Raw genomic sequence first — 65666 nt, 5'->3', positions numbered from 1 at the left:
AATTCTGAACATTTATTAAGAAGCTGTTTCAACAATACAGAGAACTGGAGTGAGTTCAATTTAAATACAATTACCTCAAAGCTAGCTAAATTTTTAACAAAAATATGGCAACACTTATTTTCTGAAAATTATTGCAAGGCCTACTTCTAGACCAATTGCCCTAGGTGAGCTTTGTGAGATCACGTAGCTTCTCTGAACCATGTTACGGTTAAATATAATAATTCAAGGTCCGCAGTGGTAACAAAATTGTTCAAAATAAAAGTTTTGTTCTCTACTCCTAGTATATCATAGGTTCTAATGGTTAGACCTGTATGGACGTAATGTAACATGGATGTGAGGATGCAGATTTATGCTAACTACTTTTCTCTTTAGCTTACTGTAGGCTGCACATTGGAGTTGCAGCCATTTTGCATTTTTCTCCCAAGTGTGAGTGTTTTTGTTTCCTCCACATGATTCCCGTCCTGTCGGCCATATGACCTACAGAGCACAAGCAGTGCCTGTCAGTCACCTCTGGTCCTCAATAGTTTTCGCGGTGCTCATCGGAAAGATATGGAAGCCGATTTCCACCACTGTGATGGAAAAATTTAAAATCCTGTAAGTCATTATAATGAGGAACTATCTTAAAATTATGACTTACTATCTCATAATTATGACTTAGTATCTCATAATTATGACTTACTATCTAATAATTATGAGTTAGCATCTCATAATTATGACTTAGCATTTCATAATGAACTATCTCCGTTATTATGACTTAGCATCTCATAATTATGAGATGCTAAGTCGTAATTATGAAATAGTAAGTCATACCTATGAGATGCAAAGTTATAATGATGAGATAGTTTCTCATTCAAATTTTTTTTTTCCATCATAGTGGCGGAAATGGGCTTCCATAGCAAGACGATGGAAATAATCAAAAAGCGGCATCTTACTTATTCATGCCAAGTGGCCCCTACAGATAGTAGTAAATATTAGACCTGTAGATGCTCAGTGGCATTGTTCAATATTTATTCCTTTGTTTTTACATTGCTGTAATGAGATGGCTCCATAATAGTTTGAGAAAAGGCTGTGTCATTATGAACAACAAACTGAACAGACTGAAACACCATGTTTGAATATGCAATTCATGCATTAGGCCTGTTAAGGATCATTATTATTTGCAAATTAATATTAATTTTATTATGATAGCACATGCTGGCCCACACTATCAACTGTTCAAAGTGACAGTTTACAAAAGTAACAACTGGCCCACAAACTACTTGTCAGATGAGAGTGGATGAACTGAGGAATAGTTGACTTAAAATGCACAATTATGTAGTTGTCTCACCTTAAAGTATGTGGGCCAGTATTGATACAAAATCTCCATCTGCATCACTAATTAAATGAAAATGTGTTAATAATATTGGCCCAGTGTTGGGTGAACTAAACATGAAAGAGTAGACTTAGATGTCACTGTTCATAACACACGTTTATCCTTTTTTATCCTAAGTTGTGGCATACATTAAGAATACACCTACCTCTCCAGGCACAACTCCACCACTGGTAACTGCTGATGCTGTAACATTGTTGATGTTATCCTGTTCACCCAGTTGCCTATCAACACATTCAGCAGACAGAACAACATAACAACATAGTGATCATATTGACAGCTCTGGGCTCTACAGGAGACAAGTTCCTATCTCTTCAAGATCTTCAGTGGTGTCAAATAAGCAACAAAAGTCTTCTCTAATCACTTGTTTCTTTTCTAGCAAAACATTACTGCTCCTCATTTGCAACCTCACACACGGATCCAACAGAAGCTGAAGCTGCTCAGTACCACCACTTTACCACTGCTGCTCATCCACCTCATCCACTCCAATAAAATCCCAAATTCACCAAAAATAGTTGTTTACAATTTTGTCATTCAGGCTCCTTGAGCACAAGCTGTTCTCAGCCCCTGTGTCTGCGCCATTATGATGAGGAACAGAGCAATGAGGAAATGTTAAAGAAACCAGCAGAACTGTCAGCGTGACCTCAGCAACATCTGTTTGTATTTTATCTGATCTTTTCTCAGGCTCAGTTAAAGGATTTGGTGAGAACAAGACCTTAAATGACCTAATGCTATTCCCACACCACTGTTTACATGTCAGGAATGTAAACTTACTTCAGTTTCACACTACTGTAAGTAAAAGGATCAGAGGAGTCATCCAAGCTGTGGTTGTATACAGACATTACGATTTACATTACGCATTCTGAGAGGAGTGGAAATATAAACTCTGGCAGACACTAAGTTTACTTTTCGGCCTGAGGTTTCTACTGGGAAACAGGATTATAAAATACCCAACCAGATTCACAATGATTCCGGAAACACTTTTTAGTTGTTAGAATATAATGCTACTATTGTGTACTTTGTATGTGAGATACGAGACGTGCAGTCTGACTTGTGGCGGCTCCTGTATCGTGTTGGCATCCGATCAGGATGGTGGATCATGATCGTGCTGGCTGCTGACCATGGGCTATGATTACAACAAGACTGCTTGATATACAATACGTCTACTCAGATACTCGACCATTACTGACAATAATCCATCAATTCATTGACCTTCCATTATGCTCCAAAGTGTTTACTCTAATCAATGCTACAAATACCCTTATCTTTCTGATGTTCTCCATTACACGGGGCATCTATTGCACTTCTGTCCGTCCTGGGAGAGGGATCCCTCACATGTGTCTCTCTCTGAGGTTTCTACCTTCTTTTTACCCTGATAACCCTTGTGTTGTCCCTGCTCTTCCTCTTACTCCCGAGCGGGCCAAGGCGGCTTTTCTTTAGGATGTAGGACACCAGAGTGGCAGTGGGCGTGAATGCGAACTTGGATGAGAACACCTCTCTTCCTTGACCGCGAGCAGCCCGGTCGGGAGCTCGGGCTTGTTCTTCCGAACCGTGCCGACCACGGTGAGCTTCCTCTCCAGGAGCTGCCGCGCGAGTTCGTAGGAGGTGAAGTAATTGTCGCACGTGACGTTACGACCGTGCAGTCCCTCCGTTACATCGAGCACTACCCGCAACCCCTGGTTCCGTTCTGGGCGTCCGCCGCTCGGCTTTCCGGTGTACACTTGCATCTTCCAAGCGTAGCTGGATTTCGCATCGCAGGCCACCCACGACTTGATCCCGTATTTCGCCGGCTTGCTGGGCATGTACTGTCGGAAAGGACACCGGCCTAGGGAGAAAAACAGGAGGAGAAGAGATGAGAGGAGATGAGATGAGGACGAGGACTAGCAGCCGCTATCTACATAACATAACATAACATAACATAACATAACATAACATAACATAACATAATAATATAAAAAAAGACTAACCTCTGAACGGAACCAGTTGCTCGTCCACGGCCACTTGGGGCCCCGGGTTGTAGAGGTGCGGTAGCCGCGACACCCACGCGTCCCAGACCTCCCGCCAATTTGTCCGTGGCTCGTCTCGTGCGTCTCGTCTCGCGGTCGTCGTAGCGCAGCAGTCTGGAGTACATGTGGAAGAGTTTTAGGGGCATCGTGGCACGATCTTCGTAGTCACCGTCGTCGTCTTCGTCTTCGTCGTCGTCGCTGTCGTCTCCGTCCTCTCTGTCTGCTTCTCGGTCTGCTTTTCTGTCTGCTTCTCGGTCTGCTTCTCCATCTCCTTGTCCGTCCGCTTCTCGGTCTTGCTCTTTCGCGTCCTCTTCGGGTTCAGAGGATGGTTGCTGGGAGAATAGCTGTTGGAGAACCTGTTCTCTGGTGAAACACTCCTGGGACGACATCATGACATGGTCCGTGAGAGAGTGACACACTGAGACTTATATGTGGGTCTAATGTACCCCCTTGATTTCAATTGGAATCAGGTGTGGGTCTAAATGACCCCACAGAGCACCACAGCGCCCTCTCTGGGGTCTAAATGACCCTCCCATGACAATCGAGAATGACAATCCATTGGTCTCAATTACCCCAGGAGAATTGGATAATGACAATCCTTGGGTCACCCTAACCCTAACCCTGACTGGCCAGGCTTGTGTATGATCACACGCACTCACGCACACACACACACACACACACACACACAGACACACACACACACTCTGGGTCAATCCGACCCAGGAACAACACGAGGGATAAAAGTTTTTTTTTCTTCTTACACTTGTTGAGGGTTAAGGGCAGAGGATGTCACACCTTGTTAAAGCCCTATGAGACAAATTGTGATTTGTGAATATGGGCTATACAAATAAAATTTAATTAAAATTTGATTGATAGATGCTCCACATCAATATTCCCCAAATGTATTATTATGGTGCATGTCGAAGAACTACAGTAGCATAAACCTCATAGAAATAAGTTTGTGTTTTCCCCATGGAACACAATGCTCAGCTTATGTTGTGTTGACTCTCTTCAGCCGATGGGGAATTTGAATACAACACATAGTCAAATAGTGTGTCTGCAGGCAAGGTTGTACACATCTTCCCATAAGTATTTAGAGGCAATCATAGAAAATAATAGCAAGAAACCCAGGGATAATGTCAGTGACCAGAGGTCACAGTTTGTGAGTGTGAAAGTGATCTATCCTCCTCTTAGTGCCCTGATGAAAGCCACTGATAGTTGCTGTGAAAGAGGCACATGAGACTCAGAACCACCTTTGGGACCTGGAAATGTACTTCTCCACACTCACAAATAGCACTTTATTCAGTGATCTTTATTTCCAAAAGGCAATCAGTACATTTAATGTAATGGTTGCAGGAGAAATACTGTGAGCAACGTCCAAGTACAGAGCACTAGCAGCTTGTGTGTCTTAACACAGGCAGTTACATAAAAAAACTAAATGTGTCAGTAAGCATCATCCTGTGAAGCAAATAGTGGTATACAATCAACACCATATACATTGTTATACATTTTTGCAACATAGCATGCCTTTTTTGTTCCATGTCTTGGTTTTCTTTTTAAACTTAGACAGTTTTGTAGCTCTTAGAAGCGTTTTAAAACACATGTTAGTGATGATAGTCCTTGCTTTTGCGGCATTCAAACTAGCCTAGAGCTTCACTTAGTAATGTGACCAGTAGGATCAGACAGATATGTGCATACACAGATAGTGAGTACATTAACATGAATTTAAGGGAGTAGAGGTTAAAAAGTGAATGTGATTTTATCACAGTCAGTGACATATTTTTATGCATTTGGTGTCATTTCCCTCAATGGTACATTGTGTGTATGAAAAGAACATAGTTTGCTTATACAGCCACCACCATGGCTGCAGACGAAGCAGCAGTACCATTAATGGCCCCTTGATGCTGGCTGTGAAAATTTCCGACTGCATAGAATTCCATCCAAAATGTCCCAAATGTAATGAAACTGTTTTCTGCAGAATACGTTGTTATCACATGAAATTTGGGTCTACAGAGCTACTCTTCCTTCCTCTGTGACATCATGGTGAGTATGAAAATTTACCAAAGCGGTATTAAGGCTCTTACAGGAGTATATAATGTGGTATGTTTGCTTGATTGACAGCCTGTCAAGTGTGTTAGCGATGGTGGTTTCTACTTGCTTGTCCCAGCTTAGCTCCATCAATGCTCCTTATACTTTGTTCATATTCAAATTTTCAATTAAGATTCCATTGAGGGGTAAACCCAAATCCATGCTCCAGAAAGTCCCTTCAGGCACTTTCCGACTGACTCTTACTTATCTGTTGATATGTTTGACTCAAGTTCAATGAAAAGTACACAGTGCATGCTCACAGTGCACTTTATAATCTCAAACCATTGCTTAACTGGTATTCCATGTATAGTATGGACCAGTCCCTCCTCTTGCATTATGGCTTATCTTCCATTCTGTTGTCACTCATTTTCATGGAGCATCGGTGCTCCGTCAGCCTCTCAAAGTGTGAATGCAGCACTTTTCAAACAGTGTCATCAACAGACATTGGGACAACAAGCCCTGAGATAGTGTTCTAAGAGGTCATCATCCAATGGACAAGGTACTGAGAAAACAGCTTAGCTTAGGGACCATGCACAGACAACGTGTGGCGTTTTCTCAGTTGACATTTAAATCCAAACTCTATCAACTCAGTAGGCAACATGAAAAACAGCATGACAATAAACACATAGTGGAATTGTTACATTTAGATCAAGCCTCTCTTGTGTTACTATTTTACTCCTTGACCAGAGCTTTTTTGGGTCATGATCGTTTTTGTCTTTTACTTGTGTTCTGACTTGAGCCACATATGGAGTCACAGCACCGAGTTGGGGGTCCATACTGTGTCAGACCTTACTTAAAATATTTACAATCATCTCATTGGCATCCATTCAATTTAACATTTAATTTCAGTATGCTAACACTTTGAGAACAGATCCTATTTCTGTCCAGCCTTGTCTGATTTTATTTGAGTCTAACACCAGGCTGACAGCTTGTGGAGCTTCATCATCTTGGATGTGACTAACATCCTCTACTTCTATGTTAAAGGATATTCCAGATTTATTGCAACAGGATACAAGCTTTTAAGAATCTGGACATTACAGTTTTGGCCATCATTTCTATCAGTGATGATAACAATGCACTCACCAAGTGAAATGTTCAAATCTGGGACCATGTCAACAAGTCTGATAACGAGAGAAGAAGTCTGTCAGACATTAGAGAGGAGGTATACTATTCAGCTTTGCTACTTAAATGAACAGCCTGACACCATCTAGGAGGGACCAGTAACCCAATGTCTAAGTAAGGTTCTTATTTTCTCCTGAAAGTTAAATATAGTACTGGCCAAAGTTTTGGAAAAACAACCCAATATTTCTGTCAAAGGTCCAGAGAGGATAACCAGTAGCTACATGTTGGATTTAAAGTAAAACACAAAATACACTGAACACAAAACATTGAGGTATGTATACCAAATGAATGGGTCAGTGCACACACACATCTTTCAAAAGTGCAAGAAGGTCTGCATTTCCAGCAACAACACAAAGATAACCTGGTTAATTAAAACTTAGACATCTTTGTGAAATATTCACCCATTGTTGAACCCCTAAGATCATTCTCCAGATATTAAAAGAACAACACCTGTCAAGATGTTTCAACATGGACAGCAGACAAGCACACATTTGAATACCACTGCATGTATACAGTCCAGACTCTTGAGGCTACACAGATGGACAAGGTATATTGTATGCTTGAATTAACAACAGCTGTCATAAAGGTAGGTTTATCATTTATTATACACGTGAATCAACAATGGTGTGAACAAACAGCAAGTGTCACCTTCGTTTACTCGCTATTTGTGCATGATACAGAGAATTCAGAACTGACCTTAAACTTTGGCAAGGGCTCATAAGACAGGCGCAGTTGTGTTCATCGTTGCTGGTTGACGTACACATGTGAGTGCGTCATACTGAGATTACATTAGCTCAGTACAGTGTTATCCTGACTGAGAGACATGATGGCCACAGTTGCAAGGCTCAGACTTAAGTTATTATCATTTAAACACCTATTAGCTGATGACTTTTTAAATATGACCACCATTTGGCATAGCACGATTGCAGAGACCCCACCACGTCTTACATTTATAAAACACAATATGTGTCCATCAGATCCATAGGGCACAGTGAATTCTGTGAACATTACAATATGTAACACAATGGGACAAGTATAGTCCCTACTTAAGAACACACAGGAATAAGGGAGACCCAAGGCACTACCGGCGGTTTTTAAAATCTCCTCTTGTAGGAGTACATTCTGTTTATGGGACCATCTCACTACGCAGCTCTTTTGCTTCAAGTGTTTCATTCTCTTTGGTCGGCTCTGATATAAACCCATTCTGTGGCTTACAAACTTCCACAAACAGTGGGAAATCTGACAAGCTAGTATTGCACTCCTTGTCTTCATTTTCATCCTCTCCTTCGTCCTTACTTTTCCCTTCATCTGCAAAGGGTATGCTGCAGTCAAAGGTGGGTGTGCTGCAGCCATAGGCCTCACTGTGAGGCCGGCGAGCCTCGTCTGGGATGTTCTTCTTCAGGTCACGATTCCTGTTGCGCTTGGCCAGCTTTGTGACAGAGCCCAGGCGGTTGAAAATGTTGTCCTCGGATGTGGTTTGGTGGTTGGTGTGCCGGTCGCACTGCTCGGCTCCCCGTAACCGGAGGTTGTTCAGCTTGGTGTCAATGCTCTCCTGCGAAGAAGTTTTATAGTTGTTGGTGTCCAGACTGTTAAACATTGCACGGCGCTCTGGGGAAAGCATGTCCAGAGACACCGCACGCTGGTCTAGGCCCAACTGACGTCTCTCCATGCTTCGGATGGTGGCGGCCCGCTGCAGCTTGTCATGGACCTCCACACTCATACGTCGACGCGTCTCCCGGAACTCTGCTCGCACATTTGCTTTCCACTCTGCTGCGTGAGCCTTGATCTCTCCAACCTTAGCCAAACAAGGGGAGAAAAAAGGTATTATAACTCAAAAATAATGCTGCAGTCCAATTAGGTCACTTTCGAAAAATGAATAATTACACATTTTTAATCGATGACATTTCATTAACCTTTACACTCAATAAAAGTTTCTGCAACAATAACAAATAATCTCATTCCAATATACTGGGTATACAGTATTCACAAAATTATGTAGTTTAATTATTTACTTTGCTAACTATTTACAGCTCATAATCATACAGTTTTCAGTAATGGGTCATTGAGAAATGTCTTTGTTTTAGATGGTATAATGGAAAAAACAATAAATTCCCCAGTAAAAATACAAAGCATTTACAACTAATAAGCTCAAATCCCTTTTTGATTGTGCCTCATTCAAAAGAATGAGTGCATACTGTAGTTAGGTCTGTTTATACAGACACTATAGTAACTGACAAGATTGACGGAACATTTATTATTTCAAATATTTAAATTTATAGATAATTTTTTTTAATAATTCATTATCATAATGTATATCAATAATCTATGGCCCTGTTCAGACCTGGTATTAACATCCGTCCTGACAGATCAGATCACATGTGGACCTAAGTAAGTCAGTTCACACCTGGCATCAGAATGTGTCTCCACATGGGTCTCCAACTGTGACCAGATCTCACTTCAGTTGTGTGTGTGAGTGAGGAAGAGAGAGTGAGTAAAAAAAAAAGATAATCATTATGTGGTGGTCAATGTATATATTAATCCACGAAATAAATCCATGGAAATGATATGAAGTAGTGTAAAACTATTTCTGATTCATTATGAAACTATAGTGGGTCAGAGGACATCAGTTGAGGAGGAAGTTGTGTTTACACAGAACAAAAGAAAGTGGCGACATGTGGTCTGGGTGATTGGATATATAATGCCTCCTCAATGGGTGAGTTCACAGCTGTACTTAGAGCTGTCCACTTGTGACCAGATCACTAGAGATGGATGTGAATACCAGGTCTGAACAGGGTAGGCCAGGCTGGCATACTCTTCGACAAACAGGGTGTGTCTCAGTGGGATAATCTCAAGAATCCCACTGCAAGGTGGAGGTCATGTGACAGTCAGAGTCATCTAGAGGCAGCTTTGCTAATGCGAAAAAGGCCCACATTAGTAAAACAGTTTGTGGATAAGTGCTACTCTTCTTCCATTGAGAACTTTGGTGGTGAAAACTTCCAATAGAATATGATTAGGATAAAATCACAGGATCAATTATTCATCATTGAATTAACATAATAATATATAAATCATGAATTATGCAGTCACAATATCGCCAGTTTAATAAATCAGAAGATGTCAAAGCTTGTGCTGCCCTGGTCAGAAACGCAGCATGGTGTCGGTATTAATCATTTCTTATGTGAGCATACCTCTTCTTTTGTCTTTTTGGACAGCACCCTCAGCCAGTCACCAATCATGTTCAGCACTGCAGCAAAGTAAGCTAAACCACCCAGGATCCAGAACCACACCAGTGGTCTGTACCACTTCCGGTATTCAATCTTCCGGTCTCCCCCTGATAAGAAAACAAGGTATGAATACATAAAGAAGAAGATATCACTTCACAGGTGAATCTCAAAGAAACTTAAACAGTCACAAAATCACACAAAGGTTCATTGTGGTTGGTAGTGTTGTCCTATTTGTGACAATCCTCACACATTGCATCTCCATTGAGAGAGTGGAGCCTGTCTCATTCCACTTATTCTCCTTTCTCTCCAAGTCATACCCATGTCAGGCTGTAGATAAAGGGCCAACCAGCAGTACATTTATAGATAAAGGTTCAACCAGCAGTACATTTATAGATAAAGGTTCAACCAGCAGTACATTTATAGATAAAGGTTCAACCAGCAGTACATTTATAGATAAAGGTTCAACCAGCAGTACATTTATAGATAAAGGTTCAACCAGCAGTACATTTATAGATAAAGGGCCAACCAGCAGTACATTGTAGCGCTTATGCTCAGGGACTTTCATATTTAATCCAGATGCCCCAGACAGACGCGAGGTGAGGGAGATATATGGGGATGCTGTGGAAGACATCTTCAGACCTGGGGGTGACAGGTTTGTATATTGTTGCACCTTCTGGTTTCCTTGATGCATACAGTCTACATTAAACTCTTCTGATTAAGACATCAGCTGCTGCCTGAGTTTTCCTTTCACCAGCTTCCAGACAACTTCCATCACACTATTCAATGATCATCTTTACAGGTTAGAGATACTGATAATGGAGTCTACTTTAATAAAGCAATAATCAACTGAATGTCACACCATTGCTGTGAAGCTTTCATCCATCACACACAAACTTCTTCTGATGGACACATCATCAGTGAGACTGAAGCAAAGCCTGAGCTGAGCTGCTGTTTAAAAATAAATGCATTGCCAAATAAACTGATACTAACACAAAGGGTGTATAGATGATTTACCAAATCTTACAAAAAAACCCTGAGGGTTTAGAACTAAGCAATCCACACATGTTTGTGAGGTTTCATCCTTGTCATAGTATTTGAAAGCAGGGACGTTGCCTGGATTACAATTCATAGTGCACAAAACAACCTTCCACGTCTTTCTCAACCTGCTCACACGACTACTCATCGAGCCAGCGAACAAGCAAGACAGATTGATTCCATTCATGAACTTTTTTTTCCATCTTTTTTACTGTGACTTAACTCAGGCGTGGGTGCCTGAAGAACTCTGACTTACAATAACGTGCAATCAGCACAGTCACGTTAATGGACTGTAAATAATTTCATTGTTTACCACAAAACTCGTAATTGCATCTTTATCATTCTAAACTATATCAAATATTTTCTTAATTCGATCTCTTAGTTTTTTCTTCCGTTTTAGTCAAATAAAACATTTTTGAAATAAAAATATAATCATAAATCAAAGTTAAAATCTGTAATCAGGAACTTCGAGGTCAGACATGTCAATTCAAGAATACACCGACAATGACAGACCAGTCCTTACCTGCCACATAGTCTCCTATTCCAACTGTTGTCAGAGTAATGACCACGAAGTATGTGGACTCCAATGCCGTCCAGCCCTCGATGTGTTTGAAGATCACTGCAGGGATGGTGACGAAAAGGATGCAACCAGCCAGGATGAAGAGGAGGGTGGAGGTCACACGGATTTTAGTCTGACTGATCTGGTTGTGTTTGTTCTATCGGAGAGAGTCAGATACACATACAAAGCAGTGTAAGCCATGACATCAGTCTCGTTTTCAGCAGCTCTCGGATTGTACTCCTTTGTGAATGTCCCAGAGCCTGAGAGAGGACAGTGATGCATCAGTCCCAGCAGCTTTATTATCCCATCAGCATGAGCACTGAATATGATGAGAGGAGGATACTGTGTTAACTGTAAATGTCTCTGAGCAGGATGAGCGTCATTAGTTTAACAGGAGACATTTTATTTATGTTTAGCTGTCCTGTGGTGGAAATGTATTCATTTGTGTGTCTTCTGTTTGTGCTGGAAGTAAAATGAGATTCTGAAACTAAAGACACAGATCATACACTTTTGTTTTTGTGTACTTGTCATCATTGTAGCTGTCTGTGTGGCAGAAGAGATTTGGTTTGAATCAACACAGCTGGCTGCATACTCCATTTGTTGCTTCAGCTTCACATCAATCTTTTTCTGATGCGAACTCTTTGCCCATGACTTCGAACAGCTGTGAACTGTTTCACTGTGCAGAGTGCAAATGGAACAGTATCTGCCACCTTATGAGCTCAATTTATTTCACATCTTTGCCAGGTTCATTATTTTGTCTTTCATATGTCCCCTTTGCAGCTGTCAGTTCAAACTCAAATAATATGCACAGTGTGAGTAGCCTGCAGAGACATCTGAGCAAATTGTGCTGTGTGTGTCTCACAAGTTAAATATTACTGGATGTGTTGTCCTCTTGTGTGTTACTGCCCCCCAACGGATGGACCATATTCAAAATGTCCATATACTTTCAACAAAGCTGAGTCATAGATCATAGGACATTTACAGTGGGACTCACCCGGAACATCTTCTCCACCTTGGCAATGCTTTTGACAAATATGGTACCGAGCTGGTCCCCAACCCCGGCCAGCAGGAATCCAAACAGTGGGATGCCAAATATTGCATACAGAATGCAGAAGATCTTCCCTCCCTCAGTGCTTGGGGCAATGTTACCATAACCTGGATGAGCAGCAGGAGGCAAAAAGTAGTTTTATAACATTTACTTTTTATAATGGATGTTCTGTACAAGATGCATGTCCGTTTTTAATTCTAGTAACATTTCACAGACTATTCTGTTCATCTATTATCCTGAATGACACAGGGTGTAGATCACATCTGCAAAAAACAAAGAAAGTCTGTTGTCAAATTAAAAACCTCATCAGCTGCTCTGCTGTGAGTCCTCTAGAGGTGCAAACCACTGGCTCTGATTTTCAAGCTTTCTTTAGCTCCAAAAACACGACTGGGAAACAATGCTAAAAAGTGAACTGACATCCTCCTGACATGTTCACCTCAATTGGTTTTATCTCTCACCTGGCTGCAGTGAATAGAAAAGAATGGAGTAGAATATAAAGCTTTATTGTCATTCTACAGGATACAATGAGGTTAACAGTGCTCCTCAAGTTTAGTGGAAACAACATCTACCACCATAAACATTATTCATCAGCAGACACAATATGCAAAATAAATACATTTCTGGTAAAAAAAATGTATACGTGCTTATTGCATTTGAATAAATAATCAAATAAATGTGATGATATTGCACTGGTTTAATGAAGAGCATCATATGAAGTAGATAGCAGGGTTAAGGCACAATTAATATTATTTTTTGTTAAGTGTTCTTATGGCCCAGGTAATGTATGTTCTGAGTTCTATGAATGCAGCGGGAGCTGGAGATGTCTTCCAGGGAAGGCAGGGGGCAGTACTCCAGTATCCCTCATATCACTATTGGGTGTGGTTACAAGTTATCAAAGCAACCACAGATGCTGGCTGTTTTCGAAGGTGAAACAAACCAGAGAGGGCAGTAAAGCACTGTTTCAGCCTGCTGTTAGTTAGTTGTGAGGACACCACAGCCTGGTTTTTGAGTAGACTGAGGTTTACACACAGGACTGAAGAATAATAATTGGCAATTGTTGTAAAGCAGGGAGATATTTTGTCTCTTGTTCCTTTTATATTCATGATGTAGCGCTGAATTAATATAGCACTTTTCTTTTACAGGTTACAGTACAGTTTTACATTCACCTACTCACATTCATACACTGCATCTAATTGCAGATTGAGTTCAGTATTTTGCCCAAGAACACTTTGGCATGAGGAATGGGGAAGACTGGGACTGAACCATCGACCTTCTGGTTACCGCTCTAACCCCTGAGCCATAGCTGCCCCCTAAATAATGATTCTAGGTAGGGAGTTAATGTTGATGATAAGACTGTGAACATATTATATACAGATGATGTTGTTTGACTTGGTGAACATGAAAAAGATCTGCAGATTCAGCTGAATATTGCTGCAGAATTGTGCTGGAAATAAAGACAAAACACAAATAGTCGACTTCAGGAAAAAGACTTTGGAGGGAAGTTCAGTTGTTTTTAATTTTGGTTCACTAGTGTTATTATATACTGTTCAGTGCAAATATTTAGTATTAACACTGAGCATATGAAAGAGGCCGTAGATACATTCACCTTTTCTGTTGTGTCCCACATATAGAAGATTGGTTTGTTAATATATGGTTTAATCAACAACAACAACAAAAAAAAATATATATATATATATAATAAATATATAATATGATTACAGTACCGATGGTTGTGATGACAGTTCCAGCGAAGAAGAAGGCACTACCCAGATCCCAGTGACTGGAGTTGTAGGACGTGTCACCAATGGGACTCACTCCGGCATTCACAGCCTCCACAGAGTGCTGGGAGGAAAATCAGAGACAGAGCAACATAAGAAAATCTTGGTCCCACTCAGGTGTCTTTGGATGATGTAGATTCCTGGTAGATTGACCATGTCTCCACTCCTTAGTGTCTTTTGGGCTCTCTTTGCTGCTGTGATTGTTGCTATTCTGTTTTGTATATGTGCATAGTGTTAACTAATACGGACATATCTTCAATCACACTATCAAATCAATCAATCAATCAAATTATATTTATATAGCCCATATTCAAAAATGCCTAATAGGGCTTAACAATGTGCGCCTCTGCCTTTAAAACTCAAACTGCAATAGAAACACATCATTCTCAGCTGTGTGACTCCTAACATTCAGTCATAACTGATCACACTCAATGTTGTTGCTTCTGACACACTCCATGCTTCCTGTTCAGGATGACTTTATTAAGGAGTAAATAATATCAGGGAGCGGCTACCGTCACCACTGCCTGTGGTGATAAAAACAGCTGGCCGCTCAGATGCTGTAGGACAGAAGCCAAAGAAGATTACTAACTGAATTTCAACTCCCCATCTCCCCATAAGTATCTGCCACTGTGCTGCTCCTACTCTCATTCATTGATGGTGACATGGCATTTTCTTTCTCAGTCATTTTAGTGTTCCCATGGCAATGCAAAGGAGCTAGAGACGACTACAATCTCAGGGCGGCTTTACTGCTGTGCTGTCGCTGGTCAACAATCAGGATGTGTTGAATATGAATTATGGGCATTGATTTTTTTCTGCCTGCTTACAGGTAATGCTGTGCTGCTGGCCAATTAGTTTGCTGTGCTGCTAAATCTCTAACCAACAGGAAATAAATTTGTATGGGCTTTATTGATTTGACCTTTTCCTCCCGTGGTGGTTGTTTTGAGTGTTTTCTTACAGCTCATGCAGCCTCAAACTGATCATTACAGAATACTTTCGACACACTTTGATAACAGCTGCTGTTTGTATTGAAATGCTTATTGCATGTGGTTAGCTAGAGAGGAGGTCCGGCTTGTAAGAGTTTCTCTGCATAACCTAGGTGCATTTATACTCACCTTGCTGCATTTTCACATGAGATTAACCTACGGAGATGAATCTAAGCTGAGTAGGATTTTGACAGCATTCAAAGGCAATCGGAAGATTGTTGTGAACCAGATTCCAGATTTTTCGTTTGGGAGTTTTTGGTGAGCTCATTCAACAGAAGTCTTATCACAGTTCAGATTCATTAAGGCTTTGCTCCTACTAATAAGTGAATACTATCTCTGACCAGTCGAGCATTTTAACTCTGAATGAGACGTAATCTCCTTCCATAATGGCATAGCTGAAAACACATATCACATAATCATTCACCTACATGGCCATGTGTGTGTCGGTGTCAACAGGAAGAAGATTTAGTACTCTGCAGTTTGTTGCTTGACAACGAAACATAATATGAATCAGGATGAGCAATGGTGAAAAAGTAAGAGCAGGGATATCTTCAACCAACTGTTACAGACAGTAAGTGTTAGCATTCACCTCTGGTAGTCGAGTCATGAGATAAGAACAATCTACAATGCAACCCTAGAGTTTCTAACTAAAATGAGGCCAGCAACACTTCCTAAAGTCAGTGTGCATGTAGCCTGAGAACTTCTCAAACACAAGGGGCCTACTCTAACTGCACAACCACTTGTTATAAATGGTTGATTCCTTCACTGAATTGTCTCTGGCTGAAATAATACTCTCTTTCCAACGTACAGCCCAATGTCAGAAATTACTAAACTAAACAGATTTGAAGAGGAAAGCATTTTTTTTTCATTTAGTTCATTTTATTTGATCTCATTGATGACATCATAATTCATAAACTGTTATGTTCTCTACTGATTCCAACTGTCCATCTGCTTTGGTGTGTTGTGATCATTTTTCGTCCACCTTTGCTTCTCTTTGTAGACTTTTGTTTCCTCCAACACAAGGTTCAGCTACATTCCACTAAATCAGCTCATTCCTCACTCCTCACTCAGCTCAACGTACAATCACTGTAAACTGATGACCATCCAAACCTAAATTTTGTTTATTTATTACAACACTGTTAACTCGCAAAATATGTGTACAAGATATATTTAACATATGACGACTTTGATAACAATTGGGCAGGTTCTAGGCTCTGATTGGGCCACTCTGTCTTTGTCCAATCCTGTCTGTAATTGTTTGAGATGTAAAAGCTACTTAATGCCAGCTCTATTTATATGGCCAACAGACTTGCAGCTATCTGTAACAGTTGTCACACCATGATTGTTTCTCTGGCTGTGGCAATAAGCTTTTCACCAAATAAGTTGCATACTGTGTATCACAGCTGAAAAAAGTTTTAGATGAGCTGAATGACCATCATTGTCATTCCACTTGTACTTAAGTCACACCTTTCAAGGGCCTGTAAAGGGAAATTCCTCATATTTCTCTGCCCCCTTATTCCTCCTGTTAAATAACATTGGCTGCCTCTCTGTGTGTGTGGCCCTGCACAGCGGATGGGTTTAATTGAGGTGTGGTGAGGAGGTGCAGAGTCGAAAACATCAGTGATATCACACCCAGTGCCATTCTGCTCTGCAAGTGTCCATCCGAGCAGATGGAGACCCAGCGTGATGAGTCCCACTCAGCGTGTGGCAGATAGCTGTGTGGCTGGCTGAAGGGCAAAGACACAAGGACAACTGAGTTGCTTCATTCACTGAAAGTCAGCCTCTGATCAAAAGTTCTACTTTGTTAGGTGTGTAGATCAGGCACCCTGATAAAGTAAAGGCTATTATCAGAGTTTTTATGTCTTAGCTGCAACACACAAGCCTCAGTGCATCAGTTTGGAGATCATCAAAATAATCGCAATAAGAGTATCACTGCTCTGACAAACGGGGATATGTAAAGCCCCAGATAGTGGTGCATGGGTTGCTTCACGCTTGCTGATGGAGGGAGGATAGTGCTTTGGTCCAGTATTCAAGCTTAGTCCCTCTGTGCAATGTACAATTTTGTGATGTTTGCCAATTATTGATGACATTGGAAAAGAGATTCAAAGTCTTTTCTCCATCAAGGAAAATAAAATGGTTTCTGTTTGCTAAAGAAATGAATAATTGAATAATGTAAAATTGAACTGTCTGACTTTTCTGTTTGTATAACTTAATGAGTATTTACTTTAATAAATCGGGTTGGATCTGATGGATTATAGAAGATATGACATTTTATTATATTATAAGAATCTATTCTATGTTATTGTCTCACCTTGAGAGTGCATGTGTGTGTGTGTGTGTGTGTGTGTGTGTGTGTGTGTGTGTGTGTGTGTGTGTGTGTGTGTGTGTGTGTGTGTGTTTACAAGATACAGTCAAAACTTGACAGGTTAACAGGTGTGTAAGTGAGATGACTACTAAGTGCTAATGTAGTACAGTAACTGAGTGTATTGATATATGACGGGTCACTGGCTTGTTTGTGAAAAAGTGAAAAAAAAGGAAAAAAAAGTGTGAAATTCAACAGGGAGGCCATCTGGTTCCAGTGCTTTGTTGTCATGTTGTACATTACACTGCAATTCTCTGCTAATGAAAAAGCATAATAACCCAGTTTATGAGTAGGCTACCAGTAATTTAAGTGTTTGAAGAAGAAATGTATTGGCTGTAAGTTGTTTCTTTTTTATCATGACTACCATTGTCCCAGTGCTCTCAATCAGAGTATATTTAGGATTTTATTTAGGATTTTTTTTACAGCCCTTACAAATCTCACATGCTATGCATGACAGGAGTATACAGTACACTTGTCTATATGTGCACACTGCACCCTGGTTACCCTAGCTGCTTGCACACAGCATGCAAGCAGCTAGTATTCAGTATTCAACAATACATCAGGAGGAGACAGCTGGATGTTGCTTCACATCAGCATCTAATGTAAACACAGACTAGCAGAAAAGGTATGGCTCTATTATGCAGGTCTCAGGAGAATATAAACTGAAATAATGAATCATCAACTTCATTGCATCGTCCCAAAGGAAACAGTGTGATGCAAAAATAACAGTAAATACAGGAGGAACTTGCAGAGGCCCGTGTCAAAATGCAGACAAGCTCCTTAGTTTGTGCTCTCGGTCAGTGATTCTCAACTGGTGGGTCGCGACCCAAAAGTGGGTCTCGGACCCGTTTTCAGTGGGCAAAAATAAATGTTAAGAAAAAAATCCTGTGCTTTTATTTTGAAGGAGATTTTTAATGCAGCGGAGTGGCTTTAATGCCTTGTAATGCTAATAGACAGTGTTGGTTGTCATAGATTCAGCGAGTGAGTATTCTCAGCTAAAGCTACATAATTTGAGTCTTTTTGAAACTACTTCTCAGTAGTTGGACTTTTTTATTTCATGTTTGTGCACGAAAGCACTGTTGAGTCTGTTTAAAAAGGCTGAAGTTACTGAATTGTTATGTATTTTGTATTACCTTGTGTCCTTAAGATGCACTTTTTGGTTTGTAATTCAAATGCGGCTAATTGAGTGTAAAGGGGAATATTTCCCTCTCTAGCATCGCCACCTGCTGGTCGTTTTGGTTTATCATTAAACTTGTTTTTTTGTGTTGGCATACTGATATTCTGTACTATCTCAGGTTCAAACTGCACCATCTTTTCATCAAATAAATTTGAGAAGTTGAAAATGTTCCTCGATTTTTGTCATTAAGGGGTGATGGTGGGTCCCGAAGCCAGACCAGTTGAGAACCACTGCTCTAGGTTGATTAACAGGAGTTCAGGTTTACATCAAAATAAACCTAATGTCTGTCATGTCAGGTCAACTAAGCTCTTTTGAGGCCGTATGAATTCTGCCAGGAAAACCCAACTTGTTTGAGTCAACCCAGACTGTCCCTTTTCTATAGTAATATATTTCTATAATGGAGCCAAAATACACAATCCCTAAAAGACAGCTACACTATTCGTACAAAAGATACAAAATAAACAAAAAATATTAAAATAAATGAAAATAATACAGTTCAATGCACTTTAAGCATGTTCATTTGACCTTTAACTAAATTCCTGAATATTGGTGCAGAATTTTTGATGAGGAAACTGTCACCAGGGTTTCATGTTCTTTAACATATTAGCAAATGCACAATGAAAATGGATTCTTAATTAAAACAGTAAAAACAACTTTATAATTGACAAAACTCTTCGAGGCTGTGGTCTTCTGCCCTCTTAGGGTTAGCCAGTGAGAGCTCTACCTGAGCATGACTGCCAGCCATTACCTGTTTCTGTTTAGCCATATAGAAAGGCAAGAAACAGATGGGAAATGGTTCAAATAAAAATGCATCTTATATAATGGTAAGAAAACAAAAGAAATTTTGATAGTTTTTATAAACATGCAAAATGTTTGTTTTAAGGCCTTTTGTTTAGTGTTTTGTGATATATTATGTATAAACCTTTATTAGCCATTATCACTAACAATAGGATTCATCATGTTGGGGGAGCAGTATGCTGCAGCCAGGAGGAGTTTGTGGCAGCAGCTTTGTAGCCCCCAATCTATCCAGAAAATAAAAAAACACTTCAGACGTATATTATCTAGTTGACTTCAAGCATAGTGAAAGCCTTATATTTCAAGTCAATCCTGCTTATTGGGTGCAAGCCCTCTTATTTTTTAGGGGAATTCTTCAGTTGTTGCTATTACCGCTGGACCACATAATAAATTATTAATAATGTGACAGAAGCTTCATAACCTGAAGGCTTGATTTTGCCTCTATGAGCTAAAAATGTAACAATTATCACTGCATATGTCACGTGTATTGTTAGCAGGCCTTAGGCACCACAGCAAACAGCGAGAGAGCTCTCTCTAAGATTAAGATAAGAGTTGTGTGTAAATCAGGTGGTGCACAGAGAATGTTGTTGCCCCAGAGATGCAGTATATGCAGCAAAAAACTAACTCTGTACTGCAGCACACACACGACACACGAGATATAGGCCCTTAAAACTGCAGCTTCTTGTTTTAACATTGTTTTACTGCAGGAGCATGCTTGTTATGTAGCAGCATCACACCTCCCAGCATGATGATCTGAAATCAGTGAGCCTTAGCAGCTGCACTCAGCCCGTTTCCCTGCAGGCTGCAGCCTTTAGCTCATTCCTCAACACACCTTCTCTCCAAAAGAAATTGATCTGATACCTGATAGCTCTCTGGTTTTAAGCCATTTCCTTACTTCGTCTAAGCAAGATTAATGACCACGTCAGTGTTTGCTTTTAGAACCAACACGCAATTGCGTAACTGACCCTAACTGCGGCATATGTGAGATAGTGATAGCTTTGTCAGCTATTTTGGGATTCAGGGGTATAGGAAAAAAGCCAAAGGAAAGGGACATGAAAATCTGATTGGTTTTGTAACTTAATTAACAGATGCAATCTAACTCATGCACTATGGCTAAATTGGACAGAGGGAAAAAGAAAAGCCTTAACAATCAAAAGTTGAGTGCTTAGCTAGGTCCTGTGAAGCACTGCTGTCAGTGCGCTCAACGTGGCACTGCTGGTGTGCAGTATCACCAGAAAGATAATTCAAGGGCACAGGAACAGAAATGTGCAGTGTAGCCATAGTTAGTGTTGTAAATGGGAATGTTTACAATGCAGTTCTCTGAGCCCCTGAACTGTAAGGCAGTTGAATAAAGCTGGCACTGATCCACAGCAGCTTTCTACTTTCAGCTGCAGTGGTTGTGCTCTGCATTATCCTGTCCATTATCATACAGGGTTTCACTACTGCTGAGGCCAATAACCACCCAGGACAAACAACTGGCTGTTACTATGCTGCTTTACAGGTGGCTGTGAGCATTTGGCCATGAAAAACCCTGGTGTTAGCAGAAGAGTGTTGTAGCAACAGGGGGAATACAATCAGCTTTTGATAGTTGTCTTTGAGATAAATTTACTTTTGCATTAAGCATCAAAACAAGTAGGGCTGGGATATACGAGGATTAGAAAGGAAGAAAAAAGCAGCTGTTAAAGCTCTTCAGTTGTAAAAATGTGTGAAATTGTTAGAAAATTGGTTCAAACTTAATTTACACTATTATTTGTATTTCTTTAATCAAGCATATTTAAAAAAAAAAAAAAAATTATTTTACTTTTATCTTGACATGAGCAAAGAGCTTTTATTTTCAGTAGGGTATTAATTTATAGTCCCTCCAGTTCAATCTGAAAAGTGAAGATAAATATTGTTAAAATATTATTGCATTGTGCTTTCTTTGTTTTGACAGTCAGTTGTTGACTACACACGGATGTAGAGACATCTAATATTTTAACATAATTGCACTGAATCATAACGCATGTTAGTTGTTATGATGTTCGACCCCTCTCTCTGGACTTTAATTGAATACCCCTGCCTTATAGCATCGTGGCTGCAAGGACACACGCACACTTTGTGCAGAGCCTCACATAGACCCGTTTTGTGCCAGGGGGACCCTTGTATATTTGGCAATCTGTACATGGTTCACCTGTCCTCCACTTGAAACAGAGGTTCTTACTTAGTTTGGATCACTGCAAAAGTAGGATTCCTCATTGTAGCATTTTGGAAAACTAGTTTTAAACGAGAGCTGCTCTTATCAATGTCCAGTTGTTGGTGAATGAAGGCGAGGACCAAAAAATTTGCTTTTTTAAATGAAAACAACCATCAGAAAACAATGCTACTGCGCTGTCAGACCCGTTTTCTCACTCTCTTAGAGCTGTGGAATGGGATGCCATGTTGGCAAGCTGATTTCCCCCGAGCAGAAATACAGTCATCTATCTTTACCACAGCTCTCTATTACTTTGTTTGAAACTCATGCAGTCAATATCACACACCCTGTGCAACTTAATTGTTATCTTTTATGTGCATCAAACTCCCTCCTTTGGTTTCCTGCAGAATGGCTCTTTACCTTTCCTTTTCGGTGAGATATGGTACATTCAGAATAAATTCCAAGGTCAAATCTCTGCAGTGTTCACGCAATTTGATCGGCTCTGGCTCCAGTGATCGTGATATAAGTATGACACTGTGTGTGTTTGAACTGTGTTTCACAGCATTAAACATCTATCCATCACACTGCTCATAAACTGAAAACACCACAATTACACCTTATTTTGATACAGTTTATAGACTACACACAGCATGGCATGGCAAAAAACACTTATGTTACACATGACCAGACACTGAGTGGATGAGGTGGCACTGATCCATTTTTCAAGCCTGCTTGTTAGCTAGCTGCTCATTGATGAACATATTGTTGATGATGTCAATAAAACAGAATTTAAAAACTATTGAAACCATTATGCTGGAATTCAGTGATCAATCTACTCCAGCAGTCACAAACGTCACAGGTAAGTGTTTTCAAATGTGACATGAAGAGTCTTCAATACAGCTGGAACTGTCCAACCAGAAGTTCACCCAGGAGCAGAATGTGACTTCCATAACAAATGTTTACTAATGTGCCACTATAAGTGTATGTATTAAACACTCAAACTCTTATGTGTTTCCTGAAGCCACAGTGTATGTAATTGAACAGTGTGTTTGACACATGAACCGAACATGATTGAACTGAGAACATTTTCCTAAGACTACAGAAAACTTGCCTGTTTTTTTGCACATCTACCTTTTGTCTTATAATAAATCAAACAGGTCACTTTGGTGAATTAATGTTTTCATTGTCATAAATGCCATAAGGTCACATAAGGAAAGTATTAACTAATATCTTTCTCAATTGCCAATGCTTAATTTGTTTAAAACTAAAATGTCTACTTAAAGGCTTGTGATTAATTCCAAACTCTGACAACACATCCATCAATGTGTTCTTCTATGATTACAATACTGTACATGTTGCTGCTGTTACTTTAGACCAGATGTGATCCCTAAAATTGTGACTTAAGCCAAGAGTTTCATAGATAACTTTATTGCAAATTGAACTACGTTATTTATTTACAATCAACCAACAAAAAACGAGGATCAAGGTAAACATTATCTTAATTATCACAAGAAGATTAATCTCTAGTGCTTAATATTTAGTGAGTATAAATTACAGTAGAAATGTTACAATTGAGAAAGAACAATAGTAAAGTTGTACTTCATGTAAACCTTACAGTACTTGGTGCAGTAGTCTCAGCACTGTAAGAGTAAGGTCCAATGCCTGGGTGGAGGAACAGAAGCTGCTTCATTTAAAATGAGCGACAGCGTGTCGTTAGACTGTAATGATGGTGATAGCTGCTCTGATGTCTGTTCATGTTCTGCTGATTAAAACATAGTTGGCAATATTTTACACACTAACACTAACACTTTTACCATTGATTTAAGCATTTACCATGCCTGTTTCCAAAGTGTAATGTTTAAATCCACCAAAACTGGCTGTTATATTGTACTATGTCAGTCAGCACATCACTGTGACCTTTGCCCAGGGGCAACAGAGGGAAGTTAGCTTCTATCTGTATCCTGTGCATTAAATGGATTGTGTTGAATAAACTATAAAAACAGGAAGGAAATAAAGCTTATTGGGACTGATTAGTGTAATAGGAAGGACAGTGGTTGGGGTGTTTTCAATGAAGACAGGAGGGAGGGAAGATGACTGAGAGTTTGCACAGACATTGGGCCTCATTCACCAATATCTTGTTAGGTTTAAAAAAAAAAATAGTTCTTAAGACAGTTTCTAAGAAAAATTTGTTAGATTCATAAAGTGTTCTTAAACTGCAGAATTGTTTGCACCTGCACTCGTAAACGGATAAGTGTCTAATTAGCAAGGGTTAACACCCACAAATGCCCATAAAAGGGCATGACATGAGAAGTGCATTTAAGAAGTCAAGAATGAATAAACAGAAATATAGAGACGGTGGCACACTGAACTCAACTATTTAAAGCTCTTATATTTTGTAGTCTCAGCTGTGGATACAAAATAACTTTTTTTTAAACCGCTACGTGGGATACAGTAACATGCTGACTGAAAGCTGTCGGGAGAAAGACAGCTGAAGTAAAAGAATACTTTGATCTCAAATCTGAAGTCAAAAGAAATATTGTCAAACACTGAAGAGAGGGGGGGGGAGACAGGCTGCAGTGGCAACCAAAATGGTGGACCTCCACATGCGCAGAAGCACCTCAGCAGGAACATGTGCAACAGAGACCTTCGCGCTTGACAGGAAATAATGCGATCGTAGCAAAAGAAGTTTGTCTTCTTCTGTGGTTTTCTCTCCCGCGAAGTGAGGGTTCAGCTGCAGCTATACTTCTGCTGACACCAGTCATTCAGTTTTCAGTGAGGACACCTTTCAAATTACAGAAAAACAATTCAGTCAAGACATGATGGATCACAATGAAGGAATCGTACATCTGAACTGAATGTAGTAAACTTAGTGTCTGATGTTATTCCTACACAGTCAGTGAAATCGGACGGCTACACTACATAACTAAATAGACTTACACACTCCCTTTGTTCACCTGCTGAACTTTAGACATACTGCAGGTAATTACAACAACCAGGACAAAACACAGACAGTTAACGCGAAAGTTTAACAACATGTAAAACGATACCTAAACATTATGTTAAACTGAACCATGGCGACGTCCTCATGGAGTTTTAATAACTCACATTAATGCAGCTCACATCATTTAAACGTGTGCCAGAAACAAAACAAGCATCGCAATCTTAACGTTGGTTAAATCGAGCTTAACTTTAACACCTGGTTAACGCAGGTTAGCAGCCCTGAGGGAACTGCTATAGCAACGCTATCGTCTTACTAGCTAGCTTGGTTAGCATCATAATTCACATTCATTGTGACAGTAATTAGCATGCTAACAGTTTCACCTTCTCCGGTCAGAACACATAGAAACACACAGCTTTTGTGAAGCACAGTGAAAACATGTGAAGATAACAAGAGTTTACCCACCGAACAAACTGGATTTCAGCTCCTCTGTAATTATCGGTCCCTCCCAATGCAAACGTGAAGGCACCTGTTGCCAATGCTCTTACGGAGGCGTCTATTGCACATGCTGATGCGGAGATCCGCCATTATGTCTGCATCCAGGTCCCTCTCTGCTGCTCAGCTATCTGAGCTGGAGCAGCACGCCATTGGTTACACAGCACTGCATCTGTGGATGCCCGAGCCTGACGGTACATGGACAGGGCTCGGATAAAATGCTTTAAATAATGGGAAAACAAGCAATAGCCTGTGTCAGGGACAGAGGGACACAAGGTCACTGCAGCTTACATGATCTGCATCAGGCTCGGGTCAGACACGGGTTCATTCCGGGCTCAGCGCACATTGAGCCCACTGCACCCAGCCTCTCCTGAGCATCTCCCATCTCAGAGACAGAAAGTCAGCTGGGTTTTTTAGAATCAACAGGCAAAAATTGGACGGAAACTTTTTAACTAAAAGCTGTAAAACCATGGAACATGTGACACAAAAGAACGTGTAAAACTTAATGTCCATGTGTCTAAAATCTCTGAGACACTTTGCAAGTGTAAAAATATGCACTGAAGCTTTTTTAGAGATAAAAATGATTAAATATTATGGTAATTTAAATCTTATCATACAACTGCAGAATAAAAACATGATTATTTTGCACAAGAATCTCAATAGTCTTTGATCTTGAGTATTGCATACATTCGGTTCTTACATAAGAACAAATCCCAGATAAGAAAACATTGATGAATGTCCGAATCTTCTTAAAAAAATGTTGGTTTTAAGATATTTCTTCTTCAGAACAGTTGGTGAATGAGGCCCGTTGTTCTCTTTGTACAGATTATTGTGACACTCAGAGAAAGCCAAAGTACATAGAAAGAATTGTTCCACTAGTTAGAGTTTAACGAAGATTATTTGTGGCCATCGCTGTGTGCAGCCCTTTGATTAGCTCATCACCTCCTGGCTCCACCCTATCACGGACTGAAAAACTAATAAATCAATCAATCAACAATACATATCAATTTATTTATTTATGTTTATATTTATTTATTTCTGTATTTATGTGGTGTGTGTTAAGGTCAGATAACAACCACATTATATATTACACATAACTATCTTCACACTAGAAGAGCTAGTTTGTGAGGTGCTATCTTTTTAATTTAGTGATGGGTAACCGGACAAGTTTGATCAATGAACAGGTGGTACATTTGGCCAATGACTAAGACGAGACAATGAAGAGGCAACAAAGAAAAAAAAACTACGACTGAAGTCCAGACTAGAATTTAGTTTACAAATAATTTTACCAAAATTGCTCTTAATTTTTGTTTGCAAGACAAAATATAAACTTTTCTTTTCAATGCAGCAGTTCCTTCTCCTGTGCTGCAGCCTGCAGCTATCTACGTGGCCGGTGTTATGTCACAGAGTTTCATTGTGATAGTATTTTGCTACAGTAGATTTATAAACCCCACAGTCCTGAGCATTGTAAAAGTAGAATTTATTGTAGGGTTATTGTACGGGGTTCTTTTGTTTCCTCTGGATTCTCAGGGTTTGTGTTATCTTACAAATATCAATGGTTGACTCATATTGCAAGAGTTTGATTGAATTTGATTTGCTATTGTCGTTGCATCTATCCCCGACTTCATTGTTTCATTCTCTTTCATGCAAAAAAGTGTGGTTGACTAAATGTTAATAAAACTAACATTGACTTGTTTTAAATCTCAGGACAATCTCTTTGTTCAACCAGCACACCAAAACCCACAGTTCATCAGTTGATCAACTTCTCATTATAAACTAAGTTTACATGGACACCAATATTTCGATATCAACCTGATCAAGATAATAGTCTGAATAATACACTGCCATGTAAACAGCCATTGTTGATGACCTTAAACCGAATAAGGTTATAGTAGGAATGAGAAATAATCAAATTTAGACATGTGGAGTATCCTGATCTAAGTCCCATTATGTATATGTCTTAATGACATTATAATGTCCTATTTAAGTTTTCGATGCATTTTGCAACATCGACATAACAACTGCTTGATGACTCATGCTCTGGTTAAAGTTAAAGTTTTTTTACCCACAAAAAAACATCTCAGGGAATATTACACCAAGGAGTTTCAAGGATGTATGGGAGCCATTAATACATTGAGACGTTTGTATGTACGAGACAGTTCAGTGTGGTTTGTATCCAGTTCCAGGGTGTCTGGCCGAGTGTGGAGTATGCGTGGAGCTTGAATGGCGTCTGATCAATATGAAGCTCAGGTTTCAGTTTACCTGAGTCCCCACTGGGGACCACATCCAGGCCTGAGGAAAGGCTGGGGTATCGACCGCCAGATGCTCTTACCTTGATGATAGCCTCCAGCTCATCTGGGGACACACATAAGTGTTTCTGCAGGAAGGCTGCTTTCTCTGCTGTGATGGTGATCTTCTGGTTGTTTTCAAAGGGCTGCTCCAGAGCTTGGAACACCAGGCCCCCTGCCACCAAGTAGGCCACCACCACCACAAACACAGCCAGCACCGTCTTCAGCTTCATCATGGTGAATGGGGCTGAGCCATCAGCCACTGCCTCCATGCTAACCACCATGCTGGCTGGGCGGGACGAAACAGAAAGCCTCGGCACTGCGCAGCCCATCGGGTTCTGCATGGTGGCCAGGCTGGCGTGCACCAGGCTGGACTGCAGCATGCCTGGCTGCACCTTCTTCGGGGGGACCAGGTTGGTCTGTACTTCCACTGAAACAAAGGACAGTAATATCTGTGTGACATAGTGATGTTACCTGCTGATGAACAGCATAAATGAAAGAATTGGTAATGACAAACTTATCTGCTTTCACCATCGGTTAAAAAGATCAGAGACGGACTGAATTCATCTTAACAGACTGTGAAAATTTAACAAGGCTTATCAATCTACTAACTCCAGACATTTCTGTCTTTCTGTCCGTCTCTCTATCTGTCTGTATGTGGAATGTATTTCTTGAGAACCATTAATCTTATCAGCTTCATACTTATCAAATGCTATCAAATTTGGTGCAATTTTGACATGACTGTTCAGTAATAATAAACTTTAAATAAACAGGTGACCGGCACTCCAGCAGAGGCAGCTTGGAGTCATCAGTGTAAGTGACATTGTCGATCATGACAACAGGCACGTTGCAGACAACAGCTGATTCTTCACATCTGGGTTTTTGCGTAGAGTCATATTTAATCAAACCTTGACAGCTCTTCCTGCAGCAGCAGTGGTGCAGCTTCTGGGTTTTGTGAACTGACTAATTGCTGCAACTCAATTACTGCAGGTCATTTCAAAAGTTTTAGAAAGAAGGCAGCAACCAGTATTCCTACAGGTATGTTTGAATTTGGCACTGCACTAACTACATGTAATCTCAAAAAGCCATTTCTCCCCAGGAATATCATTTGCCTGTTTGATGTCTGTCTCTTCCAAAACTGATGGAACTAAAGAGCAGACAGGCAGAAGATGGAAGACTCTAATGTGATTCAAATTTGATTTACCAACAGCTATTAAGCACAGCCTTATGGTGAAGGGTCAGACTCACATTAAACACATGCAGATGTTGCTCTCTATCTAAGCCTGTATCATGATGAACTGACAGAACTTTTGAATTTAATAAAAAAACACATTTATTTCCCAGATCACTTCATCCCAGATACCTTTGCCCTTTCCTCTGTCTGCATGACGCCTGCTCTGTATGCAACGGGTGCCAATTTGTTTTAAATCATGGGCGCAGCGTGATGAAGTTGATGTGTGTTGCACTCAAATGTCAGGATATCTTGCCCCTGCAGCATCGTTTTTGACCATTTTTTCTTTTTTAACATCTTTCTTGCAAGTGGCGAGGGATCCGTGGCTCAGGAGGCCCAGCAGGTCATCCACTAAACGGGAGACATGGAAACTCCAAACTGCCCCTGATGGCTGTCCCTTCAGTGTGAGTAGAATTTGTGAGTGAGACAGAAATGCTGTATATGGAAGTGGTGTGTGTCAATGCGACTTGCAGTGTAAAGTGCTTCGAGTGTTAGGAATAGAAGAGTGCTCTATAAATGCAGTCCATTTAACCCTGTAATCCACGGAATCACCATCACAACAAATCCGCACAGAACCTGGAATAACCAATCAACAATATTTATGTTTTTGACTGTTGATCAGACAAAATAAACATACTGAAGAAATCACCTTGGGCTTAAACTATTTTTTAAATTAAATGACTCATGGGTTGATCAAAGCAATAAGTGATGAAACAGTCAAAAATAAAACGATGATTAGCAGCGCAGGAAAGTACAATTATAGAAAAATTGAATATAGGTTTTCTAGGCAGACGATCTTACCTCAGTGACTACTAACTAGCTTTTATCTGAAATTTTACAGCATCTCTTAATCTTCACCAGCAGATGAAGACCAAACAGAAATTCCTTACAGGTGACATAACAGCTGGCTAGATTGTGAGACGCAGTTGAAAGCTCCAGAGGAAGCAACCTTGATTTTGATCATTACTATAATAGAAATGGCTATATCTCACCGGTGTACCTGAGTAAAAGTGTTCCATCTCCAAAACATATTGCTACATGTCACACCTTCTCCTGTGACGCTGCTAATGATCAACACATGTGCTAGACTCCAGTCCGTGTTGATTGGCTCCCAGAGGGACTGACGGCCCAAAACACTACTTTTTATCATCTGCTCACTAAACACTGTTATGCAACCGCAGGCTGGGGAATCGTGACTGTTGCGCCTCGTCTTGCTGACACCAGGGACACTTGTAAACCAGTGGAGCGCTTTGGATGTGTGTCTTTGCTCCCGTTGCAGGGGAGATGATGAACGGATGGGCTTCAGAGACTATACGATTAACGGTCTGAAGATCACACACGTCTCCAGAAGCCCATGTGCTGACCGTGTAAATCACCCACAGACTGTAACGCCCGGGCCAACGTGTGCTGATGCTGCCGCGCTGGGGAGGACGTGAATGAGGTAATGTTTCACTCAGACCCTGCGTGCACCCCCCCACTCCCCCCACTGCATCACACTAAAGCATGTTGTGGCTATACGGTGTATGGTGGTGACTGACAGCTCCTGTTTTCCAAAGTAGTGTCGTTGTGGCCATGGTTTACTGATCGTAAATTCCTCCTGGTGTGTCCCCGTGTCAGCACAAGTTCCCCCCATCCTCCTGAATACAACTTCAGCATCAGCCTCTGCTGTACCGTGCGTTTCTGGAAACTCAAACTGTGGTCAGCATGGATTTGTTGAAGCCTGCTGGAGCTGCATGGGAGGCTCCAGGGAGAGCCCGTGCGGCAGCAGGTACAGTTTGACAGACTGCAGCATTTCATTTCAAAACACACATCATGAGATCATCTGAAAAATGAATTGGAGCCATACATTGCACTGTAGAATATAATGGGGGGGAATTCAGCGGGAACCACGGTCCTTTACCGTTCAGCAGCCTCTGCAAAAAAAACAACAATGCACTATTACAGTAATTGATGGTCTAACCTGGTGGAGGGTTTATGTTCCCTGGTTTTCTTGGATTCTCAATCGGAAATTTCATCTTGTTTCTCTGGCTGTTGTTGCTGCTGCCGAGGGAAATAGATGTCTTCAGTCTCTCGGGCTGCCGTCAGTCGACTTTAACCGAGAGAGGATGGAAAACGGCAGGGTGTAGAAACACATCGTCCGCGGCATGTGCTGCTGCTGTAATGTCTGTCAGGCTGGCTGGATGCAGCTCCTCTTCTGTCTTCAGGAGCTCACACCCTCCGATCGCCGCATCCCCGTCGTCTGCATTGTGGAGAAGTAAACACCGTGGGCGCGCGCAGCGGGAGACCTTCTCCATTGAAGAATGCAACGCTTACATGGTGCTCGATTGTGTTTAAATTGTATTTGCTTCAGTCTGCCTGAGCGGCGACTCTATACTGCCAGTTAAAACGATCGGGCGTCCACGCCACGCAGCACCGGCTTACCAGGCTGCTGCGCACTACAGCGTCAGTTCAATGGGAAGGAAGGACAGAACCAGTTCAAACCTGGAATTAAATGCACCCATTAATCTCAGCGTTGTGCGTTTAATATATTGTTGAAAAATAGAATGAACAAATTCTCCATAAATCGACGGCTGTTCAAGGATAAGGTTTTATTAGTGTATCTGTGTTACCCTGCATACCAGCAAATGTGTGTGTGTGTGTGTGTTAGAAGGATTATGCAAAATCTACCACGTTCAAATACATTGGTAGATTCAGAAATGATTTTCTTTGCAGTGATTCTGAGATAATGAATTCAAACTAGATGGTAGTAGCAGAGGTGCACGCACACCAAATCACTGCAGGGCACAGCGGATTCTGAGTGAGGGCTACACAGACAAAAGCGTGAAAGAGAAGTTGTGTGTGGAAATGTGAACTGCATTGCCACTTGTGGGTGTGTGCAAAAGATCTGCTGCAACTAGAGGTGTGACTGTCTGCAGGCAAGGTAAACACTTTGTGGACGTTTGTATGAGCATACAAGCAAGAATGGAACAAATAGTGCTGCACACAGTTATACAATGCAGCAACATCGCAAAAACACCAAGTTAGAGATCTCTTGCGTTATTATGAGAAGTATTGGTTAGTTAGGAGCCATTAAACTTTGGTGTGAAAGTTGATTAGGGGGTGTAGCCAGGAATATTTATTTTTACTTTTATCAACATTTCATGAGGCAAGGGTGTTTTTCAAAATGTTTGTGAATTTCCTAAGAATAATTGCATAGATAGCCTAACCCCCTTATTGAAAACATCAGGCATACTTATAAGACTGATATCTATGAGTGTGTGCAATTTGGTGCAGCTTGATCAAATTGAAGGGGCCCTTTGGACCTGGGGAAATGGTATGCACTCTACAGAGTGCCAGAACGTCAAGCACTATTGATAATCGAAACTCTGCTGTTCTCTTTTTTATTGATTTAGTATCATGCCTTAGTTACTATAATGTGCTCTAAACTGGTGTATAAAAAATAAAGAAAAACATTGATTGGCCGTAGCGAGTTCAAAATTATGCAGCTGGCATCTTAACCAAAACCAGAAAAAGAGAAATATCACACCAGTGTTATTTTTTTAATCTATTTTTAAAGCCCAAAATTCCCTGGCACCATCTTATCTGTCAGGTTGTCCACCCAAACTGTTCGCATGTTTCGTCTGTGCTGGCTTGCTACAGGTGCCACATACAAAGTACAAAAAGAAAAAACACTGAGTTAGCTTTCAGTTACACACCAGATATTTTGAAATCCCACTCCAATTTAATACATTTTACATGCCTTTTTCTTTTTATCCTGATCTTAACATTGCTTTTAGTATCATATCTTGTGTGTATCCTGTATCATATTTTAAAGCCCCTACAAGAACTGGGTATAAAACGGTCTTATTTTAGTATTGCTGCCTCTGTATGACCTACCAACAGCAAATCAGAAAATCAGGGAGAAAATTGTCTTTTTCTAGAAACTATTCTCAATGCAAGTTATAGGCTAACCCTTGCAGCCAGCACTCCACTCCTCGCCAACTCCACGTCTCTTAAAAACAAGATGGATGCGATCAGAATTAGAATTACAATACATTACCTCATCACTACGCATCCTGCAAAGAAATGTGTGTAATGGGATTTTCCATTTGCCCACAATAAGAGGAGGGGAAAGTATAACTTTCTTGTACCTGTATAAATTTAAAACTCAATTGTTATGTTAAATCAGTTCTAATAATGTTAGAAGATTGTCTTTACTGACAAATGGGTTTGTATATTATGTATCTTTATTTTTATATGAATATGTTGATTATTTTGATCTTTGAACCCACCACCTGTCGCGCTTTGGTCTTTGCCAAGGAATCGCTCTCTCAGTCTGCTGAGAGGAAAGTGGTCTGGGAAGAGGATTTAAACTGATGCTTTCCTTGTTTCATGTTATATCATTTCAGTTAAAACAATCTAAACATAGCTGCGGTGTCGCAGTGTTCTCATGGAGTGTGTCGGGAACTCGCTACATGTGTGTCTTTTTTTCATTCCTTTTTTCACAGCAAGGGAAACCACTTCTGTCTGCCAGTGCTTCAAGGAATTACAACATTGCTCTATAAAGTTTATTATAATTTGTATGAACTGAGCACTTCTCTGTCTCCCATATATCACATTACTACATATCTTTAACTTTGCATTTTCTCTTTCCCATATTTTGTGCTTTGCCTCTAATTATCCTATTACAACAACCAGTCTGACAATTATTAAAAGAACTGCTCTTAGTCTCTCTCTCTCTTCTTACATTCTTCCCCAATGTTCCCCTGACCCAACCGAGGCAGATGGCATCCATCTGAAGTCTGGTTCTGTTGGAGAATTCCTTCTGTTAAGTTTTTTCTCTCCACTGTTGCCAGAATCAAATGAATAATTAAAGTAAAAAAGTTTAGAATCAAATAAGGAGACGAACACATATCAATATCACATATGTGACACAGGAATAGTTAAAAAGTAGAGCCAAGGTTGCAGGTTAAAAGATCAAACCAGTTACAGTGACAATGAAGTGCATGCAGATAGGAAATTATATATTACATTGCTGTGTGGGTCCGGATCATGTCAGTGTGTGCTGCTGGCTGAGTGTGGCTTCTTACCACCAATCCATCTTGACATCTGAGATTCACCTAATCAATTCCACAACCTGCTGCTATTTAGAAGGATCGGTTTCTCCACCAAAACTCTGCCAGATCATTGATTCACCTTTGCAGTAGAGACAATTGGACCAGCTCCTCCAGGATGGCACATCTATACGTGCGGTCGCAATAAGGTTTGCTGTGTCTCCCAGCACAGTCTCAAGAGCATAGAGGAGATACAAGGAGACCGGCTGTTACACAAGGAGAGCTGGACGGGGCCGTAGAAGGGCATCAACCCAGCAGCAGGACCAGTATCTGCTCCTTTGTGCGAGGAGGAACAGGAGGAGCACTGCCAGAGCCCTACAAAATAACCTCCAGCAGGCTACTGGTGTGCATGTTTAGCGGTGAGTCAGTGATGGTTAGGGGAGGCATATCCTTGGAGGGTCGCACAGACCTCCATGTCGTAGCCAACACCCTGACTGCTGTTAGGTACCGGGATGAAATCCTCAAAGTGATTGTCAGACCTTACGCTGTTGCAGTGAGCCCTGGTGCAGGACAATGCCCGGCCTCATGTGGCCAGAGTGTGTAGGCAGCTCCTGGATGACAAAGGCATTGATGCCATTGACTGGCCCTCACGTTCCCCTGAACTAAATCCAATTGAGAACGTCTGATGCCCGGATCCACGTCTGGGAGGAGATCCCCCAGGACACCATCGGCTGGTTCATTGATATCCTATGTGTGATTTAAGTGTTCCCTTAATTGTTTTTGAGCAGTGTATTTGGACACCTGCCTCTTGCTCAGCATATTCTCTAAACTTAACCTGGACTCTTGAACCTGGACTGGTTAAAAATTCTGACATAAAGGAACTCTGACTTCTGTTTGCTCTGTTTTATTCATTCCTTGTTCTGCCTTTTATATTAAACCTTTTAAAAACCTTCTCCTCCATCTCCTCTCCTGTGTCTGCCCAAAGAGTCCGAACCTAATCAAAAACCTTACAGTTTCTTTGCATTTCAAAGTGGGGAAAGAAGCCAGTAGCATAATGAAATGCTATGTTTAACTTTTATACTTACATCAGACTTTTATACTTTTCATCAGCACTTGTTTGCCCTCAGTCCATTTATGAGTATCTTGAATAATGTCTGTAATCAAGGTTTGAGGAGAAGTGTGCTTTGTGTGTTTATTTGCTGACAGCTGCTATCTGCGTAGCTGCTGCTAGGAACAGTTGCATTTGTTGTTGTAGTAGATTAATATTGCAACTACATTAGTTCCTTTAACTACATAATGTGGTCACATAACTTCTGGCTGCCTCCTCTAGTGGTTTAGCACACGGGATCACAATCTCTCCTGGGTGCATGCCTATTTAAATGTTCATATTGTCAAGCACACTCCTATTTGTAATCTGATCACCCAAAACACCATTTAATGTGCAAATAGTTTTAAACTGTAATTAGGGTAGTAATAGCACAGTCACAGATTTTGCACTTCTGTCCGTCCTGGGAGAGGGATCACTCACATGTAAATGGTCTGTATTTATATGGCACTTTTCTAGTCTTGATGACGACTCAAAGTGCTTTACAGTACAGTTCTACATTAACACACACATTCATACAGTTCATCGATGAGAAGGGGCAATTTGGGGTTCAGTATCTTGCCCATGGACACTTCGGCATTCAGAATGGGGAAGACTGGTTAGAGGACGACCCCTGAGCCACAGCCATGTGTCATGTGTCTCTCTCTGAAGTTTTCCCCCCTTGTTAATAAGGTTTTTCTGGTCGTTTGTCCTTGCTCTTGTTGAGGGTTAAGGACAGGGGAGGTCACACCATATTAAGCCCTATTAGACAAATTGTGATTTGTGAATATGAACTATACAAATAATATTTGATTTGATTTGAAAATTAAATGATGAACAAAAGACAAAGGAGCATTGTGTAGAATTGATGAGGATTTCTTTGCAAAAATGGGATATATTTCATGTAGTAGTAACTGTGTAACAACCCTAAGTTTAAAATCCATCGCCTTTTTGTTACATTAGAATGAGCCTTATATATGTATATATATAATGTGTCTCAGGGGTTGGAGTGGTCGTCCTCTAACCAGAAGGTCGGCGGTTTGATCCCAGTCTTCCCCATTCTGAATGCCGAAGTGTCCTTGGGCAAGATACTGAACCCCAAATCCTTATTCAGATTTTTCCTTTGTTACCTTTTGAATAAAAATCATTTCACCACCCTTCTAATGCACAACATGGTTGAAAATGACCCATATTCATTACCTACATTATTTTATGCATTCGCTATATCTATTAAATAAATGTATATTATCTCTTGTTTTTAATATCTTGTTTTTGATTACCACATTATTTTAAATTTTTCCTTTCTTACTTTATGAACAAACATACATTTTATATTTCGACATCACGTTTATACACATACATACAGTATGTATTCACTACAGAATACCTGCCATTTATTTCACACTGCTGCTTTTGCACATCCAATGCATGTAAGTCTTTTTTTACAATCCATTACTAGTAAGAAAGAGAAAAATGTACAATACTAGCTAGTTTATACTTGACAAAGTCTTTTCTAGCTAGCTAACCATAGCAAGATTAACAAAATAAAACTCGGAATAGAACAGTACATACTAAATAGACTGATTGATGTGCATTTGAAAATATTCTTGTGCTTTTTATTTTCTTTATCCAGAATGTTAGTATGGATGGTCACAATTGTTCCAGATTGATGGCTGAAATGTTCATGAAGATGCTTCATGAAGAACAGCATGAGGAAGATGAGGAGCCAATTCTTGGTCTTGATTCTGGGTCTGAAATCTCTGATGCTGTTGACCTATGTTCCACAGGATCAAGCTGGAGTTGTGGGTGTGTCTTGGAATTCAGCTGTCCAAAATGAAGAAGGCTCCTTTGATGACATAGAAGACTCATCTGATGTCCTCTGAAGAGGAAACTCAGACCCAGTCCAATAGATTGAGTACAAATGGGTCTTACTGGAACAAGCATCCCTCCACTTAGGGAAGAACAAGAAGCCACAGCAGCTGTGTGAAATGTATGAGAGGTGTTCTGTAGTGAATACATACATGTGTGTAAAATTGATGTAGAAATAAAAAATGTATGTTTGTTCATAAAGTAAGAAAAAATGTAAATACTGATTTGTGGAAATCCAAAGAAGATATTTAATGAATACTTAGAATATGAAGTGATAAAATACATTTATTTCAAAGATAAAGCAGAGAAACAAATGTATGGCCCACGTGCACTGGTAGTGTTCCGGTAAACCCCTCACCTGTCTGGCTTGACCTTAAAGTATATTTCCACGAGTTTTACCTTTGTGTCCTCGCGTCCCTGGTAAGGAGGCATTTACATCTTTATTTTCTTTCATAGACCTGTCTGTGTTTTTAGGAGTTTTTATGGTTTGGTGTGTGTTTTTATGTCCCTCACCCATTTTATATATATTTTATCACTATTGTTGAATAAAGTATCCATCTACAGTTAGAATCCACGTCTCTGTAATTCATTAATATTAATGGGGAATTAATTTATGTAAATACAGCTTCCTGGGGTTCCTAACCCCAGGTGGCGTTGTCTAATCTCAATTTGCCATGGTTACACTGATAAATTAACATTTACATCGTTACAGATAGTTGTCATGGGTTATCCATATTGTAATCTCATCATTCCCAAGATCATAGTTGTAGTTGTTGAGCCAACCTAGATTTGTTTTTATTCATATTTTTTAAATTAAATATATGTTAATGTCTCAATCAGATCAACTGCAGATCTACAGGCCTTCTAAAATCATATTCTGATGTACGCAAGCAAGTGCTACGCTTTCAGTCCCCTTGTTTATGTGGCAGGAGTGCTTCTTGATTCTCTTGACTGCAACTTCCAGCAGAACGGACCAACAATGAAAACTGCAGAAGGCAAAGATTTACGTTTTATACTTTAAATACTCTCACATTTTCAGTCCATATTTTGTGATTATATTCATGCACAATCATCGCTCAAAGTAGTTCAAATGCATATCCGATATTGAACGGTTGAAAACTGTGAGTTCAGTTTCAGAAGGCTGTGCAAAAAAAAATACCAGACAGCTTGTATGTGCCCTGAAAAAAGCTATGCATACATCTGAATCCCAAGCGGCGTTTGGGCGCTTCGAAGGAGAAGCCTTCGTCCAGATGACCCCAGGGGGCTCGGTTCGGTACTCCCATACCTGCACCATCCACATCGGAATTGGGGACACAACTTCTGTAAATCAGTGTTTATATGTATATACAACAAAGCTGTTGCAATTCTTTTCTTATCAGGGCACGTTTCATTTCAGTGCAAACTCAGTTGAACAAATGTGAAAAATGGGCAGAATGAATATATTCATAAGAAATAATATTTCGAAAGAACTGTGTAAAAATAGTAATAGAATGAATCATTTCAGAGAGGAATATTTAAAACAGAACAGAAGCCGGCATAAAACTATAAACCAGGTCGCATAAGTCATACACAGGGAGGCTACAATAGGAGGCTGAGGACACAACATAAAGAGTCTATTGGTGGTGAATGAACTAGGAACCAAGAGATGCAATGTCAAAATAAAACACGAAATGAAATGAATATGAAACTTAATGAGATGCTACAAAAACTTAAGACTTAACGAAAGTAATTTTTGGCCCCTAAACTCTAGTTAATCCAATCTCATCATTTAAATGAACCAGTCCTTGTGCATTTCAATGCTTTGGCAGAGATCATTCAACTCCACAACTTGAGATTGTAAATTAGGAGGTTGTTGGGGTTAGTTAGCAGCTCAAGACATGTAGACACGGTACAGGAAGAGCAAATGAGAGAAAATCAGTTTCCACTAGAGGTGGCATAAAGATATGTTATTCCTTTGGGATAATTATTTCAAAAGTTCACTTTATGAAACAAAAACAGACTAAACAAGGGGCAATACGCTATTAACAAACACTTATTACAAATACATTGACAAACAGCAAGAGACAATTCTTCCACACACATAGACACACACAGAAACCCACACATGCATGCACTGAAACCCATAGCTGAAGGCAGGTTGTCACGTTAACACATGCAGATCATTTGCACTCCTTCAGACAGTGAAACATGACAGGACAGTGACACTGTGCTCCCTATTTACCTAATTAGGCCAAGTGTCACTACCATGAGCAGTGAGGCAGCAGCACGAGCCTGTGGGCCTCATTCACTGGCACCACAGTCACACACATCTGGATCATTCCCACTGGTATCAGCAGGGACTCCTCGGCACACGGCAGCTCCACCACACACTGGCAAATGTCACACTTGAGAGCAAAGAGATAAAGAGTTAAGAAAGACATAAAGGTTGTTATTTAATGGTGTATTTGTTTTTGACACAATGGTGGTCATTGCTGATGTTTCCTTACCACACTTCACCCATAGGTTTCTTGTCAAACTCTCCTGGCGTCAAAACAATGTATTTAAATGAACTTTTAGATGACTTGACCTATTGCTGCTAACAAAACACTGTCCCACTCGTGAAAGAGTGTGGGGTGTGGGGTGTGGGTTTGTCAGTGATATAAGGTATGAATGTTTTCTCTTGTTCACTATTAAACGTGGCTTTGCATCAGATAGGTCGGGGCGTACCAATTATCACATGGTTTTCCACTCCATTTAAAAGCTGTTATCATCCGACCATGAACCCTGGATGGTCAAATGAATTGCCAATTGCATTGAACTACTTCAGTGGCTGTTCTAAAGCTGCCTGTTTGGAATGGGCTGTTTGCTGGGCCTGTGGTGATGCTCTGGAGCTTCTTCAGACTTAGTCCTTCTCAAACACTTCTACAATATGCTGTCACCTTTTATTGTTTATTTGCTGGATGTTGTCTGCAATTTATGGTGCAGAGGGGAGTTAGAAAGCTTTTCTTTCATCCTACCTGGTTTATCTGCAGTGAGGATTTTATAATCAATGTTTTTCATAAAATGAAAGTGAATTTGCTTTATTACTCCTTATTCTGAACTGGTGAAGTTGAATTGTGAATCATACGTTCCAATGTCGGCTATTTCAGCAGTCTGTTTATCACCCAACACAATCTTCAGACCCAAGTTCACAACTTTTCAAAATAAAAGCTCTGTTTTTCCACTCAGTATAAAGCTTTGCAGCAACGAAACGATCATTGTGTTCTAACTTTAAAGACAAAGTGCCAAACAGGAAATGACTGGGAAGTTGAATTGTTTGAGAGATATGCGTTCCCATTCAGACTGACAGACAGAAAGACAGAAAGACATTTATGAAATAAGTAGGAAGATGTTAAGACTGGTGGTGATCACATGGGTACAGAGCAGAAGGGTTTGGAGGCAATGTACACAAAGACATTTTCACACACTTATTTCAAAGGTTTTTACTTAGAACAGCCCAACACAAAAAACACCCAGTGAGAAGTTCTGTGTTGATAAGAAGACAGGTCAGATTCATTGGAGCTGACAAAAATGTCTCTGATAACTCAGATAACCATTTTCCCAGTGGTGAGCAGGGAAGCATCTCGGATGAGGCTTGAGGTGGATGGCCTACAATAGCAGAAGATCAAGCCAGGTTCCAATTCTATCCGCCAAGAACAGAACTCTGAAGCTGCTGTGGACACAGACTGCTTCCACACTGAACAGTTGATTCTTGTGAATCTGGATTTCTCCTAAGGTTTCAGATGGTCGGCTCAGAATGTGGAATCAGCAGCATTAATCCACTGAGTCAAGCTGCCATTCCTGGCTAGTAGTGGCGAGTAATGGTGCGAGGAATGCTTTGGAGCATAATGTCAAAAGAAAGTGGCCAAAATCTTTTGGAATTAATGACATGATGTCCACATGTCTAAATCAGGAATCTCACTGTCCCAGTCCCTTTTGAAGCTTTGCCTTAAAAGTGTATAAGACTTGGTTGAGCACAGCTGATTCAGTTCCTGATATAAAATATTGAACAGACATCATAACTTGTGTTTTGGTGAAAAATTGTGGAGACTGAGTTTTCCACTTGTTCCACTATATATTCTTGCACTGAAGCAGATACGTAACAAATGATAATAACCACAGTCATACAGAATGTCTTCTCTTCTCAGATGTATGAACCCAATTTTTCTCAGCTAAATTACATTTTTCTTTCCAACTCATCCAATGTTACAATTTGAAATGGTCACGTTGGATTCTTGACGAAGGATACACACTCGAGCTGCAGCAGAGCCTCAAACCTCAACACTAGTGTTACTGGTAAACGTCCAGTAGATGGTAATGTTTAGCTTTATAACCAGACAATGTTGGTTTGCAGCTGAGCCAGCAGGGGGCAGACACAGCGGACAATTGAGCTGCACTCACACATAAGGCAAACACTCATCCCATCAAAATGCAAGGCACAAGTCAGGTTGTGATAGCATTAAATTTATGTCCTTCTCTGTGCCAGGGGCTGGAAAACAATTATGAGCTTTTAAGTATGTTTCTTTGTGTCGATGACATTTACTGCTCTTGCCTTTAACAGTATGATTGACCAGTCTAAAATATATTACTCATCCAAGGACTGATCAGCCCATTGTTTTTACACAGTTCACAGTGCTGTCATCCTAAGTCATCAAATTGTCTAAAGTAAACTGGTGAGTCAGTGATAACAGAGTCATTTTACAGCATGGGGCGAGTATAGAGCAGCTTGGATTGTTAGTATTGAACAAAGAATTACAGTTATATTTGAAACCGTCCACTCTGTAAATAATATTCTATGAGTAACATAAGACAACACACTGCATATTTTCCACCAACAATAAATGAGGTAATGTGAGCATAACAAATAAATCAAGGTTATAACATATATTATATACAGTATATATGTGTGTTAATGTGCATGCGCGCAGACACACACACACACACATACACACACACAATGGGATGTGGTGCAAAAGTGGTCACTGAGCCAAATCTTTGTTCAGAATTAACAATTAAAATCCTCCAAAGGAGACATAATGAGCTAGCTGGCTTCTGTCCACAATGCCCAAGGGAATGAAAGAAAGAAACACACACACACACACACACACACACACACACACACACACACACACACACACACACACACACACTTCAATGCTTTGAATGGTTAATGACTAACCAGATCTTTAGTGACAGTACAAAGCAGAGGAGCAGGCCCCAAACTAATGAAAGACAAAAACAAGATTTTTTTGTAATTCATATTATGAGATCTGTAGTCTGAAGGTAAAAAAGAATTTGTAATATCCATGATTGATAAGGATACAAAGATGATGAATCATTCTCTATTTGGACTAAAGTTCTTCCAAAAATGCAGCAACAAGGCCTGTTACCCTTATTCTGTTGCTTTTATGCCTTGATCATTACAGTGAACAAATTAACATGAATTATACGTAACTCTTCATTTTCTGAACAGCATGAAATGAAGATGATAACTGGTCTCCCCCACGAGCCGATGGGGACAAAATAATGTAAACACTCATGGAAGAGGACTTTCATGTTACAAAAACTGGCTCATATGAGGTTGACCTCTAATTATTTGTTCTCATGAACTGTTCATATTTTTTCCCACTGTAAGGTATAATTACACCACTCACACACTCTCACACACATCATTCTGCATTTGTCAAGTGAATTTGCCATTACACCGGTAAAAGACACAAAATGAAAAAGTGTTTAGACAGGTACAGAATATGGCACTGATAAAACGTGTCACACATTGATAGTGCTGTATCATCTGTTTTTTGGTAATTTTGGTTTAAAGGGGATGGCATCCACCCTCCACTCAACCATGTCTTAATAAGCCCTGGGGTTCACAGAACAACGTGGTCTGTCAGGTTCGGCAAGGGTAGCAGAACCTAAGGCTCCAATCATGTTTTGCTGCATCTAGGGCTCAATACAGTTTTCTCAGGGACTCAAGTTCATTTTGGATTCATCTGTAACCAACAATTTATACCTAGTGCCAATGTACAGTGTCAGAGTAGGAAGCGATGTATCCTGTTAACATGTAATGAGGTGGAGGTCAGGATCTTTAGCGAGGTCATTTCAGGTTTAACTCTCGGTTTTCAGGGTTAAGTCAGTGGTTCATTTCTTACAGGCGTAAATCTCCATGGTAACTTGCACCTCTGACCTGGTCCAGAGCTGAGACACCAGATCAGCATATATAAAAGCACCACCTACTGACCAACTGTTACCCACATAAATGATCCGATGCGATTTGGATTGTAGGAGGGTGTCCCACATGTTTGAATGAACTCCGATCAGCTGTAGTGCTGCCACTTCATGTAAGGTGAAGTCGCTCAGTTGTGTGAGTGTTGCTGTAGCTCCCGAGGTGAGAGCAGTTAAAAGGCAGCGCTGCCTGTGATCTTTTGTTCACTTTTCAGAGCTGCGGCCCAGTGAATGGGAGCCCAGTGATAATGGGGTCCTGTGGTCAGCAGCCCTGCTCCACTTGGGGTAAATCCTGTAGGTTTTTTGTGGTAAGCATGTTTATCGCTGCTCAGCTGATTAACTGACCAGGCAAACAAATCTCTGATCACAGCAGGACCATGAGTGTAGGAGTGTGTGTGACTCTTGTCCAATCTTTAGGATGCTAAATCATATTCAATAGGACAGGTAATTTTTCTACTACCATGTACTAGATAAGCCTTTTGAATGGATATGAGGTGATATTCTCTCTCGTCTGGTGATGCAGATTGGATGGTGCTCCTGTGCTTTCTGTGGCTGACTGCTACAGGGTGATTAATGTGTTCATTTCCCATTATTAAAGACTAGAGCAGTGCTGCAGGCTACAGATATAGGGCCTCATCATAAATCTTAGCCAAATGAACAGTCAAATAATCGCTCATCGGAAATGAAATCTGGGCTCATTAATACTGACGCTCAGACTGGGGGAAGAATATACACATGCACACACAAGCCTTGGCATCTCATTCTCATGCAGCCACACACCCACGTGAATACACGCACGCACACACACACACGCGTGCGCGCACACACACACGCACACACACACAGCATGAGGACTTGAGCTCTCTGGTCTGCCACCTTGGCGCACCACTGAACAATGACAGGCTAATCATTAGAGGAGAAGACACACAGGCTCAATGTGGGTCTCCTCTCATGACTCTGCCCCCACACCATAGGTGCAAGACAAAGTAATCACAGGCTCCGACTGGAGCACTAAATAAAAACCTCTGCACATCGTTTGACTCCTCACCTTCTCTGACTCCCTTCACAGGCTTTAAAATGAGAGTTATTGCTCAGAATATGTAAATGTTCTTTGACAGTTTTAATCTCAGCATAAGAGAGTGGATATTGATAATTACACTTATTGTGTACAAACTACATACCGTGTTTAAATCTATAGGTTTTACACTCGACTGGCACTAATAGAGATTCAGGAAATATATTTCCTGAATCATATTATGTATTATGTATTATGAACATAATATGAAAAGGACAGTGGGATAGTAAATTAGGCTCAAAGTGGAAACTGGCAAGTGATTTAGATTCAGAATAAAAGCTGAGGCATCACCTCAACATTTTTTATATTTGTATTTATTTATATCTTTATTGGATTATTTTTGCCAGATATTGTGGGAAAGATGTAATCCTGTTTTATGACCTGTTAGGGAATAAATATCAGCATAGCTTGGCTAGTCCTCCAACTTAGAGTAAGTGTAGTGATAAATCACTGGGGTAGTCGCTGGACACACATTTCAAGGATTTATTAGATCAATTGACACTGAAGCTCTGGATTGGTGATGAGATAGTTCAGTTTATTCAACCCAACCCATCATACTTATTAAATGATCTGGAGACTCTGATGCATCAAACCTTTACATCAGGGATTCATTAATACACAACATGACTTGAAAATCTGCAAAAATGCAAATAAAACTGTTCATGGTAGAAGCATAGCTGGACTGATGATCTGTACGGACACCCAACTCTGAACCAAAGTCTTGTTTAAGGACATAAAAACAAAACCTGTCAGACACACAGGCAATGTTTTACTCAGGTTTTTCAGGGTGTAGTGTAATGACTAATAGTATGCAGAGGATTGATTATCAGAAAGATTAATGGTGTGCACAGGCTGCATTAGAGCATTAGAGATTTATAATAAGTAAGCTTTGATTTATGGTTTATGGAAATAATGATGGCTAACCTTTTTTAAAGCTCAACAATTACTGCCATACTATCTGTGAGAGATATGTACATTCACTTGAGGTGAAGTCCAACTTTGTGCTGCTGCACAGAGGAACCAGGCTGCAGCTGCTGATGAATCCTAATGGAGGATACAGTTGTACATCTTTACCTCTGCCAAGGAAGTTATGTTTTCATTGCTGTTTGTTTGTTTGTCTATTTGTGTCTCAGCAGGATCCCACAAAAAATGCTAAACAGATTTTCTTGAAACTTGGTAAGGGCAGGCGCATGTTTTGGGTTGCATATGATTAAGGGGGCGGATCTAGGATTTTTTCCTCTTTACTTTAACATTGTGAAATAGAGCATTTTCTCTCTCCGTGAGGCCTTCTAGTCTAGTCTGACTAGCATGGTCTCAGGCATTGTCTTGACTTAACACCAGGACAGACAATGAAAATACTAATCTAAAGCCAATTTGTCTTACATAACTGGACAGTCTAGCCAGAGTTTTCAAATCAACTCTTCCTACAAACCATGTAGCACCTTGTTATTCTTGCTGGTGGTGTGTGACATCATCATGGCATTTGTGGGGAACATGACATCAGTGAAATGGTGAGGACCCCGGACAAGAGAAAGAGACCACATCAGCTGTCTGTAAACACCAGACCGAATCACAACATTGAATGGAAGAGGTCAATGGTCCTGGAACAGGAGTCAAAGGAGGACTGGAGAAAGGTCAAAATGGACATTTATAACTGAGACCTGAGAACAGCTTTGTTTCCAACTGATCTATCCTATCCTTCCTCTCTCCCTCCCCAACAACTATACTCACTATACTTCGTCTCTCTTGTTTCTCTCCCCTCTTTTCCACCCACCTCTCCTCTCTTCCCCATTTTTCTCCCCTCACCCCAACTGGTCGAGGCAGATGGTAGCCCACATTGATTTGGATTCTGCTAGAAGTTTCTTTAAGTTAATGAGGGAGAGTTTTTTCTCTCCAAAGTCGCCAAAGTGCTATCTTATTGTGGGAACTGTTTCATTTATAAGGTCTTACTATGTAAAGTGCCTTGTAATAATGTATATTATGATTTGGAGGTATACAAATAAAATTTCCCATTTCTGCCACTGCATGCACAGTCAGTGCTCTACCATGTCCTTCTTCCTAATGCACCACCGCAGTCTGAAGCCATTTATCATCTGCTAGACCAGGAAGGCAGGATGGTGTGCAACAACTTCAACCACCTGTGCTGCAATGTTTTGAATTACCTCCTGCACGTCTGATCCTTCTGTGTAGGTGCTCATGCCAGAAATGGCTGCCCCCAAAACTCAACACTCAACAGCCCTTCGCCACATCCCTTAGGTGGTTTTCCTCGCCACTGCCCTACAAAATCTTTCAGATAGACATTTTGTTGACATTCTCTTCAGTGGTTTACCACATGGGTTCCATCCAGCTATAGAAGCACTGTCCAAAACCTCCCACACTTCAATCAATAACATTTTATTTGTATAGCCCATATTCACAAATCGCAGTTTGTCTCATAGGGCTTAACAAGGTGTAACATCCTCTGCCCTTAACCCTCAACAAGAGTAAGGAAAAACTACCACAAAACACCTCATTAACAAGGGGGATAAAAACGTAGAGAAAAAACATATGCTCAGAGAGCCACATGTGAGGGATCCCTCTCCCAAGATGGACAGAAGTTCAATAGATGCCACCTGTAGCAGAGCACATCAATAAAATAACACTATTTACAACAATGATGAGAAAAAATACAGTCCACCACCATGGTCATGATCTACAATCCACTTTCACGGTGACGATTCATGATCACGATGCAACATCACAATCCATGATGTGGCCACATCCAGGACCGGCAAACGATAAAACGCAAGGACAAAGAAGAGACTTAAATGAACTCAAGATGTAGTTTTAAATGGTTGGTATTTTATATAGCGCATTTGTAGTCTTGATGAGTTTATTGCCATTCTCTCATTCACACACATACATTCATACAGTGGATGTATGGGCAATGAGGGGAAATGAGGGGTGAGGACACACTTCGGCATGCAGATGGGGGAGACTGTCGACCTTCTGGTTAGGGGACGACAGCTCTACCACCTCGGCCACAGCCGACTTATAATAGACTTGTCTCACCCAAATTGCTCACGCAATCCAAGCACTAAAAGTATCATTCCAAGTCCAAAGTTTTCTATGAAACACACAACCATGCCATCCCCTTAATCCATTTGGTGGGTCACAGAGCTTGGCTTTCTACAGCAGACATCATCTAAGGTGCCTCCCCTTTGGCTGCAGAAACATGCTCAATACCTTTCACTCTCTTTCTAAAGGCTGTGTAGGATCTGGGTGGATCCTTCTTCTTCTTCTTTGTTTGGTTTATTGGCGGCTGGCAACCAATGTCAAAGTTCATTACCACCATCTACTGCTGTACTTCCCTTTTTCTTTCATTACTTCTTACCCCCCAAGGAGGCGAGGCTGGGATCCTGGCTGTGTTAGATCCCAACCAAATGGTCTGTATTTATACAGAGATTTATCTTGATGACCGCTCAAAGCGCTTTACAGTACACCTTTCCCATTCAAACACACATTCATACAGTACATCTATGTGCAGCATTTTATATAAATGTTACAACTAAATGTTACTAAATGTCCTAGGCTAGGAGTTTCTCCGCAGTATTTTCTATACCATACCTGACTGATACACTGCCGGCACAGCCAGGTTCTGTATCTTTCCTAACTACACTTTGATTTGTGAATTGGGGACAGTTTGATCGAACCACCAACCTTCTGGTTAGTGGAGTCTTCAGAGCCTATCTCTGCTATCAAGTTACTACGCTAGGAGTTACTCTAGATTCAATTTCCTTCAGAGAAATTCAAAGCACCACTCTGCTCCTGTCAAAGTGTCAAATCTCCTGGCAGTTAGAGGCATCAAACTGTAATTACTGGCCCCTCCTGGCCACCTCAATTACACCATCCACATTATTCCTCAAGCCAAATCGTTCCTGTCAAACCTTTAGTAAAAGCTGCATCAGTACCTTCTGTCATTGATAGTTGTCCTGGACGATGAATGTAAAACTAAAATACATTTATGGAAACGTCCTATCTTCCAGAGCAACATTTCTTTCTTCTATGATGAGAAAACTCTGGATGTGTACACACCCTTCCACAACCCACGTTTGGAATTTCAGCTTTGCTAACACTGGTTACAAGTCATTCTGTGGTCCAATATGAACATATTCCCACAGCATACTGAGTTGAATTGGAACCTACTTAGCTGATTAGACAGAATATATTATCGGTAACAAAAAATACTAACTTGAAGAGAACACAGTCCTTTTTTATCAGAAAAGTGACAGTGATCTTACCATCCGTCAAAACTGAAGCTGTGCTCTCGATGTTTTACCCACACACCATTTCTGCACCTTTCATCAACAGAGCTTCGCTCACACAGCTCGCCGCTCAGGCGAATGCAGAGATGAAAAAACAAATGCAGGATATTTAACATTGATCAGCCCACCCTCTTTTGCATGTATATCACACACACATACACACACACACACACATACACACAGCCTCCACCCAGGTCTCTGCTGACCTCCTTTCCCAGCCAGTTCCGACAATGCTAATGACTCTCACTGGGGCACAGGATGACAGGTGACAGAGCCAGCCAGACCAGGGCTGGCTGATGACGGAAGGGCAGAGAGTAGATTGGAGTGTGAAGTCTGTGTGTGTGTGTGTGTGTGTGTGTGTGTGTGTGTGTGTGTGTGTGTGTGTGTGTGTGTGTGTGTGTGTGTGTGTGTGTGTGTGTGTGTGTGTGTGTGTGTGTGTTTGTGTTTGTGTTTGTGTGAGGTGGGTGAGGGGTAGAAGAAGAGGTCAAGGATGGTGGTGCACAGGCCCCTTCCCTGGTAATGTGTCAGGAGGGATGCACTGTTCCTTGGCTGGATGGTAATTTATTACATTTAAGACAGGGCCTGACAGCCTAAATCAGCCTCCATTCAGATCACATTGGCTAGCCGGAGTGGTGGGAGGGTGTGTGCTCGGGTGTGTGCTCAGTAGGGATGGGGGTGAGGGGTAGGGGTAAACACAAAGGAGGGGAAAGCAGGGAGAGGAGGAAACACATGGAAATGATATGCATTACGGAGAGATGTAGCCTGGGGCATGGTGCATGTTTTGCCTGTTTCCCTATAGTTAGTGTATTTATAATTCAAATATATGCCTTTAATAATTCACTATGAGATATATGAAAGGAAAGTGCATATGGTATTTCTGATCAAAAAAGTAACCTGATGGAGATATTCCACTCTTCACGCAGATGCTTCATCAGTGGGACTAAGGAAGAAAAAGAGACAGGTGATCAAGACACTTGTGACTGGTAGGATGGCAGACAGGGAGGAGCCAAACTCAGAATAACAAGAAGCGGAGGATGCTGTGAAGGAACTTTACAGTAATTAATCTGCAACTGGTTGGTTGGCAGATTTGTGGATGAGCATGCAAGCAGACCAGTACAAGCAAACAGGAATGGAAAAACAGGATGCAAGAACAATGGCCAATACACAGGAAAAACAGGAACAGAAACAGATAATCTGGCAGTAACACTTGGGAAACCAGGTTTTATATACATTCTAAACCAGAGGAAAGGTACGTGAGTGGGCAGCAAACCTCAGGTGATTGTTAACTGTAACCGGGTGAGTATGTGGGTAAGAGAGAGTATAAAGTCTGGAGACATCTGGTGGGGGGATTGAAAATGGCCGATTTGAAGAGTTAAAGGAAGGACCCAAGATTGGAGAGAGGGGTTGGGTGAAAAGAGGAGCCAACCGTGACGCTGTCACTGGACTGAAAAATCAAAAACCCATTTACATAATTAACATAACTGGATGTTTTTAATTAATGCCATTTTTTTCCCACATTACAATTCTAGGCAAAAAAATTCTGGGTGAATAAAATACTAAGAGTATTAGGGTCATTTAAAGGAAAAGAAAATATCGAAGATTTCAAGAATTAGGTCTGAATTGATTTTTAAATCAGCCTGCTCCCTGCGTTTAAATGAGGAATGTGGAGCATCTCGTGAAGTTACACTTTAGTATTAGTTTCACAGATACATACAGATAACATACAATCTTTTGGCACATCACATTATCATAACTATTAGAACTTTGAAAAGATTAACCAAGAAACTGTGTCGATCGTGAAGAAACTTGTTTTTTTCTTTATTCTTGTAATTATGACTTTTTTTCTGGTTAAATTACAACTTTATTCTCTCTTTTCTTCAAGTAGAAATACATGTTTTTACAGTAATCCTAACCAGGAGTTTAGCAGTTTTAAATAATTCTTGTTTAATAATGCCCAAATAAATATGAATAAAAACGGGGCTTATTCATATCATTATTGAAGATTAGAAAATATATAATTTGGTGGAGAAATAAAGTATTTGGTAAAAACAAAAAATCTGTTGGCTATTGTGTTTATTCAGAGCTTTAGAGTTGAGACTTGACTTAGACCTGGTTCATAAGATTTAAAGAATTCTTAAATTCATTAATTTTTTTCATTAAAAGTCACAGTGTGTACATCTTACACACTGAACATTTAAAACGAAAAAGAGATGCATTTATTTCATACCCTTGATATCAAGCATCGTTTTCTCCACTATTTTTACACTTACTACGTCTTACTATTTGAAAAAAAACTCTTACTAATCTTCCTGAACAGAGACTTTCATCTGTGAGGGATGAATACATTGGAGGCAGCAGTCATAAACCATGCAGCCCGCAGGTACATCATAGGTCAATAATGTCTATGCACATAAACAATATGACCTGTATGGCTATTCAAGTAAACATTAAACTTCATGGTTGTCAAAAGAAAAGAAAAGAAAACAGAAAATTAATAGCAGAAGCAAAAGTTTTCTGTGGGCACTGTCTGAGCAAGAAACTGACACAACCACCATGCAAGCAGAAGTAGCATCTCTGCTGCACACACAGAAGTTTAGGCTATAACCTTTTCCCATTATTTATTTATTACATTCACATATTCCGTCAGTTTCTTCTGCATCACATAGCGTCTCAGCCAATGAGAACTGAGAAGCAAGCCTGTGGTGCATCACTGTTTCTGGACCCTCTTTCCTCCACATGGTCACTCACACACATACACACACACACACAGCTTCTCACCTTAAGAGCGCTTGTTACACATTCATGGTATAACCTTTGATCTGGTCCTTGAAGCAGTCAGCAGGATGTTTATCATGATGTTCACTGACATACAACCCTTCATTTACACATACACACCAAGAATCACCATAATTAATAGACTTAAATTTCATTTTCAGATAAAACACACACTTCAAATGAAGGCTTGTTTCCAAATAGGCCTACACACTATGTACAGGGGCCTTAATAATGACATTAGGTGATTTTCTTTTCTTATCCAAATTCAAGCACTGATTAAAATAATGTAATCTCCCTCTTGTTTGTCAGCAACACCTCAGACAGACAGACATCATACATGCACTTCAGTGACAGAAACTATCACACAATAAACACTATCAGTATTCAGGCAGGAAGACAAGGTGAATGTCCGTTAACATATTCCGAGGGAACACTGACGTCAGACAGGGACTGTCACAGCATCCAAAAGCAGCAATAACTGTAAATTAACACATGTATAAATATATAGTAGGAATTTATGGATAGTCATTACTCATATAGTCATTGCACAATTTTCCGCTTTTTAAGCTTTTCACCTCATACAGGTGTAAACACAGTTGTATTCTCTATTTTGTTTGCATTTTGAGAACAAAATAAACAGGCTACATCAGGGCTGCTAACCACACTGTCCAGAAACAGAAAGAGAAGACAATAATTCTCAATGACACTGCATGTAAACACATGGAAGCCTTTGAGTTTCTCTGCAGCCTCTACATAAACAAGTATCAAACTGTGGGGAACGTCATGTGGAGCACACACACACACACACACACACACACACACACACACACACACACACACACACACACACACACACACACACACACACACACACACACACACACACACACACACACACACACACACACACTCTTCCTCTGAGCTAAAATAAGGCATGGGAAGTTTACTAGTATCTCAGAGAACATGATTAGGAGTGAAGAACTTCAATATTCCATGAGACATGCTAACATCCATCCAGCTGAAATCTTACCATTGGCAGATCTAGTTTAACTGCACAGGCTTCCATGGTGCTCTTTAAACACATCCCCTTTACTAAAACTGAAAATAACTCTTTACAGGCGAATTTTACTATTTTATAATTCATTTAATATAAAAAACGTGTCTCCCGTTCAAATGCAAAAGGTTCAAACATATTCATGTATTTGTTTTTCTGCACGTTTACTCAACACTGACAGTTGAAAAGTTGAAGGAGTCAGGAAGTGGGCTGAGATCCTGGCACAGGCAAACTGTTATAGACCTATTGAATATTCAAATATGGGACCTGCCTCCATTTAAAAAACATGATTTGTATAATGTAATTTACACATGCGATGTTTTAGATGCAGAAATGATCCATATTTCGCAAAAGGAGCGACAGAGGCAGAAGGGTGTGGGTTTGCTTTGAAAGTAATGACCGAAACCCCCGATTCTCACAACACAGTAACGTGTCAGCAGGCAGGGGCTGGACAACCCCCCACCCAAAGAACTCCTCCGCCCTCCGTCATCAGCGCGTCCCGCAGCTCCTATAACTGGCATCACAGCAGACCTGCGAACAGTGAGCGTGTCGGCGCGCACAGGCATGGACACGAGGACGCAGTGAGAGTACGCACGGTGTTACTGACATCACACACTCACACGAGGCAGATTCCCACTGATCCTCTCGCTTAAGGAACTCAGTCAACAGTGCGCGTTTAGGCTCTCGAGCGCGAGGACCCGCTTTACATCCCTTTGCATTGATTTGCTCCAGCCACACAATAGGACCGGATTATAATCCCTCTTGGATTTAACTGGCTCCAATTGATCAACTTCACTTCTCATCATCACCAAACTTCTCTTGCTGGAAACCGCGCGCGGAGATGGCGCAGAGGGTACGTCTCTTTCATTCAGATTTTTCCTAATTCTCAAAATTTAGTTAAACATCTTTAAAAATGATTCAAGTAGCATTAACACTGTAGAATAAAAACATGTATGACAAATACAATTTTCAGACAGTGATTTATACTATAATCCTATATTTCTGTGTGGGATCCAGGTGCGATGCCTTTAGTGAATCCAGTAAACGTAGGGATACTCTTGACCCTGTCGGCGGCTCAGCCCACGCTCTGCTCTTATTTATTCCGAGGGAGACGCTTGTTTCTCGCCACCTGTTCATGTCTGAATGTCATCTGCAACTTTCACCCCAGTACGATGAGCTGGCTCATTACGGTGGCGCGATGGACGGAGTCGGAGTCCCCACCTCCATGTACGGAGACCCGCACGCCCCCCGGCCCCTGCCCCAGGTCCACCACCTGAACCACGGGCCGCCCCCGCACCCGGCCCAGCACTACGGAGCCCATGCGCCGCACAACATCATGCCCAGCAGCATGGGCAGCGCCGTCAACGACGCACTGAAGAGAGACAAGGACCAGATCTACGGGTGTGGAATCAATAGCAGCCCGATACAATCCCTCACAGCCATGTAGCAACAACAATAATCTGAATAACAATTTAATTGCACAAGCAAGTAAATAAACACAATTCGTAATCAAAATAAATAGATAAATCAAATATTACATATCAAGCAATTTATTAATAGGATATATGAAATATTATATATATACAAATTTGAGTGTTTCATATAATAATAATAATGATTATTATTATTTGTATTATTTGTTATTGTTGTTGCTGTTGCTGTTGATAACTGTGTCCTAGCCTATTGTTGTTTTTGGTTGTTGTTATTATTTAACAGGCACAAAACGCATTTAATTTCATCTGTGAAGCAAAGAGGGGAAATACATTTCACATAAATTACGTATATTTTTTCCTTTTACTCTATAATTAATAATATATTCTGACCATGAAAATTAGGAATTATAGGCAATAATTTCCCATGCATTCCTAATTTGATTTAAATGTTGCTGCTTTGCTGCTACAAGAGTAGACGCGCAATGATGCCATTTAATTAAGAAGGGATTACATTATTTTTGCGGCAGTTTGAAGGGACGATATTTTTTTGACTTTTCTTATGTTTTCGTTGATGAAGTCGCTTTGCCTCATGTGCCATGTTATCTACCGGGGCTGTAGTTTGTGTCCAGGCCCAACAATGACCGTAGCCCACGGGCCACTCTCCGCTGTGTTGCAGACACCCTCTCTTCCCTCTGCTGGCTCTGGTGTTCGAGAAGTGTGAGCTGGCGACCTGCACGCCCAGAGAACCCGGGGTGGCCGGAGGAGACGTCTGCTCCTCCGACTCCTTCAATGAAGACATCGCCGTGTTTGCCAAACAGGTAGGATCGACTCAGGTGCTGAGGAGGTCAGGGATGTAACGACTCAGACTCCAACCCTGTGTTTCCTCGGGCCGGGTGAAGGGTTGTGATTTATTCTGTGGAACACAAACGGATTTAAACTAAAGCCCCACTTGTCCCTTCTCTCTGTTCAGATCCGCACAGAGAAACCTTTATTTTCGTCCAACCCGGAGCTGGATAACTTGGTGAGCGCTTCCCACTCCTTCTGCGGCTGCCTGTGTTCTGTGCGCGCAGCGGGTATTCAGGACACATTTCTGTTTGTTATAAAGGAAAAATTATATTGGTAAAATACAAACCGTCATTATAACGACGTCTCAATCATGCACCGTTCCATTATCAATTAAATTCAATAAAATGTTACCCTATTCAAATTAATTTTAGTCTATTCTATTTGTAAAGCGCCAAATCTTAACATACATACATATCGAGGCACTTTACATGGTAAGGACGAGACCTTTTTCTGATACTGATTTCTATGTGTTATATTTCCAGATGATTCAAGCGATTCAAGTCCTTCGATTTCACCTCCTGGAATTAGAGAAGGTAACATGTCCTCTCTGATGAACTCAGTCCTTTAGTGACACCGATCACATCGCTTTTTTTCTGGGACTCAAACTATATGACATTCTCAATTCCGCAGGTTCACGAGCTCTGTGATAACTTCTGCCACCGGTACATCAGCTGTCTGAAAGGCAAAATGCCCATCGACCTGGTCATAGAGGATCGAGATGTGTGCAAGTCGGACTTCGACGACCTCTCGGGGTCCTCGACCAACCTCGCAGATCATGTGAGTCAAACGACCGAATCCACAGTAAAGCGCAGCCTCGCGCAGATCCTCGTCGTAGAGCGGCGTTTACTGCGATTACAAACACACACACACACACACACACACACACACACACACACACACACACACACACACACACACACACACACACACACACACACACACACACACACACACAAACACACACACTTCACTTGAAACTATTTTAAATGAGGACAAAAATAAAAGAGAAAAAATAACACGTTCTGTTACACAGAATGAAATTTCATGTGTCTAAAAACGATTCAGGTAAATAAAAATAGAGCAAGAATCCAGAATAGTGAAATTTCTCCCAATTTATCAATATTTGTAAAGTGTGACTGGAGCCACAAGAAGACATAGCTGCCTTATGAGAGTTCATGAACCACCATTGTAGACAATACATCAGCAGCCCATCTCTTCGGGTGCTCTCTGTTTTCACTGAATCTGACAGGATGTTAGACTTGGATTCCTTTAGGATGATTTCACAGATTAAACCTATAAAGCAGGTTGTTGAGTTTTGTGATTTTTTTGGTTGAGGGCTGCTGCTGCTTCCTAAGAGGCGGTGAGTCCGTCATTCATGCTGAGGAAAATGTCCCCAATGTGGAAAGAGGATATTTGTTGTTTAAATCATATTTTGTAACTTTTTTTATTTGCAATTTAAATTTAAATATCATTAAGCATTAAGAGCAAAGAGAGAGAGAGAGAGAGAGAGAGAGAGACATTAACGTTGAGCACCCACACTGCTCCTCGCATTTGCAGCTTTCTCTCTTTCTCTCTTTTTCTCTTTCTCTCTTTCTCTCTTTCTTTCTCTCTTTCTCTCTTTCTCTCTTTCTCTCTTTCTCTCTTTCTCTCTTTCTTTGGACAATTCCATTTATATTTTCGCCTGGATTTTTTCCCAGTTCTACTACTCCTCCAGCATTCTGCAGGAATATCATATTTGTCTCCTTCCTGCCAAATTTCTGGAGGAACTTTTCCCTGGCCAGCCCAGTGTCCACATGAGTCTTGTGTTTGAGAGCCATTTCCAGGGCCATCTCCCAGTTGAAAAGGTTAATGTCGACTTGAATGGCCTGGTAGATGTGTCCAGCTTGTAACAGAGCCTCAGACTCCTGGATACGACCGCTGAACAACGGCATGTGGGCCAAGGATGACCCCTTAGATGGCTGCTTCTTTATAAAATAGATATACTGCATCCTTGTTAATCTCCAATGGCAGCATTGGCTATCTCCGCTGTCGTCAGCCCCATGTTGGCCAGACATGCCCGCAAACATGGGTCCTTGGCAAAGCGGCAGAGGTGCAGAGCATCCTCCCAACATGAAGAGGCACTGTATTTTTGGAGCAAGGCTAAGTGGTAAACTACTATACACCAGTGAACTGTCTCCTTGGTGTAATGTCACCTTGGTGCCAACGTAGCTCAGAATTTTTGGGGCTCTGCTGAACTCCCTGCAATCCTTTGTATACATTGGCCACGAACACACCTGCTATCAACATTTGTCCTGAGAGGTCCGATCACAAGTGGCCAGCATGAAGTACGTGTGTTCACACCTGGCATTAAAGTGCGTCCTGAATTGTTCTCCTGTGACCACTTTTGATCGGATCTCACTTCCCTGCTCTACATGCAAATTATCACGTACGAGATTTGTGTTAGTTAAGACCAAACAATGTCTGAGTTTACAGATGAGTCCGATGTCACTGTGTGTGTGTGTGTGTGTGTGTGTGTGTGTGTGTGTGTGTGTGTGTGTGTGTGTGTGTGTGTGTGTGTGTGTGTTTCGCAGCGAGCGAAAGAAAGGTAGAGAGACGAGTCAGGAGAGGCTGAATGAATCTTGTGCAGCTGTGAAGAAAGATTTTACCAATTTAATGAAAGTATCATTATGTGGTGATCAGTCATGAGAAGAGAAAAAATCAGTTCGATTCATAGTGCAGCGTGTCGGAGGACGTCAGCTGAGTAGGAGGTCCTACATATGTGGCCCAGGACAGATTTGCGTTAACACTGCTAAAAGAAATTTGGACACATGTGGCCCACCTCCGAATGTGGTCTGGCGTGATCCGGTCACTATCCGATCTGTGTGCCTTCACACCGGTTCACACCTGTACTTACAGCTGTCCACTTGTGATGGGATCACAAAAACATGTTAATAACAGGTGTGAACAGGGCCATTGTGTGTAGGGGGCCATTGTTTTTGGCAGCAGCTCCTTGTCAGTGAAGACAACACTTGCGTTCCACACTGTGAACTGCTTGTCTTGGATTCAACACAGGATGTTAGCAGTATCATTCCATGCCCTACCCTGGACCAGGCTGCCAATTTGGCAGATTTGGGGATGTTGTCCAAGATGACACACAGAAGTCAAGTAAAGGTCATGGTTCTTGTAATTAAAGGCAATATTCCTCTCGGTGGATGTTGCCACACTGGTCCAGAGCGAACTCCACCACCTCCAGCTTGTGGGTCAACAGCCTCCCATTGCTGAGGGGTTTCACGGTCAGGGCATCAAAATGATGGATGACTTTTTCATCACTGTGGTCCTGGATGGCAATGGTGTCGTTACTCAGTGAGCCACCCTGGGCATTTAGAATATCAGCTCTCGTACCAGGTAACTTAGGGGAAGATATCATTCGACCCTCATAGGAGAACACATACAACCCTGCTCCAGGGGATGATGTCGCTCGACAAAGATCACAGGAATGTGATGTCACGCTGCAAAGTTCATGATGATGTCACCACGTCTTTGCTTGATGTCACCACTCTAGATGGCTCCCATTGACACCTACAATTGCAGGAAAACCTGAATATCTAAAAAGAGATAAATATTTGGTAAAAAAGTTGTTACGTAAGCAGGAATTTCCTTGGCAAGCCGAACATTTTGACATTTGAATCTGTAAAAGGTTTGATGTATGTGGAGGTGGTTGGTGATTGAAAATCATATGGGAAAAGAATGAAAACTATTCATTATTATTATTACTATAATGTCTGCTGTCAGCATTCACACTAATTATCAGTTAATGATATAAGATACTTACATCAACCTACATGAATCCTCAGATATCTCAGTGCACTTCCTATGATTTGCTAATGTTAACTTGGTTTCCTGGCTAAAACAGTCATACTATGGTTACTGGTGAGGGGCAGCCACAAATACATTTGTGTCATTTACTCTAGCAAATGCCACCTGATGAGTAATTTTGTAAGTAAAGTATGATGATGATCCTCTCCAGAGTGCAGCTGCTAGCCTTGTGTTTGCTGTTGAGCTTCAGTTCCTCTCAGTCGGCTGTTTCTCAACCAACAGGATTAATACAGCTTGAGAGGAGGGGGGTCTTTGTCAGGCTGCCGCGTGTGAGCTCATAGAAACGGTTTTCCATGTTCCATTCTACATTGGTAGCTGAGGCTAACCGGCTGTTTTCTTCCAGAAGAGGGTCATGTGATTGGATCCTGACGAATCAGCCAAAGCTACGTCATGACCGAAAAGCAGTGTTGGGTCTTTGTGTTCTGCTGTTTGTGACTGGCTGCAACTTTGTAGGTGGTCTACTTGTGACCCTTTTAGTTTGTGGCTGTTGCACCCCACTTTTGTGTTGGCCAGCTGTGCTAGTGTCCTGTTTTAGGTAGATGTAATAACTTTTATTTTGTGAGTTGTCCACCTAATGGTTTTGTGTTGAGTGGAAGTGGCATCCACTTGTTTGGCTATTTGTGTGCCCGCTGCTCACTTTTGATCCATCAGCAGAAATTAGTTGACCCTACTGTGTTGTGAGCTTGTTTGTGCCATTTCGTTTTTTTTTTTCAAACTGAAATGTCACGTTTCAAAACTTCTCATTTTTAGCGGCTCTAAACTGTCGGACTTACTGTATGTGGACGTCAGGCAGAGTTGATGCATTTTTAAATAAAAACATAGTAGTATGGATGAAACCTCAGACTGGGAGGCCTGATACTACTTATTGCAAATAAAAATCCCAGTTTGAACATTTTCTCTGTTGACCGCTGGTAATTTATATTTTCACAACAAGTAAATCTGCCTGTATGATTTAGTTTCAAGCCTTGAGGTGAGCTACAGGTCTGTAGGACATTCATGTCACATTTGTTACAGTACCACAACTGGCAGATTAATGATTGAATGTAATACAGCCCAGTTTCACCTGATGGTGCTGAACAAACAGCCCCTCATTCACATTCTGTGCCATTAAAAACATAGAGCGTGTGCATATGTTGACCGTTCACTGCCGCAGTAATATAATCTGCCTGTACAGCTGTTCTCAGACATGACCTGTGGAGGAACTCCAGAGAATTGGGTTTGGACTTTCTCTAGAGGTTTCCTTTCACACATGAACAACACAGCCAGAGATTCTCTTTTCCGATGCATTCACAACAACAGCAAATCCTCCGCAGGATTCAGGTGAGGGATGATGCCGCAGCGAGAGGCAGGACGTAACATATTAGTTCCGCTGCAGGGATCACGTGTTTTGTTTCCAACACATCGGCACCAGTGTCGGCCCTTATCACCAAAAGGTCTGTTGACATCTTCGTCGGTGTCTTCCCTTGTATGGCTTCCCTTTTTCATCCAGAGATATTTGTTTTGTTTATTTTTTTATTTTTGCACCTGTCGCTTTTTAGAAACGTCATCAACCCCCCCCCCCATTCGCTCGCAGTGAATCCTGCAGAGGATTTCCTGCTGTGTTCTCACATCGGTTCCTTTGGACTTTCTACGGACTTTAGACTAAGGGGCCGGATGGGGAAAGTATGCAGCAACTCTGGAAACTCTCAGTCTGACATTTGCATTCAAACATACAGCCCCTGCAGAAAAAACTCAGGAGGATCTCTGGAGTTCAGTGCAGGTCTGAAAGCAGCTTGGGTCCTCTGGATAACAGTGTGAGGCAAAAGATGCAATGAGCATGAATGTTTGGTAGAATTGAACACATACATTCCTGTTTACTGGGTTTGAACAGATGGGCTGTGATGAAGTAAGACCTTCATTTGCCTGATAAACATACAAACACATGGCGCCTCTTTGAGTAGCTGTGTGTACTGAGGAGTTGTAATTATTGTGTGGCTGGATAAGAAAAGAGGGGCCATCAGTGAGAGGCCTCATTCACGCTGCGCCTTTGTCCCCACACTCCTTGTTGTCATCTGCCGAGCTCTTCATCTGATCACCATCCGGCAAACAGCTGACGCCAAGAGGCTGAAGAGGGAGATCTGCTGTTTGCTTTGGGCTTATAACAGTCTGAGTGGCCGGCCCAGTCGGCCTGATAAAAACAGGCTTCCTCCCCAGCACTGCTCACAGACACAGCACAGATACAGGAGGGTCCACATGCTGCAGGGCTGCTTAACTGTAAACCTCTGAACTCTTTCTGCAACTAGATTGAAACGTCCCTGTTGAAAAGAATGGTAATGTTTTTCTTCTCAACCTATAGTTCCTGCCTTAACTATGCTAATCATGCAATGCTGCTTTCTTTGTTTTCTTTGGAAAACTGCTATGGACCTCATACTGGACTTACTGGACCTTCCTCATCTATTTCTCCCCTTTCCTCTCTTCTCTCCTCTGTTTCCTTATCTCCTGTCCCCTGGTGTGTGGACCTCTCCCTGACCTCACAGAATCCAGCATCCTGGAGAGACCTGGATGACGCCCACTCCACGCCCTCCGTGGGCACCCCGGGACCGTCCAGTGGGGGACACGTTTCCCAGAGTGGAGACAACACAAGTGAACTCGGTAAGAGCCTCCTGTGTCCATATCAAAGCTTTGACTTTCCTGTGACCTCTCTCTGAGCCCTGCTGCCTGGTGGCCTGGCTGCTGGGGGATCCTTTCAGGAAAGTGTATGTGCTTACCACATCTAATCAGAGGACTCATCTTCATCTTATCTCCACTGATCTAAACACATCAACAAAAGTTTTGACCTGCTTTTAGTGAGGACTGTTTTATATTTAAAAAAATGTTCCCAACCTAATACCTTCTGTTTGAGCAATAAGAAAATTACTAAGCAATTTATTCTATTCTATTTTTAAAGATTTACATCTTTAGTTATAGACTTGGCTCGGGCTCGGGAGTAGGGTTAGTAGGGATGTCAGAAAATAGTTAGAGACACACTCTGCAATGTTCTCTCTATTTAAGAGTTTTAGCAACTTGGTGTTGGGCTTCATATTAAACGATGCACAGAAAATTGGTTGATTCCAGTTATTTTACACACAGTGTGTCCACTGCATGACCTGTTAAATGATGAAGGATTCAGAAGCAGATTAAGGAGTCACTACTTTCTAGCCGGAATTTAGTCCTGGCAAAGTGCAGAGCAGCTGTTGAAAGAGTGTTTCGATTTTTGTCAATGTAAGTTGTTTACAGAAAACAAAATGACCCAACATTGTATTTATATACTCAGTATAGTCAGACAAATTTACAAGATACTATACACAATATGTATCCAACAGATATTTTCATAACTGTGCTGATTTGTGCGTGGATGCCTCTTTATTTTTGAAATTACACAGATGTGAATGATCCAATCTTTGACTTCAAGTAAGAAGATCACACGTGCACAAATAACTGTTGCTACCTTACTTTAGCAGTCAATGTGTGCACTCAGTCGCAGCTCAGTATTCTCTTTTCCCTCTCATGCTCTCCAGCCCTGCTCCTTCTTGTGTTGTCCTGGTGTTCCTGCACTTAATGTGATTTCTGATGTGCTAATTGGAGGCTATAAGGGTTTTATGGCTTGTTTTTGTTTTTCTCCCCTCTGGCCGCAGTAAAAATAGAATGGACTTTAAAGCAACTTTCCACCCTCTGCCCATCAGGCATCAATGAGCAGAGCATTGACAAGAACAATAGGAGGATGCTTTGCAAGACAAGAGATTAAGAGACCATCAGAAACAGACCTAGTGCTCTGGATCTGCTTTTCAAACTCATCTTAGCTTATCAACTTCACCTAAGAAACAAATAGATCGTGATGTATACTTGGTAAATTTTACATTTGGTCCAAAAGTCTATGTTGAAGCCAAGAAAGACCAAAGTGTGAATAGCTTCTTTCCTTTAGGCTTTTTTTAAACAACAGTGGGGGGAAAACCCAAGGTCCATGCCCTTTTGACCTGGGAGAGAATGCATAGAGGATGGGGGTGCAGAATGCCCCCTGTAGGGATGTAAGGACAGAGCACTTTATGTATGAGGAACAAAAGGAGAGATGAGGGCAGAATGATCAGAGCTTTGGTTGCTGCAGCAGGATCTGCTGCATGCTTCCTGCTGCTTCTCCCTGGGCCTCACCGCCTTGTTTCCACCCTATTCTCATGCTAGGGTAAAGTCAAACTCACAACCTAAAAGGACAGTGACAGGCATATCATGCTAATCTCATTTGGAGCAGGTAGATGGCCTACACAGAGTTGCAATCATGTTGGCTTGCAGATATCATGACGGGTTCAGAACTGGACGGTCACCTTATTCAATGGTGTACACTCATGTGAGCATATTTTAGTAATTTAATCTGGAAACATCCCATCTACTCACTACCCATTCTGCATCAGTGTTTACAGACAATGAATAGATGGCCTTAAGGTTTACTTTCAGCGCTAGCTTGCCAGGTTTGTGTCCCTTCCTTGTCACTTTTTGCACAGATGCACTGACTTCATACTTTTTGTATCATCTACCAAACCTAAAACCTGTTGCAGAAAGCACAGTTGCTTCCTGGATATACCCCCAGCAGTGTTTTTTTTCAGGATATCTGATGTTCTCAGTAACTGCTTTCAGACATGCACTGAACTCTGGAGAATCTCTAGAAAGTCTCTGGAGGGGCTGTATGTGTGAATGCACATGTAAGATTGATAATTTTCTTTGGAATTTATGCGACCAGCCCCCTCGTAATAAGACTGCAGAATGTCCACATAATGTCCGAAGGAGCGGATGTGAACAAACTCAGGATGCCATACATGTAGAATACACTGATGAAGAGATCAAGAGAGCTGGTATTGATGTGCTGTAAACAAAGACACGTGATCTCCCTCTGCCTGCTGCACCACACCTCACCTGATTTCTTTGTTGTTGGGAACAAGTCTGAGCAGCTAATCTTCTCTGTGTTGTTCATGTGTGAAAAGCGAACTCTGTAGAAAGTCTGGACCAAATCCTCTGGAGGTCATGAAAACTGTTGGTCAGGATCATGTTTTTTTCTGACTGAAACCCTTGGTCAGAGTTAACGAAAGACTGTGGTTTAAGTCGAATGCTCCGAGTCAGCAATGAAAGGAATTACACTGAAGTTGCACCACTTTGCACCGTTCAGTGGGAGTACTGGAAGTAGTGGGCCTGGTATGTAGCAAGGCATGTAAAGTGAAGACGGGACTGGAAGTGTACCACATCCAACGCCACGGACCCAATCATTGTAGGAATAACAAGTTGGGCAACTGTCGAAGGGATCCAACTGAATTACCAGTTTTTCTTTGGCAGAATGATTATGAACGTTTAAAATGTAATGACAACCAAACAGACAGGATAATATTTTGCTGTAGTAGGTTGAATTTGTCATGCTTCTATGGTCTGAGGAAACCTTTTTAAATCCACTGTCATTTGAGAGCGATAACATGGTGGTGCTGTGGCTTCCAGCCCAGGCTAACCACAGTTAGATGATCCATCTAGTGTGTGGCTGGTGGTTTGACTCATGGCTGCCTACTCCCCTGTGAGCTCTTGGGTTCTGGTTGTTGCCTTGTAAGCTGTGTGATATGCAGAGAGGTTTGTCTTTGATAGCTCAACCCCCAGGGTGACTGCTGGTGACCACAGCTACAGGGGCTGAGCTCTCCCAGGAATGCTTGGAAGGGGTCTGGGGGAGGACGAGGGGAAGGCTTGAAATGTCCATCACAAAGGGCCAAATAAAACAAAAGGCAATGGGAATGACTCAAAAAAGATCCTGAACACTGGTGTGTAGAAATGGAATGTGAGGAGCAGGATGAGTTGCATCTTTTTTGTCACATCCCAAGGCTGCAGTAAGGGGGAAGGAATGAAGCTCAGTGTAGGTGCTGACATGCCAATGACGTCACAGCATCACATAGAGTGCAGGCTCATGTGGCTATAGCATCTGTCATGCTGTGGATCTCAGACATGCTTGAAAAAGGGAGGGAGAAGACGGGGTAAAAGAGATCAGTGCTGGCTGATCAGAGAAAAGAAGATGTCAAGAAATCTTCTTTTTTTTAAATCAAGAACTGCATATTTACTATTAAAGGGTAAGTTCCCCCAAATTACAAAAAGCATATTTGGTTTTCCCATTCCACCCCCAACATAATTGAGGTGAACTGACACACACATAGAAGACACAGACAAAGATGTGAAGAGAGTTTGTGGTGATAAGAGCTGAGGACAGTGTTGGGGTGCTGTGGCACATGTTTTTCCTTACTCTTGTTGAGGGTTAAGGGCAGAGGATGTCACACCTTGTTAAAGCCCTATGAGACAAATTGTGAATATGGGCTATACAAATACAATTTGATTGATTGATTGATTGATTGATTGATTGATTGAACAAAATTACATGATCTACGTAGCAGAGTTAATACGTCACTTCCTGCCTCTGCTGCGCCTGACTACTCCACCTCTCACTTGAATAATACGGAGGATTTGATGCTGTCGTGAGCACGTCTGTGCAGAAAACCTCCCGCTGCGTTGGGCATGTGTGAAAGGCAGACTCTGGGTAAACTCCGGACCCAATTCTCTGGATTTTACTCCGAGGTTGTGTCTGAAAAAGGCTTAAGAGTTGTGGTCATTTGGTGGTCGCACACAACATGAAAACAACTATCTTGATACTGCTGTTTAGGTGTTACTTTTAACTTCTAAATAAAGTCTTTGATTTTTAAATGGCACCAAATGGCGTGCAAAATTATTTAACAATGCAGATGAATGGACACTATTTTGGATTGATTTTCAGTGCTGTTAGCACCATAAACAAATGTGTTTTATTTTCTAGTTGTAATTTGCATAGAAAGTTATTCCTACACACACACGCACACACTTATATTAAGCTTTAAACAGCTGTTAACAGTTGCATTTCCCCATTAACAGCTTCTAATCCTCACGTTCACCTTCTCACACAGAGGATTCCCCGTGTTTTGGAAGTCTTCCAGAGCACTACATTTAGAGCCTTGTATCATGTCTAATAAGGGGAGGAGCCACAAGGTGTCACTGATGATGGATCAGGGCCCCTCTGAGCTCATTAAGCAGACTGCGACGGCTTTGCATCACTGATGCAGCTGGGGGTGCGGCAATCAGTTTTGCCAGACGCCTTGCACTTTGTCTTATGGACACGTCATCCACTGACTGCCTGGCCCAGCGACTGATGAGAAAATAGAAGTCCATTTGGAAAGATCTTCAAGATCTTGCATGTCGTGGATTTAAACTATAATAAGAAACAAAAAGGAAGATGAAGCAGTTTGCTGATGAACAAGAACCCAAATTTAAACTGAAAACTTTTTTCTAATAATAGTTTTTTATTACTGAGCCCTTACTATTACTGAATTCAAGAAAAGCTGCTTCACAAACTTTATTCAAACGAATAT

At 41.1% G+C, this 65666-nt stretch overlaps 2 protein-coding genes across 2 annotated transcripts in view; one reads left to right on the top strand and one right to left on the bottom strand.

Moving 5' to 3' along the window:
- Positions 1 to 7171: 7171 nt before the first annotated feature.
- On the bottom strand, positions 7172 to 31115 carry kcnk10a (potassium channel, subfamily K, member 10a). Its single transcript, XM_035143374.1, has 7 exons — positions 30629 to 31115; positions 27482 to 27867; positions 14176 to 14293; positions 12398 to 12558; positions 11368 to 11560; positions 9774 to 9916; positions 7172 to 8380 (listed from the first exon to the last, which is right to left on the bottom strand). Exons 1-7 carry the CDS (start codon positions 30681 to 30683, stop codon positions 7712 to 7714), a joined length of 1725 nt encoding a protein of 574 aa, XP_034999265.1. The 5' UTR covers positions 30684 to 31115; the 3' UTR covers positions 7172 to 7711.
- A 21511-nt stretch (positions 31116 to 52626) lies between these two features.
- meis2b (Meis homeobox 2b) overlaps positions 52627 to 65666 on the top strand; it is a 25465-nt gene continuing 12425 nt past the window's right edge. The window contains exons 1-7 of the mRNA XM_035143360.2: positions 52627 to 52958; positions 53274 to 53506; positions 54215 to 54356; positions 54509 to 54559; positions 54867 to 54917; positions 55015 to 55161; positions 60756 to 60870. Coding sequence (XP_034999251.1) covers positions 52947 to 52958; positions 53274 to 53506; positions 54215 to 54356; positions 54509 to 54559; positions 54867 to 54917; positions 55015 to 55161; positions 60756 to 60870 — 751 coding nt within the window. The 5' untranslated portion in view covers positions 52627 to 52946. The remainder of the gene's footprint in view (positions 52959 to 53273; positions 53507 to 54214; positions 54357 to 54508; positions 54560 to 54866; positions 54918 to 55014; positions 55162 to 60755; positions 60871 to 65666) is intronic.

Source organism: Hippoglossus stenolepis, chromosome 20 (genome assembly GCF_022539355.2).
Source record: "Hippoglossus stenolepis isolate QCI-W04-F060 chromosome 20, HSTE1.2, whole genome shotgun sequence".
In the NCBI taxonomy this organism is placed as follows: domain Eukaryota; kingdom Metazoa; phylum Chordata; class Actinopteri; order Pleuronectiformes; family Pleuronectidae; genus Hippoglossus; species Hippoglossus stenolepis.
This window is presented reverse-complemented; position numbering and strand designations above follow the sequence as displayed.

Bases quoted from the DNA above. Each gene is read 5' to 3' on its own strand.
- kcnk10a (XM_035143374.1), bottom strand. From the start codon at position 30,683: ATGAAATTTCCGATTGAGAATCCAAGAAAACCAGGGAACATAAACCCT. The intron at 11,561-12,397 runs GTGAGTCCCACT...TCTCTCCGATAG, and splicing joins AGGTGGAGAAGATGTTCCGG to AACAAACACAACCAGATCAG. The intron at 8,381-9,773 runs GTATGCTCACAT...TGTTTGGCTAAG, and splicing joins CCAAAAAGACAAAAGAAGAG to GTTGGAGAGATCAAGGCTCA.